General features: G+C 35.2%; 2 protein-coding genes and 2 pseudogenes across 3 annotated transcripts; 3 read left to right on the forward strand and 1 right to left on the reverse strand.

The window, feature by feature from the left end:
• Nucleotides 1–8062: 8062 nt before the first annotated feature.
• Nucleotides 8063–9093, forward strand: LOC114760303 (LEAF RUST 10 DISEASE-RESISTANCE LOCUS RECEPTOR-LIKE PROTEIN KINASE-like 2.5; annotated as a pseudogene).
• Nucleotides 9094–27652: 18559 nt separating this feature from the next.
• LOC114760362 (LEAF RUST 10 DISEASE-RESISTANCE LOCUS RECEPTOR-LIKE PROTEIN KINASE-like 2.5) lies at nucleotides 27653–60327 on the forward strand. Of its 2 annotated transcripts, none has more exons than XM_028949626.1 (3): nucleotides 27653–27681; nucleotides 58785–58826; nucleotides 58924–60327. In XM_028949626.1, the coding sequence occupies exon 3, from the start codon at nucleotides 59106–59108 to the stop codon at nucleotides 60078–60080; it is 975 nt and encodes a 324-aa protein (XP_028805459.1). In that variant the 5' UTR covers nucleotides 27653–27681; nucleotides 58785–58826; nucleotides 58924–59105; the 3' UTR covers nucleotides 60081–60327. The 2 variants fall into 2 exon arrangements, with proteins under 2 accessions (XP_028805459.1, XP_028805460.1); XM_028949627.1 differs by lacking the exon at nucleotides 27653–27681 and adding an exon at nucleotides 47791–47802.
• Nucleotides 36379–37374, forward strand: LOC114760304 (LEAF RUST 10 DISEASE-RESISTANCE LOCUS RECEPTOR-LIKE PROTEIN KINASE-like 2.5). Its single transcript, XM_028949565.1, has one exon. The coding sequence runs from the start codon at nucleotides 36394–36396 to the stop codon at nucleotides 37372–37374; it is 981 nt and encodes a 326-aa protein (XP_028805398.1). The 5' UTR covers nucleotides 36379–36393.
• LOC114760305 (LEAF RUST 10 DISEASE-RESISTANCE LOCUS RECEPTOR-LIKE PROTEIN KINASE-like 1.2) lies at nucleotides 42814–49817 on the reverse strand (annotated as a pseudogene).
• Nucleotides 60328–60948: the final 621 nt, after the last annotated feature.

Below are 60948 nucleotides of genomic sequence, written 5' to 3' on the forward strand. Positions count from 1 at the left end.
ACCAAATGGGTATTCAAAAACAAGCTCGATGAATCGGCTCAGATCGTCAGAAACAAAGCCAGATTAGTAGCAAAAGGCTATAATCAAGAAGAGGGAATCGATTATGAAGAAACGTATGCTCCTGTAGCTAGATTGGAAGCCATACGAGTTCTTTTGGCATTTGCTTGCATCAAAGATTTCAAACTATTTCAAATGGATGTTAAAAGTGCATTTCTGAACGGTTACATATCAGAAGAAGTGTTTATCGAACAACCTCCCGGTTTTGAAAATTCAAATTTTCCTAATCATGTTTACAAACTTAAAAAGGCTTTGTACGGTTTGAAACAAGCTCCTAGAGCTTGGTATGAACGACTTAGCAACTTCCTGATAGAAAAAGGTTTTGAAAGAGGTAAAGTGGATGCCACACTTTTCATTAAAAGAAGTAAGAAAGATCTTTTGATTGTTCAAATATATGTAGATGATATTATTTTCGGTGCTACTAACGAAGATCTCTGTCAAGAATTTGCTAAGCTTATGCAGGGAGAATTCGAGATGTCCATGATGGGAGAACTAAACTTCTTTCTGGGATTACAAATCAAACAAAAGAAAAACGGTATATTTATATCCCAGACGAAATATGTAAAGGAGTTGCTGAAGAAATTCGGAATGGAGAATGCCAAAAGTGTAAAGACTCCTATGAGCTCAACCTGTTCGCTTGATGTAGACGAAGACGGGAAAGACATAAATCTAACAAGATATAGAGGGATGATCGGTTCTTTACTATACCTCACTGCAAGTAGACCAGATATTCAGTTCAGTGTGGGAATGTGTGCAAGATATCAGTCAGCTCCAAAAGAGTCACATGAAGAAGCCGTCAAGAGGATACTCAGATATCTTGTAGGAACTCAAAATTTAGGAATCTGGTATCCAAAAAGAGGAACCGAATATCTAATGGGATACTCAGACGCAGATCACGGTGGATATAAAACAGACAGAAAAAGCACCAGTGGACAATGTCAATTCTTCGGAGGATGTCTTGTCTCATGGTCAAGTAAAAAGCAAAACACCGTGGCAATCTCCTCAACAGAATCAGAATATGTAGCCACTGCCTGCTGTTGTGCTCAGATCTTATGGCTAAAACAACAAATACAAGATCTAGGAATCAACTTACGCGAGATTCCAATCTTATGTGATAATACGAGCACGATAAGTCTGTCCAAGAATCCAGTCCATCATGCTCGAACCAAACACATCGATGTCCGACATCACTTTATTCGGGACCATGTTCAAAAGAAAGATGTAAAGGTTGAATTCATCCCCACTGAATATCAGATAGCCGACATCTTCACAAAACCACTAGATCAACAGAAGTTCAACTTCTTCAGAAGAGAATTGGGAATGGTAAATCCCAATGAACTGTAAGAAATCTCATGCTATCTCTCAAGATTAATTGTTTAAATTTATTGTTTTGATGATAAAATAACTAACTTAAGCATCGGAGCATGTAGAAATTTGTTTTGCAGGAAGCTCTGTTTTGATGAAGAAAAACAAAGGTAAACAGAGTATGAGATTATCGATCAATTGATCGATAATCCTGAAGGCAAGTAGAAGATAATTTATCGATCAGCTGATCGATAAATTCACTTTGTAAAGAAAGGGAGTCGCTCCAACACTACAATTATCGATAACGTGATCGATAAACTCGCTATCGATCAGAACATCGATCAAGAGCCTCAAGGATTCGAGACCCATCCTTCAAAATTGGTAAGCATTGATCGATAAGCTGACCGATAAGCTTAATTATCGAACAGATGATCGATAAACTATATCAGGTACGCATTCCTTTTTACTGACTTTATCGATAATATGTCCGATAAATGCATGATCGATAACGTAATCGATAAATCTGCTCTTTGTTCAAGTGTGTTCTTCATAATTATCGAACACGTGATCGATCAAGTGTTGATTGATAACTTGATCGATAATTTCGAAGACTATAACGGTACTGTTCTGAAATCCCTTTGTCAGTTTTCGAACCCTAACTCGAAAAATACCGGTCCCCTGTTTTGCGCAACGGTCAGGAATCACCACTATCTTAAATCCTTCAACCTTTCTTCCACTCGAATCCATCTCTGCTCTATTTCCAACCTTCACCCACCTCAAAATCGTCGTTTTCAACCGGTTAATCTGTCAGAAACCACTTGGCATTTCCGAAATGGCTCGGGTGAAGCAGCCAAATGTAGAAAGGGAAGAAGTGCAGGATAAATGACCTCAATCAAGCGACACCACTACTTCGGGTACTCAAAAACGTTATAGACCGAAGGTAAGGGAAGAATCAACGAAGAAGAGGGCTACTCTGAAAATTCAGGAGAGTCGGGCAGAAGAACAACCGACCTCTCTCAGAAAATCTCCCCGGTCCAAATCAAAATTACCGATAGTGACTGAAGAATCGGAGATCGAGTCGGATGATGGTGCCTCAGTTCAGAAAGCCGTGGAATCCGCTTTGAATATATCCATCCCCAAGCAACCGAGAAAGAAGAAACAGAGGGCAAGTGAAGGGGTGGCACGGGAAATTCCTCCTGAAGGTATACCCACTGAATTTTCTAAGTTATTATCTGGCAATCTCGATAATGAAGTTAATGTAGCAAAGTATAAAGCCGATTTTGCCAATAGAAAATTCTGTCCTATGGTATCTGTGGACTTAGAGGGTCTGAGGAAAAACAAACAAATTGATCTTGATTTAAGTGACCCACTGCAGCATTATTCAAATTGGTTAATCATTGGTGGTGAATACTGCCCCGAAGTGGTTAAAAGATTCTACTGTAATATGGAATCAGTAGAAAAATATGATGATAAAGACAATCTTATAGAAAATTGTCTGAAAGTTACACTGAGAGGCAGAGCTTTTAAACTCACAAGTGCCAAAATAAATGAGCTGCTAGGGACTCAAGATTTTGTGCGAGGTGGTGACATGAATGAAGTAAAGGCTTACAGAATTTTAATGCAGAATAGTGATTACCCCGGTGAGCTGAATTTTCCCCCTAAGCAGATGTGTGATTTCTATAGGATCATCCATTACATCTATCTAGGTGCATGGTAAACAAATCCGGTAGTTTCTCACATCTCACTCAGGATGATTATCTTCTTCTAGCCCGGATTATTAGTGGGGAAAAGATTAATATTGGGGATCTTATTTACTCTGAGATGAAGGACTTTGTTCTTAATAAGTCCAGATCAACCCCAATTCCCTATCCTCAGCTGGCCACCTATTTCCTTCAGGCACATAACATTGCTCCATTTGAGCCTGGGGAACTCAAGACCAAGGTTCTTGGTTTTGGCCTCACTCAGCTCCACAAAATGAGGATCTCTGTTCCCTTTACACCATCACAGAAAGTATCTCAGAAGGATAAGGGAAAGCAACCTGCTGCTAGTACATCTCGGACCCAGGATGAAGCTGAATCCACTGCTGCTCCATCTCATACCCCTGGTCCATCTTTTATGGAGAGATCCCTCAGGGAAATGTTTCAGGCTGAGCTTCGCGCATTTGAGACCAGAGTCTACTCCACTGCCAGAGACTATGGGGAAGTTTCTGATCGGAAGTTTGATGGCATTTCTAAGATTCTGGATCTTCACCAACAAGCTATGGTGGTTTTGGAAAGAGAAGTTACCGAGAGGTTTAATTCAGTGGACAAGGAACTTCAAGAGCTTAAAGGCTTAGTTACCTCTCTCTGCCAGCATTTCACTGCACCTAGCACAAGCTTCAGCTATGAGGATCTCCTCTTTCATCCTACCTCTCCACCTCACCCTGAGCCTGCACCTCCTTCCTCTCCCTTACCCACTTCTCCTATTTCCACCACTTCTCCTTCTGTTCCATCTACTTCTATTCCAGTCCCTACTACTCTTGCTCTTATCACTGTACCCCAACCTGTTCACTCCTTTCATTTTCCATCTATTTCTCCACTTTTTCCCCTTCCTCCTCTCCCTATTCCCCTGACCATTCCTTCAGTTCATACCCCTTCTGATGCTGACAAAAAGGGGGAGAAGAAAACTGATGATGTTCCGTAGTTTATTTATGGTTTTATGAGTTGCTTTATGGTTCTATGTCATGACCTTATGTTATCTCCTTTTGTGTATCTGGATAGTGTTTTTATCGATAATATGTTCTTGATATTTATTTGCTTTTTCACGCATTATGAGGTTATGAAACTGGTTGATATTCTCTTTGATAGTTGTTTTATAACTTATGTTTTGTCATCATCAAAAAGGGGGAGAATGTTAGGATTATAGTTTTGATGATAACAAAGTCAGATAATTTGGGTTAAGTATTTTGATCGATCAACTGATCGATCAATCGTTTATCGCTAAGGTTTCAGATAATTGTTCAAGTGTAAATCAGGTTTATAGTAGGTATTTGGATCGAAGAACTATTCAATAAGTAATTAATCGATAAAGTGATCGATTATCGCTAACGTGGAAATCACACAAGAGTATGGTTAATTATCGATCAACTGATCGATAATATCAGATAAACAATCGAGTTACTGATAAGAGAACCAAATCTGAAGTGTATTTATCAATCACGTGATCGATAAATCAGTTATCAATAACGACTTCGATAAAAGGTAACACAATCTACTTGTTCTGCACATTAATTCTGTTACCAATTTATCGATCATATTCTCGATCATTTGTTTATCGATCACGTGTTCGAACATTATGCTCTAACTCTCTGAATGCAGGTAATCAACTTCACTGATGGATCGATAACCTTATTGATCATAAAATTATCGATCACATGATCGATAATCAATGTCTTTATCTACTCTTATTTAGTTTTCCTGCAACCAAATTATCGATAACATTATCGATAAATTTAACTTGTTTGCATAAATAACTTTTCACATAACATGATCGATAAAGAGTCTAAGGATTGCTATATTCGCATTAACTTATGTTGAACTATTTTCGATCACCTAATCGATCACTGTTTTTTCGATAATATGATCGATCATTCAATTCCCTGAAACTCATGTTTTCACAAAACATGATCGATAATCAGTTTCTTTGTCTTACAGGATTAAATTTCTCTTCTCACTTTATTCGATCATTTGTTCAAATATTCATTGATCGATCAACTGTTCGATCACTTCAGATAGTCTGTGTCTTTCATTGAATATATTCATACCCATGGTTTATCGATAACATTATCCATCATACATTTATCGATAAGTTGTTCGATCATCAATGACTGAAGTTTCATTTCAATAACATTTGAATTATCGATAATCTGTTCGATCAAACAAGTGTTCGATCACTTGTTCGATCATGGAACGATTTCCTTTTGCTATGATAATTCTTAGAGTCAATGATCCAACACTTGATCGATAATATTGGTGAACTAATTCGAAAAGTCTTCATTCTGTTTATCGATAACCTGATCTATCATCAAGTAATCGATCATCTCTTCGATCAAACTAAACCAGAATGACTTTCTGCTCTTCTTACAGATAAATGATTTCGTCACAAATCTTTGAATGATAAATTTGGTTTCTCTTCTTTGTTCATGATTAAAGTATTCACCGCAAGACTCTCATTTGCTCAAAGCTTAAAATATGCAGATTAATGAAAACGAGTGCAACGGCTCTTCAACGGGATTACGTAGACTGCGACCTACAGTGTCAGAAGCTCAGACGCATTAATGGCGGAGCCGTTGAAACCAGCGAAACACGCAAACGGAGTCACAACGGCTAGAAGCTCTTCCGTCTAACGGCTACTTAACGATATCAACTATAAAAGGCGCGAAGAAGCATTAATGAGGAGATTGAATACCGGAACTACCACCTGCGATTATTTAGTCTAGCATTCAATACTCTGTTTTTCACGTTACTACCGAGCATCAGTGTTTATCATTAAATTCACTCTGTAAGAGAGCCAATTACTACTCTTATTAAAAACTTGAGTGATACTCAAGAGTGTGGACTCTTGAGAGGGCTTGTATCCTTACGGGAGTAAGGGGGAGTGATTGAGCGATTCAATTACTGTACCGAGGCACCAAGAGCCCTGTCGATCTTGGAAGATAGTGAAATACTCAGAGGTGTTCTGGGGACTGGAAGTAGGTCATGTGGTTTAGACCGAACCAGTATAAATCTTGTGTCTCCTCTCTGCGGTTAAATTTCTCCTTACTTTGACTCTCTGTTTTTATTCAATACTGTCACGCATTTGATTTAAAATTTTTGTAACTCACCCAATTCACCCCTCTCTTGGGTGAGATTGTTTCTAACAAGTTGGACTTATTTAACCTCTAACTTATGATTTTCATTTAACTTGTCTTAACCCATATCACAATGTTGAATATTGAACATTTTGATTTTTCTTAAGGGTTAAGGTTCAATTATATTGCGAAAGTTTTTGCTCAGAAACAATGCTAACTTGAAAATTTGAAAACGTAACAATGACATCCCTGTTCAACACTAATTTGTTTAAACTTGTTAAATTTTAGGGATAGATAAAAATAAAAAAAAGTTTAACCAAAAAATTATGAGGTTGGTATATGACTTCTCAATAAATAAAAACTCAGTTTTATATCGTTTCCTATGTGAAGTTTATACTTAAATAGTGGCTTCTTAAATTATAAAATAATTAATAATAGTGTTGATATATAATTTATGAGACAGTGAATATATCATTTCAAAAAAAAACCTTTTGTTAGTTTAATTACTTAAGGGGTGTTTGGGTTTAGTGAATAGTATTTTTTAAAAACACTTTTCTGCAAATTGAGATAAACTCCTTCACATATTTAATTCGTTTACCATAAAAACACTTTTAAAATCATGATTTTGATTCTATCCAAACACTTTTTAGTTATTTTCAGCTTTCTCTTCATATTAAAAAAAAAAAGGATATCATTTCAGTAAAGAGACTGTTGTTAACAGTAGTACTTAGGATTAAAAAGTGTGGCTGGCTCCTTTTTCTTAGTACTACCTTTGTTTCTAAATATAAGATTCACTCTGTAAAACAGTTAAAGTAGGATTTGTAGGATCTGACCATTTATAAGAAGTTGTCATCATTAATAAAACAGCACAAAGGCGTCTACGACAAGTAAAGAAAATGACTTTCCTTTGCAAGATTACTGAATGAGCGCAATCATCGGTCTGGAAACTAATTAATCGTGAGGGTATTTTGGAGAATTTAGATGTCAACGAAGTAGTTGCATGTTGCATTGACTCGCAAGTCAACGATTTCCATGTTTCCAGTCTAGCCCCTCTTCCTTATCCTGGAGTACCTCGTATCCTGGAGTACCTCGCAAGAAACAATAGTGAAGAGGGCAATCTAGGTGGTGCCCTGCCACCGTTACTGAGGATAATGGCCACATCACTCCTGCTGTTTCTTTTCTGTGTAATCCAAATAGAACCGCGTCAGATGGAGCCTCCATGCTTATATTGCAAGATAATGAATGTAGTTTGCGATGATAATTAACTTGTTGCGAACGAGTTGCAACCGAAATTTTAAAATGGGGTTTACTTTGAAATGGATTGCACCTGAACCCGGTTTTCAGTACAGTCTAAAAAGTGGTGGACGCTTTGGTTTTGATGAATATGAAAATATAAATTCCGCTACTTCTGCAATGATGAATGTCATTTCAAAAGTTAGTGGTAATGTTAATGTATTTATCGGCATATTATGATAACTTTTTATATCTGCATCCTTTGTTTTGTTCTTTCTTCATATACAGATTCTACCAAGTATTTAACCCGCACTTTATTTTCTGTGTATAATTGCTGGAACAGGCGACCATTCAAAAAGAAATGCACTCATTATAGGTAATAGATCTGCTTTTAGTTCTTCTCTTAACTTGGTTTGTGTTTTTGACAAGTATATTAACTGAAAGCCATTGCCATTCTGCATCCCAGGTTGTCTTATTGCTGCAATAGTTCTTGGAGCAATTGGACTGATGCTTATTTTGTGTTGTCAAACAAAGTCGTGGGGGCAAACAATTGGATTGTGCAAGACATCTATGGTGGACCAAAATATCGAGGCCTTCATTAGAAATCGTAGTCCCTTAGCTCTCACAAGATATAAATTTGCAAATGTCAAGAAAATGACCAACTCTTTCAAAGATAAATTGGGACAAGGTGGTTATGGTTCTGTATACAAGGGAAAACTCCTCAATGGCCGCCCTGTTGCTGTAAAGTTATTGAAGGCATCAAAACAGAATGGGGAAGAATTTATCAACGAGGTTGCTAGCATCAGTAGGACTTCCCATGTAAATGTTGTTACCCTTCTTGGGTTTTGTTTTGAAGGCAGACAAAAGGCTCTCATATATGAATTTATGTCCAATGGATCTCTTGACAAGTTCATTTCCAGCAATGTGGATAAAAATAGTATCTGCTTGACTTGGAAAAATTTGTACCAAATCGCAATTGGGATAGCTCGAGGACTTGAGTATTTGCACAGAGGATGCAACACTCGAATTCTACATTTTGATATAAAGCCACTAACATCCTTTTAGATGAAAATTTTTGTCCCAAGATCTCAGATTTTGGTCTTGCTAAGCTTTGTCCTAAAAAAGAAAGCTTCATTTCAATTTCAGAAGCAAGAGGAACAATAGGATATCTTGCTCCAAAAGTTTGGAATAGAAACATAGGTGGAGTTTCCTATAAGTCTGATGTTTATAGCTATGGGATGATGTTATTAGATATGGTTGGAGGAAGAAAGAACAAGAATATTGAAACCAATTGTTCGACTGAGAAATATTTCCCAAATTATATTTATGCTCAACTTGAGCAAGACAGCAGTTTGGGATGTGATGGGGCCGATAACACAGGGGAAAATGATATTGCAAAGAAAATGACCATTGTGGCTTTGTGGTGCATCCAAACATTTCTAGGTCAAAGACCTACAATGAGTAGAGTGATTGAAATGTTAGAAAGAAGACCTGACCTGTTGGAAATGCCACCAAAACCTGTCATGCCTTCCCCTCCCAGGTTAGAACTAGAATCTTCCACCACTGCTATTACCACAATAGAAATTGTGGGTTTTCAAAGCCCTTCCCACATGTTGCTAGAGGAACACGAGGGTTCAGAAATGGGAAGAAGTGGATGCGGGGTCTCATAGCACGGTATGTATGGTTATCAAATGTTGTTGCTAAATTGTTTCTTTTTTGGTTTGGTTTTTTTTTTTTTTGGTGGGGAAGGGGAGCAAGAGCTGTGAATGTAACATACTATTCTTTTTTACAAAAACAAATTTGTAATTCAAAAAAATTAAATTAAAAAGATAATAAATAAAATAATATTTGTTATTATTAAATTATATAAAATAAAATAAAAAGGAAAAGCTGGAGCAATTTAAGAAGAGAGAATTTGGGGAAGGAGTATTAATTGAGAAATGAAAAACAGGAGAGGGGGTGGTTGAAAGATGGAGTAGTGGTAAAATAAGAGAGTAGGAGGCAGAAAAGGAAACGAGTGAGAGGCAAAGAGTAAAATCAAGAGAGAGTAAAAGTACATAATATCTAAAGGATAAGGTAAGATTTAGGAATCATTTAGGTACACAAAAATATTTCTTTTTATCATATCCTCTTTATGAATATTTTCTCTATATTTAGAGCATTATATTATTAGTATCATTATAATTTATAGAGAAAATTTTACAGTTTAAGCATGGAGTAAATATGAAGTTTTGACATATACGACCGTGAAAATTTAAAAATACATTATTAAGATATTTTAATCAATTTATATTTGTTCATTTATTGTTTTGAGAATTTTAAATTAAGATTTTAGTTTAAAAAATTTGTTATTTAATTAAGACATATAGAATATTTTTACCGATTAAATTTAAGCTAAATAATTTATTTGAGTTATTTAATGTATTATTGAGATTTTAATCCATTTGAATGTTAAATAGGTTAAAGATATATTTTTAAAATAATTTTTGAAAGTTTGAAGAACTGTAAATTGAGAATTTATAAAAATTAAAATTTATTTATACTTTAAAGGAGTTATTTGGGTGAGAAAAATGTTAAATAAGACTATAATAAATAACTGACATTTTAATATAAAATATTTATATTTTAAGTAACAAATATATCTATTTAAATTATTAAATTTAAATAGTCTAATATAAAAATTTTATTTTCAAAATAATATTGTATCTATTATAAATAGTTAGATTTGGGGAAATTAATAATTTTTTTGTAATTTTAGTCTAGAGGGTAGCTTTAGAATTTTAGAATAATTTTAAAATAATTTGAGTTATATATTAATAAATATTTATGTGCAATTTTATAGACTCTTGAGAATTTTGGAGTAACTATTATGTGATTATTTGTAAGCTAAAAAGTAGCAAGTAAGTCTAAAAATTCTTTCATGTACATGTGAATTGTATATGATTGTATTATGGATTTACTAATTTTTATATCATATTGAAAATATATATTATGATTTTTCAAATAAATGTTTTATTATGTTACTTTATTTTATTAAGATTTATTGCTATTGATCAATATTTAAATATATTGATGGCTATTGAATTATAATGAATTGCTGTTAAATGGTACAGAAATTTTATTACTATCTTATTTTAATAATATATTTGAGGGCGTATTTCTGATGTAACATTATTTGTATATGACATATGCACTGTTGGGCTAAGGATAGAAGGAAGTTTGTATTGGATATAAAATTACCATGTGGTATGCCATCACTCGGTGCACAATAGATAGCATTTGCTAAGATCCCTTCTTCCATGTTTTTCTTTGGTTGGGAATTCATTGAAGTTGTGGGACATGTGACACCTCCTTATTTTATTTGCAAAGAAGGGGAGCCATAGTCTGAATTTGAGCTCTATATCTTTGGTCGGATATATCTCCAGTTTTGGTAAGTTTGGAATAATTCAGTAAAATAGATTAGTTCCTATTGGACTATGTGTTAGCCTATAACTCTAGTCAGCGGTATAAGGGTGGACGGTCATATAAGGGAGGATGCATATTGCATTATTTTTTGATATATTAGAAAATGATATATTGTTGAATTGAAAGTGACATTGAGTTGAATATATAAATCTGTGATTTTCATACACAAATATATATACACACATAAAATCATATTTTTGTTTGTCATATATGGTTTGCTTGTATATGTTAGAATTTCAGTAGTTACTGAGACATTAGATCTCACTCCTTATATTAACATTTTCAGACAAAGGATCTAGTAGGAATCAAGGGAAGGCACTGATGGATTGAGTTGTGAAGGCTTCTATGCTCCTCAAACACATAGTATGTTATATTTTTATTTGCGATGACTATAAGACTTTAATAGTTTATTTTGTTAAGTTATGTCCAAAAAATGTTTTGAAATTACGTCCTATCATGAATGTTAGAAATACTTATAGACTTTTAAATAAAGTATTTTATCATGTATGTGGATATAATTATATGAGGTGTTATAATAAAACCGAGGGCTCTAAGACCAGTGAGCTATTCTTAGCATGTTATATTTTTAGACTTGTTGATAAGTATGAGTTAATTATGATATTTTGATTGTTCATTCATTTCTCAAAGCTATGCAGTTTCTCCACCGTCATGGAGTTAAAATGGACATGTTACTTTAAGAATTGACGAGTAGCGTCCGAAATTGTTTGACCACTGAAATCTTATCCTTGTTTAAGTGTTTTAACCTCTAAAATCTTATCCTACTGAGACTTCTCTAAATTTTAACCCCATACATGTCCAAGTTTAATTTTTTTTAAACACATTGGATGAACGTACCATGCTTACTTTCTGCACTGATTATACTTGATCAGTCTATATGAGCATAGTGTCATCAACTACCTCCTACTCCGCGTGGTCCTTACAAAATTACTCATTAAGCAAGCCCCAAGAACCTTAAGATACTACCTCCAATTTCAAATATAAAAATGAGTTGACTAATTTGGATAGAATAAGAAAAATTTTTAAGTGAGTTATTTATAATAAATAAGTGTTGTCTTCTCTAAAACACCCTTACTAATCATGTGTGCTAATTAGAACTATTATTCTATTATAAAGACTATTTTAGAAAAAATAGATAAATATGAGAGACAAAATAGATTGGATTTTTATATTTAAAACTAAATTAAAAATCAGACTAACTCTTATATCAAAAATTGGAGATAATAAAATTTAGGGAGAGATGGGGATATGAGTTGCAAAAAGAGCGGATGTCGGGGAAAGGAAAAATGAGAAATAGAAAAGACAATATTTGGAGCATGCAAGACCCATGACATCATCAGATAAGCCAATAAGGTTAGCCAATTAGCCCATCAAATAAGTTGATATTGTTTGTTAAGCCGGTACAATGGTCGATGCAACTACTTTGTGAGGGAAGCCGCGTAGAAGTTTGTGACATCATCAGCTTAAATGGGAAGAATTATTATAGAAGCTGATGTGATCATCAACTCTCAGTGGAAAGTTTCATAATAGTGTTATTAATTATGTCATAATTTTAGTGTTCTTGATGTTTTATATTTTCGACATAAAAAGAACAAAAAAGAATAGGCGCGGCTGCTATTTGTTAGGAAAGAATTTATGTGAGCATAACAACACTTTTTTTAATTACAAATGTAATTGAATCAATTTACTGACATGGTAAAGCACAATTGGATTACGCTTAATGGAAATTCCAAATCCAAATACACCTAATAAGAAAGTAACATAAAGAAGGGAAGCAGTCACAGAAAGAAAAGGAAAGAAGAAAAACTTCACAGTCACAAAGATTATGGCCTAAAAGAATAAGAGGAAGTATAAGAGGGAGAGAGGGGAAAAAACCACAATCCATCTATTATTTTCATCCCTAGCCCTTCATAGTGGACCACATTGACATTCTCATGTTTTGTCCCCTTCCAAGGCGTTTGACCACTTTCTCAGCCCATTATTTTCATCCCTAGCCCCTCATTCCCCTTGCCCCATTATACCGAACATTGATAAATGGGTGCTCTCTAATAGGACCCAACCCAGAAACTCTAAACTTTTATCCTTGTTTTTTGAACTAATTTTTTACTCTAATAAAACAGATTACACATGAAGGTGCAATCAAAAGCTAAAAATCTGGTACATTCATAGAACAAATTCTACTTTATTTAGGTCAAGTCAGGCTTTAGTCAAATAGAACTGATTCTGAAATAAAGACATAAATTCTAAGCCTGTATACAGGCTTTTTTTTAAGATTCAAGCCTGAAACATTTTTAAAGACTTATTTAAAATGTTAGTTTTTATTATCCAATAAACCAATTAGATGATGCTACTTAAATTATTTTTACACATCAGCACTTAACACTGTTAAACACACAGTCAGCCCTCTAAAATTAAAAGGATTTACCACACGATTCATGGAGACGCTGTTGGGTTCGTTCTGCTAAAAAATCATACCGCAAAACCCTGTAATAATCTAAATTTCAAAATACCTCAACACAATGGAATCATCAACATGTATTAAATATTCGATCCAGTTATAACCAAAGGCATATGAGAATACATTCGAATAGTACTGTAAACACACTGATAGAAACAGAGGAAAGATACAGAGGAGAGGGTAAGAGACGAGAGGCAGAGGGAGAGAGGATTCCCAGGAGTGGGACCAGAGAGAGAAGATCATCCAAAATCATCCACACCCCTCCCATAACCAATTTTGTCCCTATTATACTGTCTCCAAAGTCTCAGAATATTCACGTTTTCCATCTTCTCCTCTGGCTGTGCCTGCACATGTGATTGGGGCTCCCTTTTTGGGTCATTTTCTGAGCCCACTTCTTTTGGGATTATGACATTACCTCCCCCATTAAAATGGACCTTATCCTCAAGGTCCACAAATATATGTTTTAACCACTGATCAACAAAAGAGGCTAAAGAAATCTTCATAAACTGAAATTGTGAACACCTTGAGATGACTATCGAATGGGGAAATTGGGCAGTAACATCTAGATATATGCAGTACCCATTTCTCATCCTGCAGAACACATAGGCGCGGAACCCACTGCAGGACACATCTATGATCCTAAGATATCCTCTTTTCATCATGCTCCAAGTAAGGATAAGCCACGTAGGAGGGTCCAAACTATTCCAAGAAACATAATCATAAAAGGTCCAAGAAACATGATTGCAAATACATGACTTAACTCCCTCGTGAAAAGTTCCAGAAGTTATAATAGCACTCATAATCAAAATTGCACGAGGAATTCTGCAAGGAAAATCTTTTTGTATACCCCACGCTATAGTAATAAAGCATGTCCCACCATTTAAAGGGAAGTAAGGCATTCTATATGTGGGGTGGCTCATCATTATAATGTCTCCATAGCAAAGAAGCCCATCAACGTTACACAGCAAATATTGGTGCAGAACAAATTCCAATACCCCTTGTATTCTAATAAAAACCAAATATAAAGACCAGCCAAGTAGAATACCTGGGAGATCAGTACCATGATAATCCTTCTCTGCCACTACAATTGGTTCCAAACCAAATCTGATCTCTAGCTCTCCAAGTCTGTTTCTGATCCTCTCAATATTCTCAACATCAAATACTTGATGATCACTAACATCAACTAGAGCAACATGAACGACAACCATTTTGCTGAACTGCTTTACAAAAAAATTTGTCACTGAATTTCCAGACAAAAATTCCCTCATGCCCTTCGTACCACTGTCATAAGGGATTTGTTTTTCTGCAGTTTTCATCACATCTTGTAAACCCTCTCTATAAAATTTTCCCTGCCCTCCAAACCCCATTACCTTTGGGTTTGGGAATTCTTCAATGGCAACAGAAATATGCCCATGCCATATTTGGTGTGGACGGTATTCTAATAATTCTTGATATTTAGTATCTTCCTCATCTCTCTCGTTAGTTTTCCATATAAGAAAACATGCAAACATTACACTAGCACTGCCACTGATAAACAAGACATCCATATTGACTCCTATGCTAAAATCTTTTGACCTTATAACCGATCCCTTAAGAAATAAAGATGAAGGCAAATTTGTAGTCACCAAAGCATCACCAATTGAGAAATCCGAATTACTTAAGCTCCAACTCAAAATTTGATGGTTCCCCACTGCTTGCCCTGTTGCCCCGTAGAATTCCATATACATCCCACCCAAAATGCCATATATAGCCCAAGAACCCGCAGCATGCAAAGACAACCAAGTAAACGAGTTTATGTCCACCCCCACATGATTATAATTACGGAAATCATTAATCTGTTGGCTCCTAAGCACGTCCAATTCACCATCAAAAATATGATTATTGAGATTACCATTATTAGTGATATTAAAGAGACTCAAACACTGGGTCGAGCTTACTTTCGTTATTCTTATCGCTGAAAAACATGTCCCAACACAGGAAAGGACATGTGGCCACGGAGTAGTAATCTTGCATTTGACCTCTGATAATGAACTCCAATGGAAACCATTGTGCACATCTGATTGGAGCGTAGTTTGTGTGTAGTATCCTATACCAGGATCAAACATCCTTGTGCGCGTCAACCTGTTGATCAAAGCAATGAGCGACGCTTCCTCCGTGAGTATTGCTATCGGAGGCAAGAGCTCCCTAAGTGGATTGTTCTCTTGTCCGACAACTGCTTGCAGATTGAGAAGGCTGATTGCATTAATAGGGTAGCTAAAGAATATGGAGGGTTGGGCCCAGTCATTAAAGTTGTGCGCTGCCTGTAAGTAATAAAATACAGGAATCAGAAGGCTCTCTTCATTCTCTCTGGAGACTGCCTGGATTCGAGCGACCTGGTAAGTTGTATCGAAGCTCATAACGTCGAAGTTGATAAGGTCAGTAATTGCCGGATCGTCGGTAGCCATCACGTGATGGTCTATCTCATCACTTTGTTCAGGATTAGGTTCATAGTTTGTTGACCATAGAACTTCAACCTTATCGGGACACAGGGAAGACTGATGAATATCAGATGCTTGGGAGAGAGAACTCTGCGAAGACTTCATTTCTAGTTGTAAAGAGGATTCGTGGGTTGGCAATGAGTACACTGTAGAGCTTGGAGTCTGAGAGGGTGGAAGATCATTGATTAATCCCCTCCGTTTCAACACCACTTCAATTCGATCCAAGCGAGAGAAATCCTTCATGGCAACACTGTTAGCTTCATTTTGAACAATAGAATCATCCTCATCAGATTCAATGGTACCGTTAAGTTTAGAATTTAACCATTCCAGTTTTGAAATAATACGATCCATCTTCGTAATAATCTTAGAAAAACTGTCCGGTACTTGCTTCATCGTAACAGTCCCTTTCTTGATTGCAGCTTCAGGCTGGTCCTGTTCATCAGACTTGCTGGCTAATATGGAGGGAGTCACTCTCAATGAAAGCACCATTTGTAATAATCTAAATTTCAAAATACCTCAACACAATGGAATCATCAACATGTATTAAATATTCAATCCAGTTATAACCAAAGGCATATAAGAATACATTCGAATAGTACTGTAAACACACTGATAGAAACAGAGGAAAGATACAGAGGAGAGGGTAAGAGACGAGAGGCAGAGGGAGAGAGGATTCCCAGGAGTGGGACCAGAGAGAGAAGATCATCCAAAATCATCCACACCCCTCCCATAACCAATTTTGTCCCTATTATACTGTCTCCCAAGTCTCAGAATATTCACGTTTTCCATCTCCTCCTCTGGCTGTGCCTGCACATGTGATTGGGGCTCCCTTTTTGGGTCATTTTCTGAGCCCACTCTTTTGGGATCATGACAAACCCCAATCAAATTTAAAGATTCATGAAATAATATGACATCAAACAGGAATTAGAACCCTCAGATGTGCTTCATTACGAGATCCAAGGTGTGAATTATGGGATTTGTTCCCAAAGAGAGCAAGAAAGCAAAAGACGAGAATGGAAGCAAGCAGAAAGTGAAAATTCATATTGAAATCCATCGAATAGAGAGCATCATGATTCCCTCGTGTTTTTTTCCCCGTATTTGTTATCGAAAAGTCTATGGGAGTTTTGATGATGAGCTCTTCTTCTTCTTCAATGAAATTGCCAGTTCTGGGAGGGACAACGTGACGAGCATCTTCTTCCTACTATAGCTCCTCTGTCCTGTCAAAAAAAAAAAATCAGAAATTTTAGTAAGCTAACGGAGTTTTTCACTGGGCTAAATGCTGATGTGTAAAAATAATCAGTGTTATTAGCTGATTGGCTCACTGGATGTAATGGACCCAAGGTACTTGACTCAAGCATTGTCCTATGTACAACTCCTCAAGCTTATTTAAGATCTTATACTATGCCCTTTCATTACATATGATTTAATTATTTAAATAAATTTAATTTAAATTTACAATAAAATAACAAAATTCTAGTAATTATGATATCTCCTAAAAATTGATTCAATTACATTAATATACATACAATAATTTTTTTTTGGTTAGCCATACATAATTTGTTTATAAAAATGGTAATAAACAATTCTAAAAATATATCATGATTAAATTAATAATCTAAGATGTTAACATAATTTCTCTTTTACTGGATCCTCTTGTAAAATAAACTAAGTTAGTAATATTAAGGACGCTATTTAATTGTATTGTTGTTTTACAATAGATAGACTTAATCTAGAAATGCAATTATAAGCTTTAGATCAATCAAAACTACAACATGATTTTGAGAGTTCTTAAACAAGAAGTTATGGACATGCTGCTCAACCAATATATATATATATATGAAGTACATTGTTGATACAAACATTAGAAGTTTCACCATGAGTTCATAATCTTCAAATTGAAACTTTACAAAAATATATTTCATGTCAAGAAAAGAACTAATGAAAATATGCTTAGACTCATTCCAAAATTTTAAAAGGAGTAGCAATAGGTTATATGAATGAGAAGAACTTGATAGAAATAAGTTATTTTAAGAGTCAAACAAAAACATAAAAAGGTGATAAAAAGTTAAGGGAAAAAGACAGAAAAATGCCACTTGAACTTCATAATCCCCAAATGGTCTGCTGAATTTGAGTAATCATTATGTGATTATGAACTTCATAATTTGTTTATAAAAATGATAATAAACAATTTTTTAAAAAAATTTTACAACTTCAATATCACTGTTAACAATTTTTATAACGCTACTAACAACTTCAGTATATCAGTTAATAACAAATTTTTTAAAAAATTCAACAATTGGTCGTCGGAGCTCCGGTAGAGGAAAACAATCTTTTTGAAAATTTTTACAATTTCAGTATAACGGTTAACAACTTTTGTAACCCTGTTAACAACTTCAGTATAGCGATTAACAACAGGTTTTTGAATTTGTTAACAGCATTACTGAAGTTATAAAAATGCCACTTTTTGAATTTTTTAAAAAACCTGTTGTTAATTGCTATATCGAAGTTGTTAACCGTTATGCTGAAATTGTAAAAATTCAAAAAAAAAAACGTAACTGTTAATGTTATACTAAAGTTAAAAATTTTTACAACTTTAGTATAATAGTTAACAATTTTTGTGATGCTATTAACAACTTCAATTAACAAGTTTTTTGAGAAATTCAACAATTGATCACCGGAGTTCCGATGGCCGGAAATAATTTTTTTGAAAATTTTTGCAACATCAGTATAACGGTTAACAATTTTTGTAATGCTATTAACAACAGGTTTTTCAAGAAATTCAAAAAATAGCAATTTTACAATTTCAATAATGCTGTTAACAAGTTCTGTAACTCTATTAATAACTTCGGTATAACACTTAACAACATTTTTTCTTAAAAGTTCAAACAAAAAGGCATTTTTACCACTTTAGCAACTTTTTTTTTTTAATTTTTTTACAATTTCAATATAACTGTTAACAACTTTTGTCATGTTATTAACAACTTTAGTATAGCAGTTAACAACTAGTTTTCTAAAAAATTCAAAAAGTAGCATTTTTACAACTTCAGCAATGTCATTAACAAATGCCGTAACTCTGTTAATAGCTTCGGTATAACATTTAACAGCAGGTTTTCTTAAAAATTCAACAAAAACGAGATTTTTATAACTTTAACAATTATGTTTTTTTTTTATTTTTACAACTTTCGTATAATGGTTAACAACTTTTGTAATTCTATTAACAACTTGGATATAGCAGTTAACAATAGGTTTTTCAGAAAATTCAAAAAGTGGCATTTTTATAACTTCAGTAATACCGTTAACAAACTCAAAAACCTATTGTTAACCGCTATACTAAAGTTGTTAATAGGATTACAAAAGTTGTTAACCGTTATACTGAAGTTGTAAAAAATTTTAAAAAAGTTGTTTTCCTCCATCGAAGCTCTGGCGACCAATTGTTGAATTTTCTGAAAAATCTGTTATTAACTGCTGTACTGAAGTTGTTAATAGCATTACTAAAGTTGTTAACGGTTATATTAAAGTTGTAAAAATTTTCAAAAAAATTGTTTCCGATCACTGGAGTTTGTTGAATTTCTTAGAAAACCTATTGTTAACTAGGGCTGCACATGGGCAGGGCTAGGCAGGGCAGGACCCTTGCCCGATGCCCAGCCCAAAAAATGAACGGGCTGAAAAATGCAGCCCATTGCCCTGCCCTGCCCATGAAAAGCCCCAGTAAGTTCGGGCAAGGCAAATGCGGGCTGGACAGGGCGGGCTTCAATGCCCAAAAAATTAATATACTATATTATTTAACTAGTTATTTATGTTCTTCTAGATAATAAAATGTAACTTTATATTAAAATGATAACTTTACCTTAATTTAGTTATTAACAATTGATATATTATGAAACAACATTTTATAGTTGCTAAGAGGAGTAAACTATGAAAAACAAAAATGTTATTAGTATACTTTATTAAACTTGATTGTTTTTCTAGTTTTTAAAATTTCTTAACCAAATGTAAATATTTTTTTCCCCACAACTCCTAGATACTCATAAGATCATGGATCAATTATACAAATTGCTAATGGTCATAATGTTTGCATTAAAAAAGAGAATGGTTATACAAATCGCAGTAAATGATAACACCTTTACTTTCAAAATCATTTGAAAATAAATAAGTATAATGAATATTGAATATTAATGCAACAGAGTGTTTGATTCAGGAGATAAATATGAGACAAATAAAGTATATATAAATAAAATTATATATATTTTTGCAGGCAGGGCCAAATGGGCAGGGCAGCATACCGTGCCCGATGCCCAGCCCTGCCCAACAACATGCCCAGCCCGAACATGCCCAATATATCTTTTGGGCCATTTTTTTTTAGGGCGGGCTGAGCATTTTTTTGCGGGTTTGGGCGGGCATAACGGGCCACTGGGCTCCTTGAACACCCCTATTGTTAACTACTATACTGAAGTTGTTAATAGCATTACAAAAGTTGTTAATTGTTATATTGAAATTGTAAAAATTTTCTGACTGATGGAGCTCCAGTGACCAGTTGTCGGCCAGTTATCGAAGCTCCGGTGACTGCTAGCGTCAGAGCTTTGGCGACCAGCTAGCCAGTGAGGGCTATGATATTTTAGAAACAATATTTAAAATAAAGGGCAATTTGGTCAAATTCAGCAAACCATTTGGTGATTATGAAGTTCAAATAGCATTTTTCTGTCTTTTTCCCAAAAGTTAAAATATAAGGCAAATTATGTTGTTAATATAATACTCCCTCCGGTTCTAAATATAAGACTCGTTTTAAAACAGGTTTTATATTTAGGACCATAAGAGTAATATAAAATTGATTTAGGTTATACTACATCTAGTTCTAATTATAAAATCTCGTCTGTAATCTATAAACGACGTCTTATAATTAAAAGACCTCTTTTATAGTCTACACCAGAGATCTTATAATTAAAACTAAAAGTAATATTATATTTAATTATATATAATAATGTAAACAAAATTAATTTATATTATATAATATATAATTATATAAAATAACAAAATAAACAGGTCAGGTCTGCAAACTTGTAGGCCAAGCTTTAAGTAAAGAAGCCTAGCCCATTTACCCAAAAAGATTCATAAATAGACTTAAGCCTAGCCTTAGGAGGTGTTTGGCAAACATGAGAAAAGCACTTTTGGAACCCAAACCAAGGTTTGGCCCCAAAAGTATCCAAACACCCCTTAATTTTTTGAAACTATAGTTTTATCATAAAACCATGGTTTGCCCATTAAAACTATGGTTTTGTGATAAGCATAATTTTTTCACTTTTTGAATGAATATGGGTGTTGTCTGCAAAATTGTTTGCCCTATCACTATCATGTTCACGCCTTCCATTTCTTCTTCTTTCTCCTCCCTGATTCTTTTTGTCTTTTGACTGGTTCTCCTCACCCCCCTTTAAAATAATATTTTTCTATTGAAAGCAATTATTCATTTTTCTAAAAACATAATCTTATATGTTATAAATATATATATACACATATTAACAATTACTTCTTTCGGTCTTTAATATAAAATCTCATTTACCTTTTATTTTGATCCTAAATAGAAAACCCCAATCCACTTTGTCTCTCATATTTATCCATCATTTTTCAAAATAGTCCTTCTAATAATAGTAGTTCTAACTGATAAACTTGATTAACATGAATATTTTAGGAAAGACAACATATATTTATTACAAGTAATTAACTTAACTTATTTTCTTAATCTACTCAAATTAGTCAACTAGTTTTTATATTTAGGACAGGAGGTAGTAATTAATATATGTTTGTATACATTATTTATGTGTAGATAAGGTCTTAAACTTTCATTGAAAGAAAGCTTCGACCAGACTGGTAATATATAGTTAAAAAAAAAAAACCTATTACAAACGTTCTATATCAATGCAACATTTTAATTATTACGACAGTTTTTTATGCATTTTTCTATAAACATATTTAATCTTATTTTTTATAAATATATATACACATATTAATTATTTATTAATTACATTTTCTTATATATAATTAATTATGATGGTAAAAAAACATATTATTAACAAATTCATTTCTTCAAATTAAAATATATTATAAAATCTATCTTTTATGTAATTATCATATTAACTTATGCCCTTTTTAGTAATTTGTACATATAAAAGTGCTTCTGATAACAACTATCCAAACACTCTCACTTTATCATAGTCATTTTTTCGCAAAATCTATTCTCTAAAAGTTATTCTTCAAATCATGGTTTGGTTTCATCTAAACACCCCCTTAATCTATTTATTGGCCGCTGAAAGGCTCCTTAATTACGCATTGACAGGATAAAAGTTACAAATTCAGACTAATGCACCCCAGGAACAGAACACTGAACAAAGACACAAGCCACAAACAAAGGACACGCTACAACCAGCTATGCTTGCCAACTTTCGAGAAGTTGGTTCTATTCTTCCCCCGGGGCCAAATTCAATCCCTAATTCTCCACACCTCCTGCCGAACGAAGGAACTAATTTATACACTCAAAAAGGTGACTTTCCCATTATCAAAAACAACCCTTCATAGCCTTTGACCTTAGCCACTCTAATTTTCCACCCCTTTCTCTAAAATAGAAAGTCAAGGTTCTGACCCGCAAAAAGCATCTTTTCCTATTTCCCTAATTTTCCAAAAACAATCCTAACACTCTCTCTATGTTCGTGTTTTTAAAGGAAGTTGAGATTCACTAGAAACACATCCAAAGCCTGTCATATCTTCCCTTGTAAGATTAGAACTTGGAGGACTATATGACTTTGTGAGATAACTTTGTAAAGCCGGATTTGTTGGCATTATTTCATTTTTCACTGGGTTTGCTTTATCTTTTTTGGATTAACACATTGGGTGTGCTTAAACTTATATTTCCACTATAATCTCAAAATAGATCAAAATAGGAGGGGGATGAGGATTTATTTAAAACCAACTCCTTCGCAGATCAAAATTATAATTGTTAAAAAAAAAAAAAGACGATGATTGGCATCTCTTATACAGCCTAGCTACTCCGCAAGTGGGGTAATCTATAGGTTCTTTGGTATAACTGTTAGAAAAAGACATCTTAGGATCTAGATAATTAGAAATTGAATAAGATTGTGATTATCCTTGAGAGCAAGGATGGCATTTTTCCTGATACAATGAAAAGAACCTGTGCCGAGGTAGCTTTTGCGGGAAAGCTTCTTTGATCGACAAGTAAACGACAAGACAAGATATGCATAGGTCTTTAATTGACATCAGGGTGCTAAACTATATTATCTTCGATGTTAAATATAAGAATTAGTTAATAATTCAATTTGATCATAAATATAAGACCTCAATCTATTTTATCTCCTATATTTATTTATTTTTTCCCAAAATAATCTCATGGTGGTGATTGTACATGTTAAAAGATTTCTATTCTAATGAATATGAATAATAAGAGTATTTTAGAAAAGACAATATCCATTGATTACAAATAAATAATCTAATTTTTTTTAATATTTGTAAATTAATTATCTAAATTCTATATTAAGGACTATGGGTGAGAGATCATCTTGTGCATGTTTTCTTGAACTTCTTAGCATCTTTGTACGAGATAAGATATAGATAGGTCTTTAATCGACATCAGGGTGCTAACTTATATTACCTCCGATGTTAAATATAAGAGTTAGTTGACGATTCAATTTAGTCATAAATACAAGACCCTAATCCATTTTGTCTTTTATATTTATTTATTTATTATCAAAATAGTTTCATGGTGGTGATTATACATGTTAAAATATTTCTATTCTAATGAATATGAATAATAAGAATATTTTAGAAAAGATAATATCCACTAATTACAAATAAATAATCTAATTTTTTTAATATTCGTAAATTAATTATCTAACTCCTATATTAATGACCAAAGGTGATAGATAATCTTGTGCGCATGTTTTCCTGAACTTCTTAGCATCTTTGTGGACTTGTCAAGATTTTCTTCATTTTTCCTGGTGGGAGGGACCAGCAAGGACCAATTAAAAATCCTCACTGCAAACCAATCCTGCTGAGAAGTAAATAGAATGTGGGTTACGTTCCTTGACCCATTCAAATTATACACAAGCTTGGTAAGAGTTTCATCCCATTACTCTGTTTCCTTTCGACCCAACCGTTGTGGACATGACCATATTCTATGAATGCGCCCTTGGGTATTCCATCGGCTGGAACAACAGGAGGTGCAGGGATGATAGAGAAAAAGCTTTCCTTTTTGGGTCAATTTCTGTTGCCTCGCTTCCCAGAACTTGTTCAACGCTGTGGGGTTCAACTTCAGGTGCCGGTTACATGGGGTGTCATTGTGGATCCTTTTGGTGGAATTGAATCGTTGAAGACTCTTTTGGATAGAGTTTAATGTGCAGAATATTGCAGACGACAGCAACTGCAAAAAATGCATGGAATGGCTCTGCGACTTGCAAATCAGACTTATGACTTGGCCTGTCCTGCTTTCGCAAGTATGGCTTCTTTCTCTGTTCCTTCTATTAGGCCCTTCAATTGCTCTGTGACATGCAAATTAGTGTTCTGTTATTGTCACAGGCCTTTTTAATTTGTTACATCTTTAGAGATTACTTAGAAAAGCTCCTTGCTAGTTTCCAACAGAGAATCATAGAGTTTAGAGTACTCTCCACGAACAACTGTCAACAATGTCACTAAGGAGACTCTCTGAGGCACTCGTGATTCATTCTTAGGAAGTCAGATTTTCTGTGTTTTATATCAGTTCATTCATTTTCACATAGTTAATTAAGCCTTTAGCTAGTTCGTTAGGAATATTTGATAGTTGAAGTCTTAACAAAATTGGAAGTTATTAGTCAAATAAAGTACCCAATCCACGATGAAACAAACCAAAGGCTTGGTCGTTCTGTTTGCTCCTATATGATTTATCTGCTATAGTACCCAGCTCGTTTTTATAAGATCATAAATGCCACATCATCTTTTTTTGCCTCTATTGCATTAACCAAAAAAAGTTTAAATCATAGTATTATTGGAAGAAACCACAATACATTGAAAGGTTGCTCTTTAGTTGTGTTGTTAACATCACCATCACAACTTGTGTTCTTCTTCATTTTGTACTGTGAAGTTTTACATTTAGGATAATCATTAAGATCAACATACTTTTTTTTATATAATATGCAATTATTATGACAAGAGTATATCTTTCCATAGCCCATTATCATTTGAGACAAGATTTTCTTTGCCTCATATACACTATTTGGAAGAATGTTATTGGCTGGAAGCATATCTCTCAGTAATTAAAGCAACTCCTTCAAACTTTTATAAGTCTACCTATTAGTTGTCTTTAAATTGAATAATTCAACACAACTATCAACAATATATACTTAAAACATTCAAGGTATAAAGGTATCTCCTCATCACCCTATGAGTTATCATTTATATGTGATCGTGTAAAAAATCCCATTCCAATATCATGAATTATATTACTCATTGTATCATTTAAGCAACGCACAATTTCATCTTCTTTGGCCAATAGCATTGTTCTTTTTTCACTGTGCCATATCCATCTTGTATGCTAAAGATTTATCCCCTTACGAAATAAGTGATCATTTATGTTATCAATAGTCAATCGCCTCTTATTTAAACTATTGACACATGGACAAAAACACTTTCTTTTTTTGTTATAAGTATTGCTGTTAACAAATTCAATAAATTGTTCTATTCTTTTTTCATATTCCTCACTCATTCTCAAAGCACTTATCTAATTACAATCTATTCTATTAATATATAAGCAATTTTGAGTAAATGGGGGAGAATGCAAACTTCGTGAGTTGGAAAGAGGGACGACGGATAGCTAAGGGAGGAAACGGGGAGAGAATGCGAGCTAAGGGAAGGGAAGGAGAGAGCACGATTAGGAACTATCTTTTTTTTGTAAAATAAGAGGCCCTATACTTGTCTATTGGGCCTAACAAAAGAATGTGTGGCCCAATACTTGTCTGTTCGGGCTAACAAACCAGTATGAAGCCCTTTACTTATCTAATTTAGCTAAATAGACAAATATAGTGTTTTTTTTTCTCTGTTTTTAAATTCATACGAAAATAGAGAAGAAAATAACCCTTTTTATAGTTGTATTTTGGAAATTTCAACTGCCACATAAATATTTAGTGTTATTTACTTGGAATATTTTTTTGTTTGAACTCATTGCTCGAAGATCATTAAATACATCTTTGACCAGCCTAGAGCCTGGATCAATAAATGTATAATCAATACACGTGTATATATAACTTGAGACTTATAGATAAGGAGGACGCCCAAACGACGGACCAACCCAGCCCACAGATTGAACATAATACTCCTCCTAGATGTAAAAACAATTTACACTACAAAAAATATGTCTTATATTTAAAAACAAGAAGAAGTACTATTTTGGCATTTTATTAGCCCTTCAAATTTTCAGTTCGAGACTATCATATCATGTTACCGCTGGATGCACTTGTGTATTTCTTTATTGGTGCACATCCACTGTTTTCCATTGCCCCAACAAATCTCCCATTATTTATTCACTTCCCACTTGTTCAAGTGCACTCAATCTCCTTCAAATTGCTTTATCATATCCTAAAAGAACCATTGTTATAAGTAAATGAACGTATCACCCACGCGTTTTCTCTTATTTTATTCTTCAAACTTCAATTTTATTATTATTATTTCTACTTTCATTCTTGTCTCACAAGTAGCCATCTCATCTTTGGAAAATATATCTTCCAAACTTTTAGCCGGACTCGGGTCTACAGTCTTACCAACTTTTTTCCTATCTTTTCCCGTACGTTCAGCCCAATTCATGCACACAGAAACTTCCTACAAAGTACAAACATATGCCAGTTCATTTTTATATGAATAAAAAGTAAATCTAGTTTATTTTATTCCTCCCCCGAAATGATCATTCTGGACTTTCCTTCCCCTCTTTCTTAGAGCATATCGATTCTTTTCACATTAGCACTATAAATTGGTCCTCTTTTTTCTGTCCTTCTGTGTCTAGATCTATATATTGAACCGCCTTTACATATTTTTTTAGCAGCAGTTGGTGACAGATTATCATGTCAAAACCCCGGTACTTCATTGCCGCTCTCTCCTTCTTCTGCCTCACGCACAGTATTGCGGAAGTGTCATCTTCTTCAATATGCCCCCCCCCCTGCTGGTTGCCGTGATAGAGTTCCCATTCGGTATCCTTTCTGGGTGAACAACAATTCCACCCAAGAATACTGCGGTTACCCTAATTTTGGTCTCAAATGCTCCGAACATGGCCGAACCATCATCAGTCTTCCAGACGGCACATACTATGTCACAGATATAAACTACGATGATGATACAGTAACACTTGTGGACACGGATGTGGTGGACCAACCCTGCCCCAGAGCACGCCAAAATGTTAGCTTAGGAAACCTCCCACTGAGTGTTAATAATCACCTGAATATGAACCTGACTTTCTACTTCAATTGCAGCGTATCTAATAAAGTCAATAATCTTCCTTCCGACCCCATACGGTGCTTGAAAAATGAAGGATCGAAGCAGTCATATGTGGAGACGACGCCGTGGGACACATATGGGTTGAATATAGAATGTGAGGAGAAGGTGGTGGTAGTAGTGGTGAAGCAGGCAGAGATCAGTAGTGAAACCTTGGCAACTGGGTTTCGTGAAGTTATGACCAAGGGCTTTGTGCTTGATTGGCGGAGTGCCATGGATTGCTCTGAGTGTGAGATATCTGGAGGATTTTGTGGGCGCAATCCAACCAATCATCAGGCGCTATGCTTTGCGGGATGGCAGTATCGCAACCAAAAGCTGCAGCAAAGGTAACTTCTCTTTCTTGTAATTGATCCCATCTGCATCTCATATCTTTCTCTCTCTAATTTCCTGTTAGTGTCTTTGCACATAAATGAAGTGCGAGGCTTAAATTTCATATTAATAAGCAATTTATAGCAAGTAGTTTTCAGCAGTCTGTTGTTGATTTCACGGAGAATTTAGACCGTCATATCCTTGGCCTTTGATTTGAATAATCTCTCTCTCTCTCTCTCTCTTGCTCTCTTGTTGTTGTTGCTGCATGCATGAATGAAATCTGCCATTAATTTATATGCACATGGAATGAAAGGTAAATTATTAGTACTATTTATTCTGAGATGGTTTGCCCTGTGAAAACTGTGGTAGAAGTTACGTGTAGATGATGAAGCGGTTTTGATGAAACTGTGCCTTAACATATAGGAAGCTCAAACTTCAAACTGACTAATGACCAGTCCTTTCGTAAGATTGAGTTTTCTAATTAGGACCATTTTGTGGCTAAGCTGTGTTCTGTAGTCTTGCTTGATCTCACGCGGCAGACAAATTCTTTGACATATGGGGCCTAATTATTGACCTCATACATGTGAAAGCCCAAAACACCTGAGGCCCAAATACAAACGAAATAGCCCAATCCAGAGTCCTATTGGCTAGTCTAATTTTGGAATGGCAGCTCTAAAAAAATGCACTTCTATGTCAAAAAAAAGGATTCGGAAAACAATTTGGAAGAAGGCATATTGGGTAGCATTGAAAGCTTTTTCGTTAGCGAAATCTCTTTCTACGGGGAACTCAAAAAGTTTTTTTGTGCAACAAATAGAAATATTGGAATAATCTAAATTAGCTGGACTCAAAGAATAGTCTAATTTCTAAAAAGGGTTTCGTGTGTGTATATATATATATATATTGAAATCTTTTGAAACTTATTGGTTTTGTGGTCTTTTATATTATATATTAATTTTGATTAATTATTAATATTTTTTTGGAGATTTTTTTTAGTTTCTATATCAAGAAACCCAAAAAAAAAAGAAATTGTTGGTGAGAAAAGACCCATATTTTGATATTTTTAAAAAGACGACCGATAGATACATGGACAATTAGATGCCTTGACTTTTGACCATATGACTAATAAATAAGGAATGTATAATGGTCAGCAGTTTGAAATAACATTTGATGGACTGCTTGTATATAAAACTCGTTTTGTTTAATAACACAGTATTTTACGGGGAAATAATTGTTTCAAAATAATCATCAACGGAGAGAATCCTTCATCTCTTCCATCAACCTTCGTCTTAAAATCACCCCTCATGCCCTTTTTTTATTATTATTATTTGGTCATACTCCATAATGTTATATGAAAGTCCAGTCTTGTATATGGAAAGGTCTAAAGTTCACGTTTTCTGTGTCATTCATAATATTCGTATTAATCCAAACCAGTAGGTGTGAAGCTAATGGATATATGAGCCGTCTCCAATTCGTGTTCCCTCAAGGAGTCAGAGCCATCTTGATCGAGCCTCATGAGGCCCACTACATGAAGGGTTTATCGTTTGACTTTGATTTAATTTTATTCCTGTCATCGCTATTGGCCATTTCAAACACAGAGCTTCGTTGCAATCATACCGTACATGGGTCATCCTAATTGTGTTCTTCCCTCTCAACTACTCTTCTTCAAGACCTTCCTCTTTTTCATTCCCTTGTTCCCAGAATATTTCACCGTTGCTGATGAACGGTTCTCAGCTTGCGAGCCGTTTAACTGCGGAAACTTCACCAACCTTGGTTATCTATTCTGGTTCGATTCACGGCCTGGTTATTGTCGGCATCCAAGCTTCAAACTGGATTGTGAAGGAGACAATGTTACTATGAACATCGCGTCCGAGAACTTTCGTGTCATCGATGTCAATTCAACCACAAGAACTCTTAAAATAGCAAGCATGGATTGGTGGGGCACCGACTGTCCGAACGAATTCAACAACATCACGTTGGGTTATGCTTTCTTCAGCTACACTTCCAATAATGTGAACTCTACCATATTATTTGACTGTGAATCTTTAGACTACACGCCTCCTCTTGTGAATCTGTCGACTAACATGACATTTGACTGCCCCGTAAATGGTAATCCTCGCAAAGCATACTTTATGCTGATCAACGACGGATCGTTTAACTGGGCTGCTTTGGGATGCGGAATTAGTATTACAGTTCCTGTTCTTGGGGAGATAGTGGGAAGTTTCATGGAGGATCCTGTAGACCCTAATCATATTATTGGTCAAGGTTTTGAGGTTAAATGGGAAATGACAGAAGGGGGCGGTGTGAAGATTGCAGAATTTCAGGTGGGAGATGTGGGTACGATGTAAGTTTTGATAGATTCACATGTTTCTGTCCTAATCAAAGTTATGAACAACGTGGGCTTTATTTTCCTGATGACCCAGTAGAGACACCAACACCAGAACTTTTGTTGCAGTCACAACAGTGTGTGTTTTCTTCTTCTCTGCTTCACAAAATGATGATCCTAATTTGTTTTTATTAGTAGAGCTGGTAATTCAAATTTGATCTCATGGTCTAGCTCATTTAAGCTCGCTAAATTTTAGAAATAAGATTGAATAAATAAAGATTTTAGTCTAATCGAGCTAGTTCTGTTATAGGAAGAGAAGTGTGTTTGTGTCATGATGAAAATGATGAAAGAGATGAGATTCAATATGGTTTCATATTTTGGCATGGGTTTAGCATGATGTATTATGCAGAGTAGAACGTACATCCAGGAAAATGCTAAATTAAGCAACCAAGTTACAAGGCATTGAAAATATATATATATAATTCCATTAGGTTTGGAACGAGTTTAAATGCTTATCTTAAAGATGAGTATTCAGAGCTCATCTTAACTAAATTGTCCAGATAAAATTTAGATAATCCAGATTTATGTTTTTTTTTTTTAAATAGTTATTTTAATTCCGTTAGGTTCTGTCTCTTCCCCTCACCCCCTGTTTTCTATCAAGTGCTTATCGAAAGCACCACCAGACACTGTTATTCTCTGACGTAAGGAATCCCTTTAGTCGCATGCTTCCGTGCACACTCTGCAACTCCGTCTTGTTCTGCCTCTTGCTAGCACCGACTCTGCTACAATCCCCGAGTTCAAAAGATGATCACAGATATCGTGCTATTACTGTGGGAGAGATGGTTTCGAAGTCACGTGCGTATCTCCTGACATCGCTTCCGTCCACTTTCACATTGTTAATAAGCCTTTCGCTTGTTCGATAGGGATATTTTATAGTTGAAGTCTTAACAAAATTGAAAGTTATTAGTCAAATAAAGTACCCAATCCACGATGAAACAAACAAAAGGCTTGGTTGCCCTGTTTGCTTCTATATGATTTATCTGCTATAGTACCCAGCTCGTTTTTATTTACCAGCAATCCAACTTTTCTTGGTTGTAGCACGCTCAAATTAAATTTTAATGAGGTAGCTTTAAGTATCAATTTGAATAGTTATCATATTTTATATCAAAACAATATCTACATCTACAATCAACCTTAAAACCTTTGAACAGGGGAAAAGAAACAAGTTTGTAATAGGAAAAATAGAAATACAAAATCACACGTTTAATAAAGACAGAACTTGATCTTCATTTACAACTGGAAATTTCCCCAATGTGACCATGTTCAAATAGTGTGACTCCTTAGTGCATTATAAAATATTTCAATTTTATTGGTACAGAAATATTAATAGTAGTATTGGTGTACAAAAGACTATAATGGCATCATTTTAGCAATAAGAGTTTTGTTAGAAGGAGTAATTAAAGGTAATTAAAGCTAACAAGTGGGGCCGTTTTGAAAATAGTATGAAAATGGAGAAAGGGAAGTGAGTGGTGTTTCCTGATTGAGTATTTGGAAGAAGAGAGGATTTTAGGATTGAGGGGTTTCTTCCTGAAAAATCAAGAAAATACATGATGAGAGGATGGCAGCCTCTCATTGTGAAGGCAAAGTCTGCATTGACCCAAGACCAAAAGCTGGGACTGACAAATGTTGAGGCAGCATGCCTCATAAAGCAGGGAGTTAACAATGGAGGCCCATATGCTATTCCTCACCTTCTCCTTCCTCCTTTCCTCTTTCCCGCTTTCCTGCTCCCAACCAAACAAGGAGTGCCTCCCAACCCCTTGTGGAGCAGTGGGAGATATCAATTACCCCTTCTGGTCAGACATAATTGGACCCGAGTATTGTCGCAAACATGGGTTCCAGCTCAATTGTCTCCATGATGAGCATGATTACCCTTCCATTCAAATCGGTTCACAGACTTTCAATGTCACGTGGATTGATCCGGACTCTCACAAGATGAAACTAGCCTGGTGCGAACGGACTTTGTCCATAATAATTGCTCCTCCTCACATTTGTCCGACACTTCGGTGATTGCCCCGCCCAATCTCTTCCATTACGACGAGCCATCTGTGAAGAACGTGACCCTATTCTACGACTGCCAAGTGTATTCGTCTGTGGGAGTCCCATTCGCATGCCAGCCTCGGACAAGCTCCAATCCCAGTTCTAACAATTATGCTTTTGGTCCAGAAGATGTCGCCAATGACCCCTACCTTGTTGACAATTGTAAGCATCATATTCAGGTGCCGGTTTCAATAGAAACTTGTTACCACGACCCTCTAAAAGCTTTAGGTCAAGAGTTTCTTGTGCAGTACAACCTAAATGATTCTCCCGGTATGTGCCTCTTCACTTCCTTCTCTCCTTTTTTATGATCTCAGTGTGCATTCGTTACTTGCCAAATTCATACTTAGCTGTGCTGTACTTGAGGCTGTGATTATTGCGTATTAATTATTACTACCTCCAGTTTTTAATATAAAGCCCTATTTGATTTTTATTTTGATTCTAAATATAAAACCCCAATCCATTTTGTCTCTTATATTTATATTTTTTTAATCCAAAGTAGTCTTTCTAACAATAATAGTTCTAGTCAATACACTTGATTAGTAAGGATATTTTAAGAAAGACAATACCTGTTTAGGACAAATAACTAACTTAACTTACTTCCTTAGTCTTCTCAAATTAATTAACTGGCTTTTATAATTAATACGGGAGGTAGTACTACGGAGATGCCTTTATTCAAATTGATTGCCTTCAATTGGATAAAGGGGATAGACGCCTAAACGGCTTGTTCCAGTAAAACTCAATAAAATGGAATCCATCTTCTCTTGCCCTTGTGGTTTAACTTTTCTTGGGATGATCAAGTTTGACACATTCAGCATCCTTGGTTCCTGATGAGGTCTTCCACTAATCCTCCATCACTCCTTTTCTTTCACCCCGAGAATGGCCGAGCTTTTCCAGGCGGGCTCGTGCCGGAGTGGCCGGTAACAGATTTATGAAAATGAAAATAATACTTTTCCATTCCCCAAAAAAAGGTGTTTAAAACTTTAACAAATGGTGTTGGCAAAAAATTTTCCCCAAAAATTAGTTTTTTTTTCCGGGGAAGTTAAAATTAATATGGCTGCTTTCTAAATTATTGATGCGTTTTGAAATTATAAATTATTAGCTTTTTACATATGATAAAAGCATTGGAGACTTGTTATTTTAAAAAATAAATAATGGTTTTTAAAATTATTTATTATAATTTTATAAATTTTCAATAATAATTGTATTTTTAATAAAATTATATTTTAAAAATATTTAATTATTTTTTCATATAAATCCTAAATTTCATTTTTGTCGCAAGTTTATTTCATAAAGACTGTTATTTTGCACTTCAATTTTCCCAGTAACAAATCATGTGATGCTATAATTAATTTGAGTTCAAATGGGATGGAACTATTACCAAGCTTGTGCATAATTTGAATGGGTCAAGGAACGTAACCCACGTTCTATCTACTTCTGGGCAGGATTGGTTTGACTTTTCTTTTCAACGATTCTTTTTATTTTCTCTCTCTCTCTGCGTGTTTTTCCTTGGTAATAAATTTCTAATAATTTTTGTTCACCATTCACGCTTGAGTTTGAATACTAATTGTCAGATGGCGTCTACCGCGGAACATGCATGTTTCTTCACTGTGTTGCGCATAAATTATGGACAAATTTTCTTGATAAGAAACTTAGGGTCATCGCTAATAAAATAGCTTTAAGACGTCCATTACGAGTAAAGAAAATGACTTGTCCAGGCAAGATTACTGAACGAGGGCAATTATTGGTCTGGAAACTACTTAATACTGAGGGTATTTTGGACATTTTAAACGTCAACCGAGTAGTAGCATTGACTTGCAAGAGTGTGTTTGGATGGAGATTCAAACGTGCATTGGAACATGCAAAACGTGGGTTGATGGTGCGTTTGAAGATCATACTTGTTTGGATCAACTTTCGTTCCCATCTGACTTATGGGAGAAATGCTCAGTACCGCAAAAGCCAAGAAATACAGCAGTGGGCAGTGGATAAGTCATTCTATTGTTAATATTCCTTTAAAATTTTCACTAACCCTCATCTACCCCTTCTCTCTCCTTTCTCTCACACCTCTGCCCTGTCATCTCCCTATGTTCTCTCCACTCATTCACATAGCCTTTTTTCCCTTATATCTCTAGTAGAGCAAACTGTTTCAAAAATATTATTTTTTTATTTTTTAATAATTTTGTTTTTAAAACTTCTTTTAAAATGATCACATTATATATATAATTTGTTTATAATAATAAATTAAATTTCCTTATTTTTTATAATTTTATTTTCATTACTTCTTTTAAAATGGTCACATTATATATATAATTTCTTTCTAATAATAAATTAAATTTCTTTACTTTTAATAATTTTATTTTCCTTACTTCTTAAAAAATAGTCACATTATATATATATCTAATATTAGATATGTACTATTTAATAAAATTCATGTCCTTTTAAGTTATTTTACATCCAAACTTTTATATTTATCATCCAAACATATTTAAGCTTATTAAACTAACTTTTTTTAAAACTCAATCCAAACATCAATCACATTACCCTATTTGACTTTTACTCAATATGACTTCTGTAAAAATCAGATTGAAAAAAAGTTACTTCTGACACTGCTATCCCTAACACGCCCAAGTCATCGTCTTTCACGTTTCCAGTCTAACACGTCTTCCTTATCTTGCACCTCAGCCAAATAGTTAACTTAGCTGGGATGCAGAGTGAGGCCATCCAAAGAAACAATAATGAAGAGGGCAATTTAGGTTCTGCCCTGCCACCATCATTGAGGATAATGGCTGCATCACTCCTACTGTTTCTTCTCTGTATAATCTAACTTCAACCGCGTCAGATGGAGCCTCCATACTTGTACTGGAACTTTGCAAGACAATGAACATAGTTTGCAGTGAGGATTTTTACTTGGTCCTTGCTGGTCCCTCCCACTAGAAAGAATGAAGAAAACCTTGACAAGTCCACAAAGATGCTAAGAAGTTCAGGAAAACATATGTACAAGATAATCTGCCAACTATAATCCTTAATATAGAAGTTAGATCATTGATTTACGAATATTGAAAAAATTAGATTAATTATTTGTAATTAATAGATATTGTCTTTTTAAAAATATCCTTATTATTTATATTCATTAGAATAAAAATCTTTTAACTTGTACAATCACCACCACGAGACTATTTTGAAAAATAAATAAATAAATACAGGAGACAAAATGAATTGGAATATTATATTTAGGACTAAATCGAATAGTAAACTAACTGTTATATTTAGTATCAGAGCACGCTGATGTCGCTTAAAGACCTATCCATATCTTGTCTTGTCGCTTACGTTTTATCTTGTGGATTAAAGAAGAAAGCTTCTTTAATCGACAAGATAAAATGTATTAGGAAAAATGCCATCCTTGCTCTCAAGGATAATTACAACTTCATTCAATTTCTAATTATCTAGGATCGCGAGATGTATTTTTCTAACATTTATACCAAAGAACCTATAGATTACCCCAATTTCGAAGTATGCTGTGCAAGAGATGTCAATCATTGTCTCTCTTTTTTTTTCCCTCTCTTTTTTCTTTTGCAGTTTTCACGAGGAGACACTATATCGTAAAAACTATTCCCATAAATGCCAGCTCATGACTGATGTGATCAGTGTGGGCATATATGGCATTAACAATTAAACTAGCCTGTTGAGCTACAACTGAAGTTTTAAACTTGGGGTTTACTTTGAAATGGACTGCACCTGAACTTGATTTTCGATACTGTAAGAAGTAGACACTGTGTTTTCTTAAATATAAATTCTGCTGCTTCTGTAAGGATACAACTCATCTTAAAAGTTAGTGGTAAATGTTAATGCATTCATCTGCATGTCATAATTTCCCATTGTTAAATTGGATAACTTTTTATCTCTGTATCCTTTGTTTTGTTCTTTCTTATTATGCAGATTCTAGCTAGTATTTAATCCACTTTGCTTTCTTTGTATGTTGTTGATAGAACAGGAGGACATTCAATAAAAAATAAAGTCATTGTAGGTAATAGATCTGCTTGTTATTCTTTTCTTAACATACTTTTTGTTTCGCTATAGAGGTTTCTTTGACAATTACATTAACTGAAAGTCATTACCACTCTGCATTTCAGTTGGTGTTACTGCTGTAGTCGTTAGTGGAGCAATAGTACTGCTGCTTTCTTGTAAAATCAAATCATGGAGGCGAATAATTGGATTATGCACGACATCCAAGGATGACCAAAATATTGAGGCCTTCATTAGAAATCGTGGTCCCTTAGCTCTCACAAGATATAAATTTGTAGATGTCAAGAAAATGACCAAGTCTTTCAAAGATAAATTAGGACAGGGTGGTTATAGTTCTGTATACAAAGGAAAACTCCTTGATGGCCGCCCTGTTGCTGTAAAGTTATTGAAGGCATCAAGAGAGAATGGAGAAGACTTTATCAATGAGGTTGCCAGCATTAGTGGGACTTCCCATGTAAATGTTGCTACACTTCTTGGGTTTTGTTTTGAAGGCAAAAAGAAGGCTCTCATATATGAATTTATGTCCAATGGATCGCTTGACAAATTCATTTACAACAATGCAGAAAAAACTAGTCTATGGTTGACTTCAGAAAATTTGTACCAAATTGCAATTGGGATAGCTCGAGGACTTGAGTATTTGCATAGAGGATGCAACACTCGAATCTTGCATTTTGATATAAAGCCCCATAACATCCTTTTAGATGAAAACTTTTGTCCCAAGATCTCAGATTTTGGTCTTGCTAAGCTTTGTCCTAAAAAAGAAAGCACCATTTCAATTTCAGAAGCCAGAGGAACAATAGGATATCTTGCTCCGGAAGTCTGGAATAGAAACATAGGTGGAGTTTCAAATAAGTCTGATGTTTATAGCTATGGGATGATGCTATTAGATATGGTTGGAGGGAGAAAGAACATGAATGTTGAAACCAATTGTTCGACTGAGAAATATTTTCCAGATTATATTTATGTTCAACTTGAGCAAGACAGCAATTTGGGATATAATGGGGCCAATAACGCAGGGGAAAATGATATTGCAAAGAGAATGACCATTGTGGCTTTGTGGTGCATCCAAACATTTCCAAGTCAAAGACCTACAATGAGTAGAGTGATTGAAATGTTAGAAAGAAGATGGGATCTGTTGGAAATGCCACCAAAACCTATCATGCCTTCCCTTCCAAGATTAGAACTAGAATCTTCCATCACTACTACTACCACCACAACAGAGATTTTGGGTTTTCAAAGTGCTTCCCACATGCTACTGGAGGAACACTAGGGTTCAAAAATGTGGAAGAAATGCCGGAGGGGTCTTCATAGCATGGTATGTACAACTATCAAATGTTGCTAAATTGTTTCTTTTTTGAGTTTTTTTTGGCGGCAGGGGCTCTGAAGCTAAGGGCTCTAAGACTAGTGAGCTATTCTTAGCATGTTATATTTGTAAGCTTGCCGATAAGTTTGAGTTCATTATGATTTGAGCTTATCCATTTGTTAAAGGATATTTTGATTGTTCATTAATTTCTCAAAGCTATGCAGCTTCTCCACCGTCATGGAGGGTGGACAAATGGATAGGCAAGCAGTGTAAGGAGTAAAAATGGAAATGTCACTTTAAGAATTGACAAGTAGCATTCGACCACTGAAATCTTGTCCTTGTTTAATTGTTTAACCTCTAAAATCTTATCCCACGGAGACTTCTTTAAATGTTAACCCTTGGACGTGTAAGTTTAATTTTTTGAACACACTGGATGAACGGACCACCCTTACTTTCTGCACTGACTGTACTTGATCAGTCTATACGAGCATAGCGTCGTCAACTACCTTATACTCTGCGCGGTCCTTAAGAAATTGCTCATTAAGCAGCCCAGAACCTTAAACAAAATATTACCTCAAATTCTAAATATAAAAATGAATTGATTAATTTGAGCAGAATAAGAAATTTTATTAAGTGAGTTATTTGTAACAAATAGGTGTTGTCTTCTCTAAAATACCTTTACTAATCAGGTGTATTAGTTAAAATTATTATTCTATTACAAAAACTACTTTAGAAAAAATAAATAAATATAAGAGACAAAATATATTGGACTTTTATATTTAGAACTAATAGAAAATGTAATATTGGACCATGCGAGACCCAGGACATCATCAGATAAGCCAATAAGGTCAGCCAATTAGCCCATCAAATAAGTTGATATTGTTCGTTAAGCCGGTAAAATAGTCGATGCAACTATTTTGTGAGGGAAGCCGCGTAGAAGTTTGAGACATCATCAGCTTAAATGGGAAGAATTATTATAGAAGCTGATGTGATCATCAACTCTCAGTGGGAAGATTCATTATAGTGTTATTAATTATGTCATAATTTTAGTGCTCTTGATGTTTTATATTTTCAACGTTAAAAAAAAAAAAAAAGAATAGCAGCAGCTGCTATTTGTTAGGAAAGAATTTATTTGAGCATAATAACACTTCATAAAATTACAAATGTAATTAAATCAATTTACTGACATGGTAAAGCACAATTGGATTACCCTTAATAGAAATTCCAAATCCAAATACCCCTAATAGTTTCAACAAGAACGTGGTTAACGGAAGTTACACAAAGGAGGGAAGAAATCACAGAAAAAGAAGAAGAAAAACCTCACAATCACAAAGATTATGGCCTAAAAGAATAAGAGGAAGCAATCAGAGGGAGAGAGGGAAGAAACCATATGCTTCATCCATTATTTTCATCCCTAGCCCTTCACAGTGAAGCGCATTGACGTTCTCATGTTTTCTCCCCCTCAAAGGCGTTTGACCACTTTCTGAGCCCATTATTTTCATCTCTAGCTCCTAATTCCCCCTGCCCTATTATACCGAATATTGATAAAAGGGTGCTCTTTGATAGGACCCAACCCAGAAACTCTAAACTTTTGCCTTTTTTTTTTGAACTAAATTTTTACTGTAATAGAACAGATTACACTCCAAGATGCAATCAAAAGCTAAAAACCTGGCATATTCATGGAACAAATTCTACTTTATTCAGGTCAAGTCAGGTTTTAGTTAAATAGATCTAAGCTTGTAATAAAAACATAAAGGTCAAAGTATAGATTTAGTCTTTTAACTTTATATAAGGTTTCAATTTAATCCCTTAACTTTAAAAAATATACATTTAGTTTTTTAACCCCAAAATTATTAGTCTCAAATGATAATTTTTTGTAACAATCATAGTTGTTTTGAATATTAAACTTAATATATTAACATTTAGTACTATTTTATTAGCATTTAAAAGCTTAATATCATTTTTTTGTTAACCGTTTTATGGTTAAAGAACTAAAAGTTTACTTTTTAAACCTTGTGTAAAATTAAAAGATTAAAAATATACTTTAACCAAATATAAATTCTGAGTCTATATACAGGCTGTTTTTAAGGTTTAGGCATGAATCTTTGAAAGGCTTATATTTTTAAGGACTTAATTAAAAGGGATAATTAATATATAAGTCCTTATAGTTTCAACTGGTTTTTAATCAAGTCCCTATAATTTTTTTCTTTTCATCAGGTCCTTATACTTTCATATATTTTTAATGAAGTCCTTATAATTTTTTTTTCTTTTTATCAGGTCCTTATTGTTTTACTTTGTTTTTAATTAGGTCCTTCTAGTTTTTATTCTTTATTTTACAAATAATAACATTTTAAAAATAATAAATTATTGTAACAATCTTATGTTAATATTCTTTTAAATTTTTAGTTAAACAAATATATTATTTATTTTCAATTCAAATTTTTATAATTATAAAATTCAAATTATAATAATAAATTTTTCTAAAATTAAAATATGATTATAAATAATTTATATTTAAGTATAATAATTATTCTGATTATTTATTAATTACTAAATGATTATATTAATTATTTTGTCCAATTATATAATTATTAATTTAAAAATGAAATTAATTTTAAAGAGTAAAGTTAATAAATAATTTTTCAAAAACTACAAAGCACCTAATTAAAAAATAAGTAAAACTATAAGGACCTAATAAAAAGAAAAAAAATAGAAGGACCTAATTAAAAACACACGAAAGTAAAAGGATCTGATAAAAAGAAAAAAATTTATAAGGACCTAATTAAAAATCAGATGAAACTACAAGGACTTGGAGATTAATTACCCCTAATTAAAATATTAGTTTTATTATCCAGTGAAGTGATCCAATTAGATGATGCCACTTAAATTATTTTTACACATCAGCACTTAACACTGTTAAACACACAGTTAGCCCTCTAAAATTGAAAGGATTTACCACACGATTCATGGGGACGCTGTTGGGTTCGTTCTGCTAAAGAAGCATACCACAAAACCCCAATCAAATTTCAGGATTCATGAAATAATATGAAATCAAACGGGAATTAGAACCCTCAGATGTGTTTCATCACGAGATCCCAGATGCGAAATTATGGGACTTGTTCCCAGAGAGAGGAAGAAAGCGAAAGAGGAGAAGGGGAGCAAGCAGAGAGTGAAAGTTCATATTGAAATCTATCGAATAGAGAGCATCATGATCCCCTCGTGTTTTTCCCCCGTATTTGTTATCGAAAAGTCTATGGGAGTTTTGATGATGAGTTCATCTTCTTCTTCAATGAAATTGCTAGTTTTGGGAGGGACAACTTGGCGAGCATCTTCTTCCTAGTTCCTACTATAGCTCCTCTGTCTTGTCCCAAAAAAAAAAAAACTGAAATTTTAGTAAGCTAACAGAGTGTTTCACTGGGTTAAATGCTGATGTGTAAAAATAATCTAAGTGGGATGTAATGAACCTAAGGTATTTGACTTAAGCATTGTCCTATATATAACTCCTCAAGCCTATTTAAGATCTTATACTATGCGCTAAATAACGTTTAATTACATATGATTTAATATTTAAATAAATTTAATTTAAATTTACAATAAAATAACAAAATTCTATTAATTATGATATCTCCTAAAAATTGATTCAAACAATAATTTTTTTTGGTTAGCCATACATAATTTGTTTATTTAAATGACAATAAACAATTCTAAAAATATATCATGATTAAATTAATAATCTAAGATTTTAAAATAATTTCTCTTTTACTGGATGCTCTTGTAAAATAAACTAAGTTAGTAATATTGAGGACACTATTTAATTGTATTGTTGTTTTACAATAGATATACTTAATCTAGAAATGCAATTGTAAGCCTCAGATTAATCAAAACTACAACATGATATTGTGAGTTCTTAAACAAGAAGTTATGGACATGCTAATCAACCAATATATATATATATATGAAGTACATTGCTGATACAACATTAAAAGTTTCACCATGAGTTCATAATCTTCAAATTGAAACTTTACGAAAATATATTTCATGTCAAGAAAAGAATTGATAAAAATATGCTTAGACTCATTCCAAAATTTTAAAAGAAGTCGCAATAGGTTATATGAATAAGAAGAATTTTATAGAAATAAGTTATTTTAAGAGTCAATAAAAAAACATAAAAAGTTCAAATATAAGGCAAATTATATTATCAATATAGGAATATAAATTGATTTAGGTTATACTACCTTCAGTCGTAATTATAAGACATCGTTTGTAGTATACAGCCGAGATCTTATAATTAGGACCGGAAGTGGTATTATATTTAATTATATATAATAATGTAAATAAAATTAATTTATATTATATTATATTATATATAATTCTATAAAATAACAAAATAAACAAGCCAGGCCTCCAAACTTGTAGGTTAGGCTTTAATTAAAGAGACCAAGTCTATTTACCTAAAAAGGTTCATAAATAAACCTGGGCCTAGGCTTAATCTATTTATTAAACAAATTTATTAAACAGGCTAGACCAGATTTAAAGTAGGCCAAGCTGCAGGCTACTGAAAGGCTTCTGCCTACTTCCACCCTTAATTACGCATTAAGGAGAGGATAGCAATTACAAATTCAGACAAACACTGAACAAAGACACAAGCCACAGGCAGAGGACATGCTACAACCGACTATGCTTGCCAACTTTCGAGAGGTTGGTTCTATTCTTCCCCCGGGGCCAAATTCAATTCCAAATTCTCCACACCTCCTGCTGAACCAAGGAACTGGTTTATAAACTCAAAAAGGCGACTTTCCCATTATCAAAAACAACCCTTCATAGCCTTTGACCTTAGTCACCCTACAGCTACCCTAATTTTCTACCACTTTCTCCAAAATAGAAAGTCAAGGTTCTGACCCACAAAAAGCATCTTTTCCTATTTCCCTAATTTTCCAAAAACAATCCCAACACTTTCCCTATGTTCGTGTTTTTAAAGGAAGTTGAGATTCATTGGAAACACATCCAAAGCCTGTCATGTCTTCCCCTGTAAGATTAGAACTTGGAGGACTATATGACTTTATGAGATAACTCTGTAAAGTTGAATTTGTTGGCATTATTTCATTCTTCACTGGGGTTACTTTATCTTTTTTGGATTAACACATTACGTGTGCTTAAACTTATATTTCCACTATAATCTCAAAATAGATCAAAATAGGAGGGGGATGAAGATTTATTTAAAACCAACTCCTTCACATATCAAAATTATAAATAGGGAAACTTTTATCTTTCTATATACATGTCCTCTCCTAGCCATCCACTCTGGTAGGTGAAAGAAACTTGAGACTAAGAATAGGTAGATTAGCTGCTCCTTCTGCCAGTAATGATGGATAACTTGCTGAGATGAGAAAGAGAGAAGATCACCACTCAATTGTTGGAATTTGAAGTTGTAGACTTGCTTGCCAAATTAGAATCAAGTGAAGGCGGAGGCAGATCATTCTTGAGCAACCCAACATGATCTACACAAATATCCATCACCTCCGGCTTGCTCCTATGCTTCCCATCATTCTCTATATCCCTCAGTATCTCCAGAACTTCCTTCATTGAAGGCCTCATACCCTTTAAATTCTGCAAACACTGAAATGCCAGCTCTGCCACAGCATTAATCATCTTCCTCACCTTTTGATCCGACTCAAACCCGAGCATAGGATCCACCAGTTCATGCAGTGCCCGATTCTGGATCTTGTTGATTGCCATGGTGGACAAATTGATCTCGTGTCGATGATGTGTGATGTCCACAGATGGCAATGATGATATCAGCTCAATCAAAACCACACCAAAGCTACACACGTCACTTTTATCAGTGAGCTTATAGCAGTCATGGTACTCTGGGTCAACTTAGCCTGGAGTTCCTTGGGGGGCTGTGGAAATATGGGTGACATCTTCTGGGAAGAGACGGGACAATCCAAAGTCTACAACTTTAACAACAAAATAGTTGTCCAGGAGGATGTTGTTGGTTTTGACGTCTCGATGGATGATGTTTGAGGCATGAAGGTATGCCAAAGCACTTGCAGTTTCAATAGCTATGTTCATTTTGATATTCTAAGGCAGCGAGCCTGGCTTTGCTTGATCGCCATGAAGATGATCCGCGACTGTTCCATTAGGAATGTACTCATATACAAGAAGGAGTTCGTGACTGTGCCTAGAAGTGCAGCCATAAAAGGACACAAGGTTTGTATGACGTAAGGGTGTCAGGATCTGAACTTCATCTATAAATTGTTCTACTATCTTGTAATTGTTCTCATACAGTCGCTTCATTGCAATATAACGACCGTCCCGAAGTTTACCTGGACATGATACATCATAAGATTAAGGAAAGTGAGTACTGACAGTTATGAAATGTCAGGATTCTAGAGGGACTAAATTCGCTGTATTACCAAAGTATGCTATTCTGAAATGTCCATCTCCAAGATCTCTGGCTGAATCGAAATTGTTAGTGGCCTCTTCAAGTTCACTATATGTGAAGACAGGGACTCCAAAATATTTACTTGCATTAATCTCAGGATCCTCTATCTTCATGGAGGAAACAGAAGAACCAGCACGTGATTGTATGTATGACTTTGCATAACCGGTCTTCTTTCGACGTTGATAGAAATAAAAGAGAGTGAGCATGACAAGCACAACGACTGCAGCAGTAACACTACCTGCGATACAAAATGGTAATGACTTTCAGTTAATGTAATTGTCAAAGAAACTACTAAAGAAAAGAACAAAAAGCATGTTAAGAAAAGAACAAAAAGCAGATCTATTACCTACAATGACTTTATTTCTCATTGAATGTCCTGTTCCAGCAATAACACACAAAGAAAGCAAACTGGGGTTAAATACTAGCTAGAATCTGCATATTAAGAAAGAACAAAACAAAGGATACAGAGATAAAAAAGTTATCCAATTTAGCAATGGGAAATTATGACATGTAGATGAATGCATTAACATTTACCACTAACTTTTGAGATGAGTTGTATCCTTACAGAAGCAGCAGAATTTATATTTAAGAAAACTACAGCGTCCACTACTTTTTACAGTATAGAAAATCAGGTTCAGGTGCAGAGCCTAAAGTTGGAGTTAGATTATACAGAGAAGAAACAGTTGGGGTTATGTGGCCGTTATCATCAATAATGATGGCAGGGCAGAGCCTAAATTGCCCTCTTCACTATTGTTTCTTTGGATGGCCCCACTCTGCATCCCAACCAAGTTAATTATTTGGCTGAGGTGCAAGATAAGGAAGACGTGTTAGACTGGAAACGTGGAAGACGATGGTCAATGCAACTACTTGCTTGACGTCTAAATTGTCCAAAATACCCTCAGTATGAAGCCGTTTCCAGACCAATAATTGCCCTCGTTCAGTAATCTTGACTGGACAAGTCATTTTCTTTACTTGTAATGGACGTCTTAAAGCTATTTTATTAGCGATGACCATGAGAAAATTTGTCCATAATCTATGCACAACAAGTGAAGAAACATGCATGTTCCGTGGCAGACGCCTTCTGACAATTAGTATTCAAACTCAAGCATGAATGGTGTACAAAAATTATTAGAAATTTATTACTAAGGAAAAACAGAGAGAGAAAATGGAAAGAATCGTTGAAAAGAAAAGTCAAACCAATCCTGCTGAGAAGTAAATAGAATGTGGGTTACGTTCGTTGACCCATTCAAATTATACACATGCTTGGTAAGAGTTTCATCCCCTTTGAACTCAAATTAATTATCGCTTCACATGATTTGATACTAGAAAAATTGAAGTGCAAAATAACACTCTTATGAAATAAACTTGCGATAAAAATGAGATTTAGGATTTATATGAAAAAATAATTAAATAGTTTTAAAATATAATTTTATTTTTAATAAATTATTATCAAAAATTTATAAAAAAACCATTATTTACTTTTTTAACATTACAAGTCTCCAATCCTCTTATCATATCTAAAAAGCTAATAATTTATAATTCCAAAACGCATCAATAATTTAGAAAGCAACTATTGGGTGAAGTAGAACTTGCCAGCTCATCTCAAACTTTAAAATATTTGCCAGACACAATCCTTTTTATTGAGTATTAATTCAAGAAGTGAAGATAATGAAAGGAGATCTCAAATATTTTCTATTTTTAACATAAAAATATTGAGAATATTATATTAGAAAAATTACTGAAAATCTCCCGTTGCAAAGTTGCTTTTCAAAAGTATCTGAAATTTGTTTAAAAACTTATTGCAACTTATTTTTTAAAAAATATGCATTTTTTAAACGGTATGCAGCATATATGTTGAACCAAGTTATACGCAGACACGCAGTCGGTGAAAATTTGTAACTCTGCCTTTGACTTGTCTAGGACTCAGCCTCTAATCCTTGAATATGTAATGTTAACTCCGTACTTAGTATAAAAACTAATTAAAAACTAATTTAATTTTAAATATAAAATTCTTATTTTATTTTGTTTTTCACATTTATTTATTTTACCTCCTAATTAATTTTCACAGAATTGCAAGAATTATATAATTTTCAATATACATAATTAATAAAAATATATCTAAAAAATAACACTTATTTATTATAAATAACTGAGTCAATTAATATTTTAATATTCATAGATTAGTCATGCAAATATGGAAGAGTTGAGATAACTTAATTCTGGCAGAAAAAAAAAAAAAAACTACCATCACCATCAAAAGAGGCGACGGGCGGTGAGAGTTCGGCCTTCGGCGAGCCCCAAATGGGTCTTCTATTTACTCTGCCGCTACTGATGGTGGAGATGATCGAATTCGAATTTGAGTTTTTTCCACTTTCATATTTCTATAGTTAAAAAAATTAAAAAAAAATATCAGTTCTGAAAAAAAATCCAAAAATATAGACGCACACTATTTTTTGACAATAATTGGAATCTCAGAGGATATTCCAAAGCATCTCGACAATTGAAAAAGTTACACAGGAAAAAGGGCGAAGAAAATGAGAGTGAGAGATGCTGAATGTAATTGACATTGAAAATCTAGCCGACGGCGATGGGAATTCTGATTTCCATTTTCCATACATAATAAATAAAAATTGTGACAAAAATAGAGGAAGATATATCATGAATTGCTTTCTAATGGATTTGTAAAATTTCCGTTGCAAAATCCGGAACAAATTTTATGCAACGGATGTGCTAGGAAAAGGAAGTTGTCCCACATTTCCACTTTTCTCAACCATCGGAATAACCCCCCTCGCTATCTTCCAAATGCTAAAACCGTGACCCAATTCGATGGATGTTCAAAACCTTGAAATCAGGCAAGCACAAATTTCCTTGAAGTTTACCGTGCATGATCCTGGAAAGTCATAACGGCAGACCGTACGGGAACATTCAACGACGCGGATTTTTGTTGAAATATTAACATCTTTAATCGTTAATTGTACTTCATAAAACTTGAGATAATTGATGTCGTCGTCATGAAATACTTCCATCTATGGAGTCTTTTGTTCCTTTCTATTATACACAGCATATATAATGTTTTCATATTCACAAAAAGATCCACAGTTTCATGCTTTCTATAGCAAGAAAACCATTAGGATGATATGTAAATAAACCATTTACTTTTCACATCTTTCGGACACTTGGAGCTCATGATGTCAAAACCCTTGTACTTCATTGCTGCTCTCTCCTTCTTCTGCCTCGAGCACAGTATTGCCGAAGTATCTTCTTCTTCTTCAATATGTTCCCCTTCTGCTGGTTGCGGTAATGGAGTTTCCATTCAGTATCCTTTCTGGGTGAACAGCAATTCCGCCTTAGAATGTTGTGGTTACCCTGATTTTGGTCTCAACTGCTCCGATCATGGCCGACCCACTATCAGTCTTCCAAGTGACACATACCATGTCACCGATATAAACTACCATAATCATACACTAACACTTGTCGACATGGATGTGGTGGGCCAATCCTGCCCCAGAGCACGCCACAATGTTAGCTTAGGAAACCTCCCATTGAGTGTTGATGATCAGCTGAATGTGAACCTGAGTTTCTTCTTCAGTTCCAGCGTATCTAATAAAGTCAATAATCTTCCTTCCAACCCCATAGGGTGCTTGAAAAATGAGGGATCGAAGCATTCATATATCGAGACGACGCGGTGGGAAATATATGGGCTGAATATAGAATGTGAGGAGAAGGTGGTAGTAGTGGTGATTGATGAAGCGGGAAGAGATCAGTAGTGATACCTTGGTAACTGGGTTCGGTGAAGCTATGAACAATGGCTTTGTGGTTGATTGGTGGAGAGCCATGGATTGCTCTGAGTGTGAGATATCTGGAGGACTTTGTGGCCACAATCCCACCAATCATCAGACGCTATGCTTTTGCAGGGTTGGCAGTATCGCAAACCAAAAGCTGCAGCAAAGGTACCTTCGCTTTCTTGTAATTGATCGCATCTGCATCTCATATCTTTCTCTCTCTCTAATTTCCTGTTAGTCTCTGTGCACATAAATAAAGTGCAAGGCTTAAATTTCATATCTAATAAGCAATTCGTAGCACGTAGTTTTGTGCAATCTGTTGTTGGAGTGCTATTACAGCAATTCCATGGAGAGTTTACACCGTCATATCCTTAGTCTTTGATTTGAAAACCCCCGGGGGGTTGGTCGTTGCATGCGTGAAGGAAATCTGCCCTTTGCATGCACATGGAAGGAAATTAAAGGTAAATTATTACTACTATTTATTCTGACACGGTTTGCCCTGTGAAAACTGAGGTAGTAGTTACGTGTCGTTGATGAAGCGGTTTTGATGAAACTATGCCTTGACATATAGGAAGCTCAAACTTCAAACTGGCTAATGACTGGTACTTTCGCAAGATTGAGTTTTCTAACTAGGACCGTTTTGCGGCTGAGCTGTGTTCTGTGCTTGATCTCACTCGGCCGGCAAATTCATTGACATGGGTCGTCCAATTATTGAGCTAATACATGTGAAAGCCCAAAACATCTGAGGTGCAAATGGAAACGACATAGCCCAATCTAGAGCCCTATTGGAAAGAAACCAAAAAAAAAATGAATGTATGAGCCGTCTCCAACTCGCGTGCCCTTCAAGGAGTCAAAGCCATCTAGATTTAGCCTCATTAGGCCAACTAAATGAAGGGTTTATAGTTGACTTTGATTTAAAGGTTAATACAACGTTTGCTCACGCTAGTTTAGCTTCATTTTAGTGTTAGTTCCTGAAGTTTAGAACCTGTGATTTTGATCCCTCAAGTTTATTTTTATTTAAAATGTTAATCCTTATAGTTTGAAAAGGACTTAGAGCAGCAATTAAAGATTTTAATTTGACATATGTGGCACTAATTCCATTATGTTTGCTTACATGGTGTGCTGACTGGGCAATATGATGCGGAGAAAATGTTCTAAGGAGCGGCCTGGGTATTTTATTTTTTAAGAGAAAGAAAACAAAAACAAATCCTAACTCAGCGGTAGAATCCGGTCATCACTCTTCATTGCAGAGCTTTCGTTCGGATTCTTCGTTCATCACTAGTCCCCAACTCTCATCTCTGCTTTTCATCTCCGAGATTAGCTTTGCTGTATTGATTCTTCATTCCTCATCTGTGTTTCTAGATGGGAAAGCTTCTCTCTCTCTCTCTCTCTCTCTTCCAATGTCGTTCATCATCATTTTTTCTGGTTTGGAAAGCTTGTCCTCTGTTTTTCTCAATCACCTTGCTTTTATCTCATCAACCACCATCCTCTTATAGTTTGGTCTTAGTTCTCTGACATAAATTCTCATCCCTTCTCTTGTCCCTATCTTCTCCTCCACTCATCAATTTTTCAGCTGCAAGACCATATCATATACAAAATTTCCTTTATGGTAAACATAATGAAGTTATAAACAGAAAGCATCCTACTTCTGTTAAATAAATTAGCTTGAGTATCGATACAAAGAAAACAATCTCTGCCTTAGAATGATTGAATTTTTGCAAACCCTCTATGCAAATTTATGATGTAGTCTGAAAAAAATAAATATTGATTTATCTAGTTCACCAATTTTTGTAATGGTAAATTTCTAAGCAGTCATATGAAGAAGCTTCTTGTAACTAGAAAGCAGTAGCATGTTGGTCAACCTACCCCTCCTTCCTTAATTTTCAAGTTGAGAGACTCGCTACTTTATTCCCGTTTTAACTTAGACATAAACTACAGCCAAAAATAAAATTTGGGACAACAGTTTTTAAAAAAAATTATTGCAAATTGATTTGGTAAATGGTAATGAGGGCATCAAATGCTATGCTTTTGCAGGGATTAAAAAAATAATAATAATAATAAACTCCATTAGGACCTGTCTCTTCTCCTCTTCCTCTGTTTTTGGACCCAGTCACAATAAGTGGTCGCAGAAAACACCGCTTGCCACTCTCATTCTCCAGCACAATGAACCTCCATAGTCCCATTCTTCCATACACACTCTACAACTCCTCCTTCTTCTTCTACCTCTTGTTGTTAACAACGACTCTGCCACAATCCCCCGAGTCAAAAGATGGTCATAAGCACGTAACACGCAGCCGCACTTATAAGTGATATCCTATCCTTTCTGGGGAGGAAGCCGACTCCATTACGGTGGATGAGAAGGTTTCGAAGTATCGTGCCTGCTGTCTCCTGACATGGCTTCCACTCAAATCGCCCTCAAAACTTCACCTTGATCGATTTCGATCCCTCTCGTTTTAATCGTCAGCAAACGGACATCCAAGTTACGATAATTGTTCTTTCCGTTTCACCAACACTTCTTTGGACCGCACTCTGTTTTCTTTCGACCCAACCATTGTGAAAATGACCATATTCTACGACTGTGTCCCTGGGTTTTTCATTGGCCGGAGCGACATCACGTGCAGGGATGACAGAGAAAAGCAAGCTTTCTTTTTGGATCAATTTCTCGCCTCAATTCCCAGAACTGGTTCAACTTCAGGTGCCAGTTACGTGGGTGTCACTGTGAATTCTTTGGGTGGAATTGAATCGCTGAAGGTGACTTTCGATAAAAGGATTTAATATGTAGTATATTGCAGACGAGGATGACTGAAAAATGCTTGGAATCTGGAGGAGCCTGTGGGATGAAAGATGATAGGTCTCAATTATCATGTTATCGTGCAGACGGGCCTTGGGACTTGGCGTGTCCTACTTTTGCAAATTTGGTTTCTTTCTCTGTTCCTTCTATTTGGCCCTTCAATTGCTCTGCACATGCCAATCAGTGTTCTGTTCTTGTCAATGGCTTTTTTGATCTGTTACATCTTTAGCGATCACTCAGAAAAACTCCTTGCTAATCAAATAAATACCCAATCCAACATGATTGAACGGGGTACAAGTAAACCAGAAAAATTCTCACATACACCCAATTTACCGCCTTATTTATGTACTGGCCAATAGAATTTTGACAGCTCAAACATTTTTGATCTCATGTATCAGCCCACATGTCACCCTCTTTCTATTATTTTCATTACTTTTGAGAACCAGGTTCTTCATCCTCTCCCGCCCTCCCTCTTTCTATGAAATTTTTTCAAAGACTTTCACTCTCCCCCTCACAAGTCACAGTTACCAATTTACCGCCCCTCCTCCCATTTCTCCTTCCTTACCACGCCACTCTCCTCCCCTCGGAATCCCTCCCAAATGGAAGCCCCTTTTCTTTCGTTTCCCTTTCACAGTAAATTTTTAGGATTAAGAGGATTTTTAGGGTCTGCTTGGCACGAAGGAAATGGAGAAAAGGGGAAGAGAGAAAAATTTTGATAAGCTGATTTTAAAAAATTTAAAAAGTGAGATTAAAAATATTTTTAACTAATTTTAATTACTCTTTTATTTTATATTTTCCTTTTATCAAAATTTTCTAATCTCACTTCTTTAATTTTTTAAAACAAACTCATTAAAATTTGTCCCTCTCTTCCTTTCCTTCCATTTCTCTCGTACCGAACGGATGGAGGAGTTTTGTTCCTGAAAAATCAGGAAAATGAATGTGATAGAGAATCGCAGCCTCCCATTGTGAAGTCAAAGTCTGCCTTGACCCAAAAGCTGTGACTGATAAATGCTGAGCTAGCCCAGCCTGCATGTTGTCATAAATCAACCAGGGAGTTAACAATGGAGGCCTATGTGCAGTTCCTCGCCTTCTCCTTCTTCCATTCATCCTTCCCACTTTCCCTTTCTCAACCGGACAAGGAATACTGGGAGTGCGGACCATCCCCTTGTGGAAAACTTGGACATATCGATTACCCCTTCTGGTCAGACAAAAGTTATTGTGGCCGACCTGGGTTCCAGCTAGATTGTCCACAAGATGAAGATAACTTCCCTTCCATTCACATCGATTCACAGACCTTCAATGTCACACAGATTGACTCATCCACGTACAGGATGACACTGGTGCGAACAGACTTTGTCTATGATGATTGTTCTTCTTTTCCGACGAACACTTCTGTGAGCACCCGTTTCAATCTCTTCCATTATGATGAGCCATCTGTGAAGAACGTGACCCTGTTCTACCACTGCTCAGAGGAATCCACGGGGGAAGTCCAATTTCCATGCCACCCTTGGACAAGCTCTAATTCTAATTCTCGCAACTATGCTTTCTATTCGGAAGATGTCCATACTGACATGCTATTCCAGCACGGTCTTAACAAATGTAAGCATCGCATTCAGGTGCCGCTTTCAATAGAGTATGATGGGTATTCTCAAGATAAAAGCCAAGCCCTTCATGCAGCTTTGCGTGGAGGGTTTTGTGTGTGGTATAACGTCGATGGGTCTTGTGGAAAATGCTGGGAGTCTCATGGAAGATGTGGGTCGAATGATGCGTCTCAGTTTATCTGCTATTGCCCCGATGGGCATCATCCTCTCAACTGTTCTGTTTCTTCCCCTCCTTCCGATCGTTCCGGTTCTCCCGGTAAGCGCCTCTCCTCTTCTCCCCTTTATTATCCTCTCAGAGTTTTCGCTTATTACTTGCCACGCCATTTGATGGACCGCTTGTATATAAAACTCGTTTTGTTTAATAACACAGTATTTTAAGTGGGAAATAATTGTTTCAAGTAATTATCAACAGAGATAACCCTTCATCTCTTCCATCAACCTTCGTCTTAAAATCACCCCTCATGCTCTCTTTTTTTTAATTATTATTATTTGGTCATACTCCGTAATGTTATATGAAAGTCCAGTCTTGTACATGGAATGGTCTAAGGTTCACGTTTTCTGTGTCATTCATAATATTCGTATTAATCCAAACCAGTGGGTGTGAAGCTAATGGATATATGAGCCGTCTGCAATTCGTGTGCCCTCAAGGAGTCAGAGCCATCTTCATCGAGCCTCATGAGGCCCATTACATGAAGGGTTTATAGTTTGACTTTGATTTAATTATATTCCCGTCATCGCTATTGGCCATTTCAAACACAGGGCTTCGTTGCAATCATACCGTACATGGGTCATCCTAATTGTGTTCTTCCCTCTCAACTTCTCCTCTTCAAGACCTTCCTCTTCTTCATTCTCTTGTTCCCAGAATAGTTCGCCATTGCTGATGAACGGTACTAAGCTTGCGAGCTATTTAACTGCGGAAACTTCACCAACCTTAGTTACCCATTCTGGTTCGGTTCGCGGCTTGAGTATTGCGGGCATGCAAACTTCAAGCGGGATTGTGAAGGAGACAATGTTACTATGAACATCGCGTCCCAGAATTTTAATGTCATCGATGTCAATTCAACCACAAGAACTCTTAAAATAACAAGCATGGATTTGTGGGGCACCGACTGTCCGACTGAATTCAACAACATCACCTTCTGTTATGCTTTCTTCAACTACACTTCCAATAATGTAAACTCTACCATATTATACGACTGTGAATTTTTGGACTACACGCCTCCTCCTGTGAATCTATCGACTAACATGACATTTGACTGCCCCATAAATGGTAATCCTCGCAAAGCATACTTTATGCTGATCAGCGACAAATGGTTCAACTGGAGCACTCTGGGATGCAAAATTAGTATTACAGTTCCTGTTTTTGGGGAGGCAGCGAGAAGTTTCATGGAGGATCCTGAAGATCCTAGTCATATTATAGGTCAAGGTTTTGAGGTTAAATGGGAACTGACAGAAGAAGGGCAGTGTGAAGATTGCAAAATTTCAGGTGGGAGATGTGGGTACGATAATAGTTTTGGTAGGTTCACATGTTTCTGTCCTAATCAAAGTTATGAACAGCGTGGGTCTTGTTTTCCTGATGACCCAGTAGAGGCACCAACACCAAAACCCTTGTTGCAGTCACAACAGAGTATGTTTTCTTCTTCTGAGCTTCACAAAATGATGATCCTAATTTGTTTTGGATGGTAGCGTTTGATTTTCTTAAACAGGTTAGGTAGCTTTCCCCTTTCATATATTAATTGAATTGGTTGGTTTAGCATATTATAATATGCAGAATAGGACATTTAGGAAAAATAAATTAAAAAAGAAGAGGCAGCTATGTGTTAAATAATCATTGGGCACCACGTTTTAGGAATCACCAAAATATGAACTTTATATCTTGACGATGTTGTTGTTGCTGTGTTTTTATTAGTAGAGTTGTTAATTCAAATTTGATCTTATGGTCTAACTCATTTAAGCTCGCTAAATTTTACGAATAAGATCGAATAAATAAAGATTTTAATCTAATGGAGCTAATTTTATATTATAGGAAGAGTAGTGTGTCCGTGTTATGATGAAAATGATGAAAGAGATGAGATTCAGTATGGTTTAATAGTTTGATATAGGTTTTACATAATGTATTATGCAGAGTAGGACGTACCAAAAGAGAGCTGAACTAAACAACCAAGTTACATGGCATTGAAAATTTAAAAAAGAAAAAAGGGTAAGAAATTCCATTACATTTAGAACAAGTTTAGGTGCTCATTTTAAAGATAAGTATTCAGAGCTCATCCTAACTGGATTGTCCAGATGAGATTTATATAGTTTAGATTTAATTTTTTTTTACATAATTATTTTAATTCCATTAGGTTCTGTCTCTTCTCCTCATCCTCTGTTTCCTTTTAACTGTTACGATAAGTGGTTATCAAAAACACCACTAGACACTCATTCTCTAACGTGAGGAATCCACTATATAGTTTCGATCCCTCTCGTTATATCGTCAAATGGTGTGAAGGGACACCCCAAACTACGACAACTGTTCTTTCAGTTTCACCAACAGTTCTTTTGACCCAGCTCTGTTTCCTTTCGACACAGCCGTTGTGACCATGACCATATTCTATGACTGTGCCCCTCGGTGTTCCATCGGCCGGAACAACACCTCGTGCAGAGATGATGGAGAAAAGCAAGATTTCTTTTTGGATCAATTTCTGTTGCATCGATTCCCAGTGTACTAGTTCTACACTGTGAGGTTCACCTTCATGTGTTTCATTCTTATGGCTTCTTTCTCTGTTCCTTCTATTAGGTCCTGTAGTTGCTCTGCGACATGCAAATCAGTGTTCTATTCTTGTCATAGAATTTTTTGGTTTGTTACATCTTTAGAAAAACTCACTACCCTCCATGAACAAGAGCTGACGATGTCACTAAGGAGACTCTGAGGCACTCATGATTCATTCTTAGGAAGTTAGATTTTTCTTTATGTTATTTCAGTTCATTCACTTTCACCTTGTTGATTAAGGTTTTAGCTTGTTCGCTGGGAACATTTGATAGTTGAAAAGTCTTAACATAATTAAAAGCTATTAGTCCAATAAATACCCCATCCATGATGAAACAAACCAAGGGCTTGGTTGCCCTGTTCGCTCCTATATGATTGGTCTTCTATAGTACCCAGCTCAATTGGTAGCTGGGTTTTGATTTACCAGTAATCCAACTTTTCTTGGTCGTTGTCCGTTCAAAATAAATTTAATGAGGTAGATTTAATTATCAATTTGAATAGATATCATATTTTATATCAAAACAGTATCTACAACCAACCTTAAAACCTTTGAACAGGGAAAAGGAGTAAGTTTGTAATAGGTAAAATAGAAATATAAAATCACACGTTTAGGAAAACAATGCTTAATCTTCATTTACAACTGAAAATTTCCCTAATGTGATTATACTTAAATAGTGACTTCTTATTAAATTATAAAATATTTCAATTCTATCGGTATAGAAATAATATTAATAGTGTTGGTAATTTGGTATACATAATTTATAAGACTTTAATGGTATCATTTCAGTATTAAGATTTTTTTTAATGAATAAGTAGTTTGCTGGTAAAAAAAAAAAAAAGTAGTTTCAAGTTAAAAATGATTTGGATATATTTTGAATTATACCTGAAAAAAAAAATTGTTGTTAGAATGAGTAATGAAAGTTAACAAGGGGCCCAATTTGAAAATAGTCTGAAAAAGGAGAGGGGAAAGTGAGTGGCTGCTTCCTAACGAATATGTGCAAGACATTTTCACCTGTGGCCGTCTGGAATACGCATTGAATAGTCAACATCTACTTTTTATATATTATTTTCCGTGCTCAATATAAAAGCTTGGATAGGTTTGATTTTAATTTTAAATATAAGATCTCAGTTAATTGTATATTTTGCATTTATTTATTTTTTTAAGATAATTTATATAATAATAATAGTTCTACTCAATACATTTGATTAGTAAAAATATTTTAAGAATAATAATACTTAATCATTACAAATAACTATTTTAATTAATTTTTTAATTTATTTAAATTAGTTAACTAATTTTTGTATTAAAAAAATGTAAGTAAATAATAATATGAAACGACGGGAAGGACTTGTCCCCCCGGGGGCAATGTGAAGGAAGATAGGATTTTTAGGGTTGAGGCGTTTTGTTCCTGAAAAATCAGGAAAACGAATGATGACAGAGGATCGCAGCCTCCTGTTGTGAAGTCAAAGTCTGCCTTGACCCAAAAGCTGTGACTGATAAATGCTGAGCTAGCCCAGCCTGCATGCTGTCATAAATCAACCAGGGAGTTAACAATGGAGGCCTATGTGCAGTTCCTCGCCTTCTCCTTCTTCCTTTCATCCTTCCCACTTTCCCTTTCTCAACCGGACAAGGAATACTGGGGGTGCGGACCATCCCCTTGTGGAAAACTTGGAAATATCGATTACCCCTTCTGGTCAGACAAAAATTACTGTGGCAGAACTGAGTTCCAGCTAGATTGTCCCCAAGATGAACATGACTTCCCTTCAATTGACATCGGTTCACAGACTTTCAATGTCACAGAGATTGAGCCATCCACGATGAAACTGGTGCGAACAGACTTTGTCTATGATGATTGTTCTTCTTTTCCGACGAACACTTCTGTGAGAACCCGTTTCAATCTCTTCCATTATGATGAGCCATCTGTGAAGAACGTGACCCTATTCTACAACTGCTCAGGCGACTTGACTGGGGGAATCCCATTTCCATGCCGCCCTCGAACAACCTCTAATTCTAATTCTCGCAACTATGCTTTCTATTCGGAAGATGTAGATATTGACATGCTATCCGGTCTGAACAAATGTAAGCATCGTGTTCAGGTGCCGCTTTCAATAGAATCTCATGGGTACACTCGAGATAAAATCCAAGCCCTTCAAGAAGCTTTGGGTGAAGGGTTTCGTGTGCAGTATGATGTCGATGGGTCTTGTGGAAAATGCCGGGAGTCTTATGGAAGATGTGGGTCGAATCATACGTCTCCGTTTATCTGCTATTGCCTCGATGGGCATCATCCTCTTGACTGTTCTGTTTCTTCCGGTCTTTCCGATCGTTCCCGTTCTTCCGGTAAGCGCCTCTCCACTTCTCCCCTTTTTTATCCTCTCAGAGTTTTCGCTCATTACTTGCCACGCCAAATTTATGCTTAGCTATATGCTGCGCTTGCGCTGCGATTATTGCATTTTATTAGTTTAGACTTTAGAGACGCCTTTGTTCAATTTGACTGCCTTCAGTAAGATAAAGGCGATAAACGCCCCAACGGCTTGTTTCCACTTCCAGTGAAACTCAATTAAAAGTAAAGAAAATGACTTCCCAGGCAAGATTACTGAACGAGGGCAATTATTAGTCCGGAAAATACTTAATCTTGAGGGTATTTTGGAGATTTTAGATGTCAACGAAGCAGTGGCCTTGACTTGCAAGTCATGGAATTCCATATTTCCAGTCTGGCACGTCTTCCTTATCTTGCACCTCATAGCCAGATATTTAACTCAAGTGGGAGGTAGAGTGGGGCCATTTAGGTGTTGCCCCGCAGGAGTGTCATTGTGATGCCGCCATTACTGATTGGCGCTTTTACTTTCCTTGGCACCATGAAGTTTGATATTTACAGCCTCCTTTGTTCTCGTTGAGGCCTTCCGGTAATCCTCCATGTCACCTTATCTTTCCTCCGGAGCATGGCCGTACTTTTAAAATAATTCTTTCCCATTAAAAAAAGAAGAAGCATTTAAAATTTTCAAAAAAATATAACTTTTTGGAAGATGTGAAAATTAATAATTTTTTAGATATAATAAAAGTACTGAAGACTTTTCATTTTAAAAAAATGAATAATAATTTCTAAAGGTGTTCATTAAAATTTTATAATTTGTCAATAATAATTTTATTTTTTAATAAAAAATTATAATTTTAAAATAATTATATTTCCATAGCAATCCTAAAACTCATTATTCTCGAAAGTTTATTCCATAAAGAGTGTTATTTTGCATTTCCACTGACAAATATCTGATGCCACATATTGATTTGCATTGCGAAGCTGAGTTTTAATATGAAAAGGCTTTGTGTTTGCAGTACCGCTCAAGTAATGAGCACCCAAACTTAACTTGGATGGTTTAAATTTAAAATTTTTAATTAATTATTTTAAAATAAAAAATCAATTTTTTGGGGAAAAAATAGCAACGACAAGGAAATGACTTTTCCAGGCAAGATTACTGAATGAGGGCAATTATATTGGTCTGGAAACTACTTAATCTTGAGGGTTATTTTGGAGATTAGAGATGTCAACGAAGTAGTTGCATTGACTCGCAAGTCCCAAGTATAGCCAACTTGTCAACTTAACTCGAAGGTACAGTGGGGCCATCAAAAGAAACAATACAGAGGATGATGGTCGTAACGCTTTTACTGTTTCTTTTCTGTATAATCTAAATACAACCACATCAGATGGAGCCTTACAACAGATATTTTAAAGATGGGGTCTACTTTGAATTGGATTGCACCTGAACTTGGTTTTCACTACTGGGTTAAAAGCTGCGAACGCTGTGGTTTTGATAAATATAAACTCTGCTGCTTCTGTAAGGATAAAACTCATCTCAAAAGTTAGTGGTAATGTTAATCCAATCATCTGCATTTCATAATTTCCCATTGCTAAGTCGGATAACTTTTTATATTCGTATCCTTTGTTCTGTTCTTTCTTCATATACAGGTTCTAATACGTCTCTAACCCCACTTTGCTTTCTCTGTGTATAATAGCCAGAACAGGAGGACGTGCATTAAGAAATAAACTCATTATAGGTGATAGATCTTCTCTTAGTTCTTTTCTTAACTTACTTTATAGTAGTTTCTTTTGACAAGTACATTAACTGAAAGCCATTACCACTCTGCATTTCAGTTGGTGTTACTGCTGTAGTCGTTAGTGGAGCAATAGGACTGCTGCTTTCTTGTAAGATCAAATCACGGAGGCAAATAATTGGATTATGCAAGACATCTCAGGATGAACAAAATATTGAGGCCTTCATTAGAAATCATGGTTCTCTAGCTCTCACAAGATATAAATTTGCAGATGTCAAGAAAATGACCAACTCTTTCAGAGATAAATTAGGACAAGGTGGTTATGGTTCTGTATACAAAGGAAAACTCCTCAATGGCCACCCTATTGCTGTAAAGTTATTGAAGGCATCAAAAGAGAACAAGGAAGAATTTATCAATGAGGTTGCCAGCAGCAGTCGGACTTCCCATGTAAATGTTGTTACACTTCTTGGGTTTTGTTTTGAAGGCAAACAGAAGGCTCTCATATATGAATTTATGTCCAATGGATCTCTTGACAAGTTCATTCACAACGTAGATAAGAATAGTCTATGCCTGACTTGGGAAAATTTGTACCAAATTGCAATTGGGATAGCTCGAGGACTTGAGTATTTGCATAGAGGATGCAACACTCGAATTCTACATTTTGATATAAAGCCACATAACATCCTTTTAGATGAAAATTTTTGTCCCAAGATCTCAGATTTTGGTCTTGCTAAGCTTTGTCCTAAAAAAGAAAGCATCATTTCAATTTCAGAAGCCAGAGGAACAATAGGATATCTTGCTCCAGAAGTTTGGAATAGAAATATAGGTGGAGTTTCGTATAAGTCTGATGTTTATAGCTATGGGATGATGCTATTAGATATGGTTGGAGGGAGAAAGAACATGAATGTTGAAACCAATTGTTCAACTGAGAAATATTTCCCAGATTATATTTATGTTCAACTTGAGCAAGACAGCAATTTGGGATGTAATGGAGCTAGTAACATGGAGGAACATGATATTGCAAAGAGAATGACCATTGTGGGTTTGTGGTGCATCCAAATATTTCCAAGTCAAAGACCTACAATGAGTAGGGTGATTGAAATGTTAGAAAGAAAATTTGAGCCATTGGAAATGCCACCAAAACCTGTCATGCCTTCCCCTCCAAGATTAGAACTAGAATCTTCCACCACTGGTACTACCACAACAGAGATTTCGGGTTTTCAAAGCGCTTCCCACATGCTGCTGGAGGAACATTAGGATTCAGAAATGCTGAAAAAGTACGGGTGGGGTCTCATAGTATGGTATTTATGGTTATCAAATGTCGTTCCTAAATTGTTTCTTTTTTGGTTTTTTTGGGGGGGGGGGGGGAGCAAGGGCTATGAAGCCAAGGGCTCTAAGACCAGTGAGCTATTCTTAGCATGTTACATTTTTAGACTTGTTGATAAGTCTGAGTTAATCATGACTTGAGCTTATCCTTTTGTCAAAGGATATTTTGATTGTTCATTAATTTCTCAAAGCTATGCAGCTTCTTTGCCATCATAGAAGTTAGACAAATAGATAGGCCAAGCTGTGTAAGGAGTCAAAATGGACGTTAGTTTAAGAATTGACAAGTAGCGTCTGAAATTGTTTGACCACTAAAATCCTGTCCTTGTTTAACCACTTAAATCTCATCCTAGCGAGACTTCTCTAAATGTTAATCCCATACACGTGTCAGTTTAATTTGTTAAACACATTGGATGAACGTACCACCCTTACTTTCTGCACTGACTGTGCTTGATCAATCCATACGAGCATAGTGTCGTCAGCTACCTTAAACTCCACGTGGTCCTTAAAAAATTACTCATTAAGCAGGCCCCAAGAACCTTATCATCAATTTCATTTAAAAAAAAAAATATTTAGGGAGAGAGAGAGATGAGTTGCAGAAAGAATGAGTGTCGGGCAAAGGAAAAAATGAGAAATAGAAAAGGTAATATTTGGGGCATGCGTGTGAGACGCAAGACATCATCAGATTAGCCAATTAGCCCATCAGATAAGCTGGCATTGTTCATTAAGCCAGTAGAATGGTCGATGCAACTATTTTTATAAGAGGAGCCGTGTAGAAGCTTATGGCATCATCATCTTAAAT

This window comes from Neltuma alba, unplaced genomic scaffold, assembly GCF_004799145.2.
Source record: "Neltuma alba isolate B1F8T4 unplaced genomic scaffold, ASM479914v2 tig00010970_pilon, whole genome shotgun sequence".
Taxonomy (NCBI): Eukaryota; Viridiplantae; Streptophyta; class Magnoliopsida; order Fabales; family Fabaceae; genus Neltuma; species Neltuma alba.

What these genes read in the sequence shown, in the direction of transcription:
- LOC114760304 (XM_028949565.1), top strand. Translation starts at nt 36,394, where the DNA reads ATGACCAAGTCTTTCAAAGATAAATTAGGACAGGGTGGTTATAGTTCT.
- LOC114760362 (XM_028949626.1), top strand. Translation starts at nt 59,106, where the DNA reads ATGACCAACTCTTTCAGAGATAAATTAGGACAAGGTGGTTATGGTTCT.